Source organism: Coregonus clupeaformis, chromosome 20, assembly GCF_020615455.1.
Source record: "Coregonus clupeaformis isolate EN_2021a chromosome 20, ASM2061545v1, whole genome shotgun sequence".
Lineage (NCBI taxonomy): Eukaryota > Metazoa > Chordata > Actinopteri > Salmoniformes > Salmonidae > Coregonus > Coregonus clupeaformis.
Genome location: NC_059211.1, coordinates 5,309,191 through 5,381,279, shown reverse-complemented (window position 1 = coordinate 5,381,279; position 72,089 = coordinate 5,309,191). Strand labels below are relative to the sequence as shown.

At 44.9% G+C, this 72,089-nt stretch overlaps 1 protein-coding gene across 1 annotated transcript; it reads left to right on the top strand.

The window, feature by feature from the left end:
- The first annotated feature begins 60,249 nt into the window (after window positions 1–60,249).
- LOC121533269 (neuronal pentraxin-1) lies at window positions 60,250–65,296 on the top strand. The gene is made up of 5 exons (XM_041839087.2): window positions 60,250–60,784; window positions 61,285–61,492; window positions 62,680–62,924; window positions 63,220–63,399; window positions 64,049–65,296. The coding sequence occupies exons 1-5, from the start codon at window positions 60,341–60,343 to the stop codon at window positions 64,268–64,270; spliced, it is 1,299 nt and encodes a 432-aa protein (XP_041695021.1). The 5' UTR covers window positions 60,250–60,340; the 3' UTR covers window positions 64,271–65,296.
- The last annotated feature ends 6,793 nt before the right edge of the window (window positions 65,297–72,089 follow it).

Below are 72,089 nucleotides of genomic sequence, written 5' to 3'. Positions count from 1 at the left end.
GGATCTTGTCAATGATCTCAAGGCAGCTGGGACCATAGTCACCAAGAAAACAATTGGTAACACACTACGCCGTGAAGGACTGAAATCCTGCAGCGCCCGCAAGGTCCCCCTGCTCAAGAAAGCACATATACATGCCCGTCTGAAGTTCGCCAATGAACATCTGAATGATTCAGAGGAGAACTGGGTGAAAGTGTTGTGGTCAGATGAGACCAAAATGGAGCTCTTTGGCATCAACTCAACTCGCCGTGTTTGGAGGAGGAGGAATGCTGCCTATGACCCCAAGAACACCATCCCCACCGTCAAACATGGAGGTGGAAACATTATGCTTTGGGGGTGTTTTTCTGCTAAGGGGACAGGACAACTTCACCGCATCAAAGGGACGATGGACGGGGCCATGTACCGTCAAATCTAGGGTGAGAACCTCCTTCCCTCAGCCAGGGCATTGAAAATGGGTTGTGGATGGGTATTCCAGCATGACAATGACCCAAAACACACGGCCAAGGCAACAAAGGAGTGGCTCAAGAAGAAGCACATTAAGGTCCTGGAGTGGCCTAGCCAGTCTCCAGACCTTAATCCCATAGAAAATCTGTGGAGGGAGCTGAAGGTTCAAGTTGCCAAACGTCAGCCTCAAAACCTTAATGACTTGGAGAAGATCTGCAAAGAGGAGTGGGACAAAATCCCTCCTGAGATGTGTGCAAACCTGGTGGCCAACTACAAGAAACGTCTGACCTCTGTGATTGCCAACAAGGGTTTTGCAGAGGGGTCAAATACTTATTTCCCTCATTAAAATGCAAATCAATTTATAACATTTTTGACATGCGTTTTTCAGGATTTTTGTTGTTGTTATAGACTGATCATGTCTTTGTCAGTGGGCAAATGTACAAAATCAGCAGGGGATCAAATACTTTTTTCCCTCACTGTAGATATATATATATATATATATATATATATAGTGGAACGAACAGCTGACTGAAGAGGGGACGGCCGGGCATTCGTGAGGTTGAGTCAGTTTTTGCAGTAACATGGACTCTTGACAACATGATGAAACTTTGTTGCACCTTGTTGAAACAAGCAAGGTGTTGTAGCAAACGAGTCTTCGGTTGCCTACGCAACACCCCCCTCCTTGCTGCAGCAGCACACATAGAAATAGAATGAATAGAAAGGGCTTGGAACCTCTAACTCTGGAAATTTGACTGGTAAACTCGCAATGGCTGCCTGGTATTGTGATGCAATAATTTCCATGGTAACGTAGAATGTTCGTACAAATTGTGTTAACTGATGTGGCTCCTGCAATGGAATGCATTTTTTGTAATATCAGTTGAGTTTAATCAAATCACAGCACATGTTGATGGGTCAATGGTCAAATAGGGGGTGCTTATATTTGTCCTGTTTCACTGCATGTACAAGTGGGCTCCCTGTACGAGTATCAGGTGTGAAATATAAGTTATTTTTGCATTTCCCAACTACCCCGGAGAGTGGGGTCACGGCCAGCGATCAGCCATTATTGACAGCGACCCTGGCGCAATTAGGGTGAAGTGCCTTGCTCAAGGTCAGATCGACAGATTTTTTACCTTGTCAGCTCGGTTACTAGCCCAATGCTCTTACAGCTCTAGGCTACCCGCCGCTCTCTTCCTGCTTTTACTTCCTGCTTTGCTCCTATGGGTACACTCGCAATGGCCGCCAGTACACCCATTATGCCATCATTGACTTAAAATGGGGAAGCCTGTTCTATTAATTATATTTCTATAGCAGCACATGCAGTCAGGAGCGGAGGATGAGAAAATGTGTCTTACAAAAATGAAAAGCAACTTTTTTTTTGCTATTTGAACGGTTATTACGGTGACTGCAGTCATTTGGCAGGCTAATTAGCGTCATCCAAAATTCCATGACCGTCACAGCCCTATTTCAAGCCCTGGCTAACACACAAACCACAGTTTTGCACGCGTGCACACACAAAGTTAGAGCCCACACAGATCCATCCACAATGCCAGTCATTCACACATAGCTAGAATAACAGTAGATGAAGTTAAGCGCAGGACGTGAAGTAGCATTCACTTCTTTCTGTCCCTAGAGTTACATCCTGTCTTCCTGTGTGTCTCTCCACCTGCTCAGTAATCTGTATCCTCTCCATGGCTGGGCTCCAATGGGTCTTGCCAAAAGATGCGTGCACACACACAGGAGCGCTCACACGCGCACGCAGCCGGCGTATTTTAATAATAGTGCCACACTGGCCATTTGTCCCTGAACATCGCTGACACAGAAACATGAGTGGAGCAGCAGCTGAGAGATGAGTCACTGTGAAACTGTGGAGAGAGCGCAGCAGGACACAGCCGCTATTCATTACACAAACACAAACTTACCATCTTCTGCCTACCACACACAATCAGGCGGTGGACGCACACAAACTCACTCATACCTCTGCCACTTGCCAGTGCTGTCATATAAATCTGTAATAACCCAATCCACTGCCACTTTTATAATTTGTTCTGTCAAACTGTTCGGCCTCTCCATCACTTTTATGACATGGAGCGAGCAGTCCCAAACACCTCCCACACATTCACACAGTCAAACACACACAGTCACACCCACACTGCAATGGTGTGTCACACAGCACTCACTCACTCACTCTGCTTACTGAGATTATGTGAGGTCCTACTAACAAAATGGTAACTCTCACATGACACTGTCACCATCACACGCCTGCATGCATGCATGCACGCACGCACGCACGCACGCACAGGACAATACACCGCCACTCACTCAATCAATCATTATTAACAGGCAACAAAAGCAACACACTGACCATTATGTCTAATGTCTTTGCTCAAGGCTCTTGACCCGTCCAACAGTACACAGAAAATCTATGCTGCGTCTCTTCAATGTCTATAGCAGGGCTGTTCAATGTCGGTCCTGGAGGGCTGAAACACTTCCGGTTTTCATCCTCTACTTCTAATCAGGGACTAATTCAGACCTGGGACACCAGGTGAGTGCAATTAACTACCAGGTAGAAACAAAAAACAGAAGTGTTTCGGCCATCCAGGACCGGAATTGAACAGCCCTGATCTATAGGAATGTGAGGATGGAAGGGAATAAAACAGTGCCTTTGAGAGAGTGCCACTGATGGACAACCTGGATTATATCTAAATCTCTGCATTTGACTCATCTTTTTGTTTTTCTATAGCTCACCAATATACACAGTGTACAAAACATTAGAAACATCTGCTCTTTCCAGGACATAGACTGACCAGGTGAAAGCTATGATCCCTTATTGATGTCACTTATTAAATCCATTTCAAGTCAGTGTAGATGAAGGGGAGGATACGGGTTAAAGAAGGATTTTTAAGCTTTGAGACAATTGAGACATGGATTGTGTATGCATGCCATTCAGAGGGTGAATGGGCAAGACAAAATATTTTAGTGCCTTTGAACAGGGTATGGTAGTAGGTGCATCGGTTTGTGTGTCAAGAACTGCAACGCTGCTGGGTTTTTCACTCCAACAGATTCAAGAATGGCCCACCACCCAAAGGACATCCAGCCAACTTGACAACTGTGGGAAGTATTGAAGTCAACATGGGCCAGAATCCCTGTGGAACACTTTTGACACCTTGTAGAGTCCGTGCCCTGACGAATTGAGGCTGTTCTGAGCGCAAAAAGTGGGTGCAACTCAATATTAGGAAAGTGTTCCTATTGTTTTGTACACTCAGTGTACATTCAAAAAGGGGATCAATGTACTGTACTATAACATACAAATAGACACTTGATCTATACTAAACGTTTGAGACCACCACCAGATCATCTGTAGATCTCTAGTTGTCTTTCCTATGATATTTATGAGGTGATCAGCAGTCAGAGAGCTGATCGATACTGCTCTAGAGTGGTTCCTCGCTCTCCCATAGGGATCCCATTGCCTTGACCCGTGCCTCTACTCATAAGCACACTGTTTATAGACCCAATCTATGGATCTGCCACATACCAAGGGAAGTAGACAACCATACATCTTCCTGGGTGCTGAATGGTTCTCCCACTGGCCCAGAGGGGCTAGTAGGAAATCTCTACATGTCAGAGTTTCCCCTAGCTTGAATAGTTTGTGCCTAAAGGGGGAAGCAAATCATTGAGCATTGGGAGAGGAGGGAACGCTATCTTTGCATGTGAAGATGTGAATTCCACATTGTTCTGAAAATATTTAACTCCTCTCTTTATTTGGCCAAACGATCATCCAGACCTATGGAATGTGAGGAGAGCTGTATTTTTTATATAAACGTCCCTTTTTCAGGACCCTGTTTTTCAAAGATAATTTGTAAAAATCCAAATAACTTCTCAGATCTTCATTGTAAAGGGTTTAAACACTGTTTCCCATGCTTGTTCAATGAACCATAAACAATTAATGAACATGCACCTGTGGAACAGTCGTTAAGACACTAACAGCTTACAGACGGTAGGCAATTAAGGTCACAGTTATGAAAACTTAGGACACTAAAGAGGCCTTTCTACTAACTCTGAAAAACACCAAAAGAAAGATGCCCAGGGTCCCTGCTCATCTGCGTGAACGTGCCTTAGGCATGCTGCAAGGAGGCATGAGGACTGCAGATGTGGCCAGGGCAATAAATTACAAAGTCCATACTGTGAGACGCCTAAGACAGCGCTACAGGGAGACAAGATGGACAGCTGATCATCCTCGCAGTGGCAGACCACGTGTAACAACACCTGCACAGGATCGGTACATCCGAACATCACACCTGCGGGACAGGTACAGGATGGCAACAACAACTGCCGAGTTACACCAGGAACGCACAATCCCTCCATCAGTGCTCAGACTGTCCGCAATAGGCTGAGAGAGGCTGGACTGAGGGCTTGTAGGCCTGTTGTAAGGCAGGTCTTCACCAGACATCACCGGCAACAACGTCGCCTATGGGCACACACCTCCACCGTCACTGGACCAGACAGGACTGGCAAAAAGTGCTCTTCACTGACGAGTCGCGGTTTTGTCTCACCAGTGGTGATGGTCGGATTCGCGTTTATCGTCGAAGGAATGAGCGTTACACCGAGGCCTGTACTCTGGAGGGGGATCGATTTGGAGGTGGAGGGTCCGTCATGGTCTGGGGCGGTGTGTCACAGCATCATGGGACTGAGCTTGTTGTCATTGCAGGCAAACTCAACGCTGTGCGTTACAGGGAAGACATCCTCCTCCCTCATGTGGTACCCTTCCTGTAGGCTCATCCTGACATGACCCTCCAGAATGACAATGCCACCAGCCATACTGCTCGTTCTGTGCGTGATTTCCTGCAAGACAGGAATGTCAGTGTTCTGCCATGGCCAGCGAAGAGCCCGGATCTCAATCCCATTGAGCACATCTGGGACCTGTTGGATCGGAGGGTGAGGGCTAGGGCCATTCCCCCCAGAAACGTCAGGAAACTTGCAGGTGCCTTGGTGGAAGAGTGGGGTAACATCTCACAGCAAGAACTGGCAAATCGGGTGCAGTCCATGAGGAGGAGATGCACTGCAGTACTTAATGCAGCTGGTGGCCACACCAGATACTGACTGTTACTTTTGATTTTGACCCCCCCTTTGTTCAGGGACACATTATTCAATTTCTGTTAGTCACATGTCTGTGGAACTTGTTCAGTTTATGTCTTAGTTGTTGAAACTTATGTTCATACAAATATTTACATGTAAGTTTGCTGAAAATAAATGCAGTTGACAGTGAGAGGACGTTTCTTTTTTTGCTGAGTTTACTGTCAGGATCACACTAGCGCAGTCACCCACCACCTCGTCCCTTTCACGCTCTGTTCTCTCTCTCCCGCTGAGATCTCGACACAGCCCGGGTAATAAAAGAGAATCTAAAACCCAATCAGGAGCAGTGTTTGAGAACACTGATAAATAAATGTAGAGGGAGTTCTACTGGACAGCAGGGACTCAGATCTACAGCCAGTGCAGTGCTAGCAGAGAAAGCAGCTCAAAGAAAGAGAGAAAAAGTTACGGGGGAGACAGATAGGGCGTTGGAGAGAGGGTGAGAGAGAGTGGAAGAGACAGACTATGCAGGCATGCAGAGAAGTCATACCATCCCTGCTCTGTCCTGCTCAGCCAGTCTTCTCTAACACAGGGCTGTTAAAAAGGTAATGGCATTCTGACAATGCTGCTGCTTTTAAAAACAGAAGCTTTAATCTCAACCAGTGGAGAGGAGGGGAGAATCTCCACTATGACATGTGGCGCAAAATTAACAATTCTAACCAACTGTTTCCAGAGAAAGAGAGGGGGAAAAGGGGGAAGAGGAATGCATGATATGAAAGAGGGTGACAGTGAGAAAGTGCCATGGAAGAAAGTAGGGAACACATGAAAGAGAGAGGAAGGGTGAGGAAGGGTAGGAAGACGGCAGAGCGGGACAGAAAGAGAAAGGAAAGAGAGAATGGTATCTCAACACAGATGAGACAGTCATGAACCTGAATGTGGTGCGAGTCCTCAGTTGAATCCACATCCACAGTATAACAGAACTGGTAACTCGTGTAAGACAAGAGAAGACCGGAGAAGAGAAAAGCACATTGAGCAAATGTAATCTGTGCGCTGATTGTGATCAGTCCTGTTTTACTCTTCATAGACAAGAGTTATTAACCAACGGCAGTCAGTTGTTATGCAAGCTGTCACATACTGAGGGCAATACGACGTTGATACAACATGTAGGCTACATCATTATCGATCTCATAGGAGTCGTGCAACGCCAGCACAAATCGAGCTAGCTACAGCAGCATCCGCCTACTGTGCACATAGCTGTGGGAGTTTCATTTCCCTCTTCTCTGCCAATAGTGGTGGTTGGTTTGTGTATAGCAGTGAAAATGAAACCCTGGAGGTATAAAATATTAACTGGAGCCCATTAGGAAGCCAAGGGTGTGTTAGCTAGGTGACAATGAGCTCTAGAGGAGAGGAGAGGAGAGAGACTAGTAGAGCAATGCACGCCCTGAACCCATTCAGAGGCAGAGCAGAGGCCCAACACTGGGTCAGTGTGGGCGAGATATTGACGAGGACTTGAGATGTGTTTCAACTTTGACGATTAGATGAGATGCGATGAAAGCGTCAATCCCAGTTCACCACAGATCATCATTGCTGTGCGTCACGTGTGAGTGGGCGTGTGAGCATGTGTACATTTGTCGGTCACGTATGCATCACAGGAGGTTGGTGGCACCTTAATTGGGGAGGACGGCCATTCCATTCGCTCCGTTCCAGCCATTATTATGAGCCGTCCTCCCCTCAGCAGCCTCCACTGGTGTGTGTGTATCTCTGTGCAATGTATAGAATAGAATAGGAACAGCATAGGTAGGACATGTATAGGTATAGAAACTGCCAATGGTTTTGGCCAAGGCTTCCCAGCGTCTGTGATTGTCCATAATGGGACTGTGTATCAGTCAGTCAGTGTGGGCTGGCGGGGTGAAGGATCATGATGAGATTAGCCCGTTGTCCCTCTGCAGCGCTGCCGTGCCAGGAGTCTGGTGTCACTTTCACTCAGACTCTTTATCAATATTGAACCGCTAGCGCTAGGTCAGGCTATGTTGGGCTACGCTGCGCTAGGCTATGCCATGATAGCCAAGGGGACCAAATAGGCCTAAAGTACACAGCCATTACCAAGTATTGTAGTTTAACATATGTTGGGCTAAATTAGCAATGTAAGGCTAAGCCATTAATTCATAGCTATATAGATAGATAGATACACTGGTGGGACATATGTGGGCTAAATCTGTTACAGTGCACTAGCTACAACCCAAGGGAACCAGAGACAAAAATAGGCCATGTGAATAATTTATAGTTGGGCTTATGTGCCATAGATGGGCATGCTATGGACTCCTAGCAAGGATATAGTGTATAGTCTCTAACACAGTAGTCTATCAAACAATTCTCTGGTCCAACTGTAACACTCCCTCAGAGAGAGTGACATACAGACATAGAAAGAGCAAGAGAGCGAGAGTGCACGAGAGAGAGAGAGCGAGAGTGCACGAGAGACAGCGAAAGGAGGAGAAAGACTGGGCTCTGGGCAGCAGCCAGGTCAGTATTTTGTCTTCTCTCAGTGTTCAGTGACAGCGGCCAGGAGAGTCAGTGAGAGAGTGGAGAGAGAGAGAGAGAGAGACATGATGACAGGTTAGGCTGGCACTGCCAACACTGGAGAAAGTCTCTCCGAACATGGGCAGTATAGGCACAGTTGTCAAGAGTTGAACAGGGCTTGGATGTAACTGTACCAACGAGGTGGCCACTCTAGTTTTCACAACACGCCAAGGAAGACGGAGAGTTGATTTCGTGCAACAGGGTTGTATTCAGATTGTGGTTCAGGTCACCTTTGAAAGTCAAAAGTGAAGACTTTGTATTAGTTACAACGGCTACATGTAAATGATACATCTAAAAGCACAAGATACAGTATCTAAAACACAAGGTCATTTTAGGTCCAGTTTCATTTTCATGAACGAGCCACAGGTAAGAGGGTAAGTGAGTTCAGCCCAGTGCTGGTATTATTTGTTACAGCATAGAGAGGTCTATGGTCCAGCAGTAGGCCTATGTCCTGAGGCTGGAAGAGACTGAATGCCTTTTCACTCCTCCGCTCCTTCTCTCCTCTCTCCCACCATCTGGTACCGACCTCTGGCTCAATCAGCCCACACTCAGCTGGTCTGTTTCTCCCTCTCCCGCTCTTTCTTCACGCTCGCCTTCTCCTTCCTGTCCTTCCCACGCTCTCATCTCCTTTCCATTCTATACTTCTCACTTCCCCTCTGTGCCTTTCCATTTCCTTCCCTCTCCTTCCTTCCTTCCCTCTACATCACCCTTTCTTCCCTCTCCCCCCTTCCCCCCTCAATCTCCTTCCCTCTCCTTCCTTACTCTTCTCCTCTCCTCCCCTCCCCTCTCCTTCCTTCCTTCCTTCCTTCCTTCCTCCCTCTAGCTGTACTTCCCCTCCCCCTCTATCCCCCTTACTTCCCCTCCCCCCTCCTCAGCCTCTCTCACATACACACACATTTGTGAACTCCCACTGCACGCACTCACAGTGCCAGTACACTCCATACACACACATACGGTCAATAAACTCACAAACACACCATATCCTGAACACACCTAACACCCGCTCAAAAGGTCAGATACACAGAAAGCATTACTATGCACCCTCACACCCACATATGCATATCTACATATGATCACATACTTTTTTACATACTAAGTTTGCTGTAAGTGTCTGTATTAACATATCAAAACTAAGTTATGCGCACTAAGTTATGGCCTTACACAGCCAAGGCAACTTCACTTCAGAGACAACACACACAGAACTCCACTTCAGAGAGAACAGATCCCACTGCTCAGAGAGCCCATACCGACACTGAGAACAGGGACACACTGGTGGGGGATGGGACGGTGTGTGTGTGTGTGAGAGAGTTGGTATGTGTTGGTGTGTTTAAGTGAATTGGCTTATGTGCACGCATAGCGCCAAGCCATATAGGAGCCTGTCTAGAGTCTAGAGACAGTGATACACAACACAGTACGTACAGGTACAGACTGGTATGGGTGGGTGGTGAGTCACTGAGGTAGAGTAGGAGGAGGGAGAGGAGGGGTAGGAGGTGGGAGAGAGAGGAGGAGGGGGAAGAGGAGGAGGGAGAGGAGGAAGAGAGTGGAGGAGGGAGAGGAGAACTCGGGGCCATGTGAACTCACTCACCCTAGGTTGCCAGTTCTCATACTGCTTCTGCAGGTTGGCCCCGATGGTCTCCAGGGCTTTCTGTGGACTCATGGACAGAGGGTCTGGAGGAGAGGAAACACAGACACTCATTATCATAGAGAGACAACCAGCACAGCAAAACACAGGGTGAAACATTCTGTCCACAAAACAGTAGTGGAATACAGAAAAATGACCACATTACTCATAATACTTTGCATTTACATTGTTCACGAGATGGGAAGGTAAAAGTCATGTAGATCTGAAGTAACAGATCTGTATACAGTGTGTATAAGTGATGTATATTATGCAATCGCCAGCTGCAGTATTCCAAACATGATCTGGGTGAAGTGTCCTCCAGCCCATTTGATATGCCACAATACAGAGATCAGATATATCCCAATATTGCCATCACAATGAAGCAGAGATTCAGTTCAGATAGTTACCCCAATAGAGAACCAGTATGACTATCCCTCGCTATTTGTTTAGTAGGGCTGTTTTGCTTATCAAATTAATAATAATAATAATAATAATAATAATAATAATAATATGCCATTTAGCAGACGCTTTTATCCAAAGCGACTTACAGTTATGTGTGCATACATTTTTACGTATGGGTGGTCCCGGGGATCGAACCCACTACCCTGGCGTTACAAGCGCCATGCTCTACCAATTGAGCTACAGAGGACTCATAATATGGAGAAATGTCCCCAGCGCTTCAGAATGAAATATTGACAAGAAGAAATCAATTGTATAAAGCATAGCGCATATTATAGATTATGAGATATCAAATTCTGCCCACAATGCAGAGAATAACATTATTAAACAGCACTGCATCTGCAAGCTGTTGGCTAGAACGCATGTGCCAATACCAGAGTGGGCAAATTCGCTACATAACGCAAACATTTTGGTAACCAGCAGTTGAAAATGCGATAGAAAACCATTGAACTTTTTTATTCAGTACAGTACAGTACATGGGAATTTAACCGCAAAAGCTATTTTTATGTGCACTACGACATCACGCACAGCATTTTACCGACAAGTCAATTTGATGGAAACCCATCTCTGGTTTGAAAATGTGAATAGTCTAAAATCCACAAAAAATAGTACTTGAATGAAAATCTGTAGCCAATTGGATGGAAACCTAGTTTATGACCATGTAATTTCAAATGGATTAAAATTGCAGTACTTTCGCCACAAGGGGCATTGTGCACATGGCATATGTGCCTTTTTTTTTTAGAGCAAAACTTTTTGTGGACGGTATTACACAGCGCGCTGACCCCCTCCCGCACTCAATGTCGTTGAGATATGTTGAGTTTCCTTGTAGGCCTATTTGGCAGGAAATTGAAGCCAACTGAATAGCCTATTGCCCGTTTCTGTTTATGAGTCTTTCAGGGGCGCAACTTTCACTGGGGACGGGGTCATGTCCCCCCCACATTCTGAAATTGCATTTTTGTCCCCCCACCCAGTTTTATCATTGCAATGTTATACAAAAAAATAATAATAATCGGCAACTGTGTGCTTTAGGACCAATAAGGACGCCGCCGAGCGGTTGGGTAGGCTATTTGGAGTGTTCAGCCGGCTGGATTTAGGACCGCGCAGATTCCACAGAGTGGGCTGACAGGCTGTGTGAAGGCAAAGCTTCTGGAAGGCTGGCTGGACCAGCACAAGAGAGTTGAGCATAGTTCAGTGTGTATGTATTGCACTCTTTAAACGAGTTGTAAACGCAAGCAGAGCAGAAACTGTCTACTCTTTAGTTGACTGATGTAGCTGGCAAGGTAACTGCTGTTTAAAAACGAGTGTTTATTCGCAGTGCTGAGCTAGTATTGTAACTGACATGTAACATTAGGTAATGTTTCATCCTCTCTCGACTGAGGTAAATTAATAAGCTACGCTAGCTAGTAGCCACCACAGCCAGGTCAGTTCTAGCCTCTAGTTATCTGTTAGCTAATAATAATAATAATAATAATAATAATTATTATTATTATAATAATAATTATAATAATTATAATAATAACCACCTCATATCGCAATCTAACAGCTGTTGTTTGTATGGAAATGTTTTGTAGTCTTTGTTTTGTCCCGTTTCAGAAGTAAATGAACTTTGCTAGCTTTCGCCAGTTGATGTACCGTTAGAGAGAGAACTGGCCAAAAGTTGGCTAACTTTAGCTATTATTTTTGCCTCAATCTCACTAGACCTGAATCAAACGATGAACCCCTCGGCCAAACGATTTAAGATTGATATTCCGACGCTTTTTCAGTGCAATGTGAGTTTTATTAGTCAGTATGGCAATGTAACGTTATTGATCTGTCAGTTTCTGTAGCTAATTCCCTACTTCTCACACTGACAGTTATAAACAGCTCTAATGTTACTGACATCACTGTCATGCTGTACAGTAGAGGTTTACGCGGAACTGATTTCTTCTTCCTTGGAAAGATAACTGCCCCGTGCTTCTCAGCCCATGCTTAAGCTATAGCCTACACTATTTAATTGAGACCACACGCGCACCTGATCTCGCAGGTATGGCTACTGAACTGGAAGCAGCAAGAATGATGACAGCGACACTACGTTTTGCGTAGGCCTATAGGATATAGCCTACCTTTTAGGAAGACGATTTGCAGGCAGAGACAAATAAATGGGTAATCAATACTTATTGAAAATGAAAAGGCGCAACGCTCGCTCACCATAGTATGATGACTAAATGTTTTGATTGCACTTCGACTCACGTTGGTTGAGAGCCCTCCATTTCTTTCCATTATCAATATTTATTTACAGGCACTCTAGTAAACTACAGTCTAATCATATTTAAGTTAATTTCTTAACTGCCACATGATTCTCCGCCCATGAAGGCAGCCTACTCGATTTCAAATGAGTCCACACATACTAGGCGCAGTTGAACTCTCACGCCCAGCTAGGAGAAGTAGCTACTGAAGTTGAAGCAGCGAATTCTGAGTGTGAATAATGAGAAAAATACACTGCTCAAAAAAATAAAGGGAACACTAAAATAACACATCCCACAACAAAATCACACAAAAATTAATCAATGGAAATCAAATGTATCAACCTATGGAGGTCTGGATTTGGAGTCACCCTCAAAATTTAAGTGGAAAACCACACTACAGGCTGATCCAACTTTGATGTAATGTCCTTAAAACAAGTCAAAATGAGGCTCAGTAGTGTGTGGCCTCCACGTGCGCCTGTATGACCTCCCTACAACGCCTGGGCATGCTCCTGATGAGGTGGCGGATGGTCTCCTGAGGGATCTCCTCCCAGACCTGGACTAAAGCAACCACCAACTCCTGGACAGTCTGTGGTGCAACGTGGCGTTAGTGGATGGAGCGAGACATGATGTCCCAGATGTGCTCAATTGGATTCAGGTCTGGGGAACGGGCGGGCCAGTCCATAGCATCAATGCCTTCCTCTTGCAGGAACTGCTGACACACTCCAGCCACATGAGGTCTAGCATTGTCTTGCATTAGGAGGAACCCAGGGCCAACCGCACCAGCATATGGTCTCACAAGGGATCTGAGGATCTCATCTCGGTACCTAATGGCAGTCAGGCTACCTCTGGCGAGCACATGGAGGGCTGTGCGGCCCCCCAAAGAAATGCCACCCCACACCATGACTGACCCACCGCCAAACCGGTCATGCTGGAGGATGTTGCAGGCAGCAGAACGTTCTCCACGGGGCGTCTCCAGACTCTGTCACGTCTGTCACATGTGCTCAGTGTGAACCTGCTTTCATCTGTGAAGAGCACAGGGCGCCAGTGGCGAATTTGCCAATCTTGGTGTTCTCTGGCAAATGCCAAACGTCCCTGCACGGTGTTGGGCTGTAAGCACAACCCCCCACCTATGGACGTCGGGCCCTCATACCACCCTCATGGAGTCTGTTTCTGACCGTTTGAGCAGACACATGCACATTTGTGGCCTGCTGGAGGTCATTTTGCAGGGCTCTGGCAGTGCTCCTCCTGCTCCTCCTTGCACAAAGGCGGAGGTAGCAGTCCTGCTGCTGGGTTGTTGCCCTCCTACGGCCTCCTCCACGTCTCCTGATGTACTGGCCTGTCTCCTGGTAACGCCTCCATGCTCTGGACACTACACTGACAGACACAGCAAACCTTCTTGCCACAGCTCGCATTGATGTGCCATCCTGGATGAGCTGCACTACCTGAGCCACTTGTGTGGGTTGTAGACTCCGTCTCATGCTACCACTAGAGTGAAAGCACTGCCAGCATTCAAAAGTGACCAAAACATCAGCCAGGAAGCATAGGAACTGAGAAGTGGACTGTGGTCACCACCTGCAAAACCACTTCTTTATTGGGGGTGTCTTGCTAATTGCCTATAATTTCCACCTGTTGTCTATTCCATTTGCACAACAGCATGTGAAATGTATTGTCAATCAGTGTTGCTTCCTAAGTGGACAGTTTGATTTCACAGAAGTGTGATTGACTTGGAGTTACATTGTGTTGTTTAAGTGTTCCCTTAATTTTTTTGAGCAGTGTATGTGATTTTAATACAATAGATAGGCTATCGCATACAAAGCAGAAAGAGAACTGTTTCCAAATAATCTGTGGGACAACAAAAATATTTGCATCCCTAAGTCGTCTGTCTGACCGCCCGCAGCATGAAAAATGCCAACCGCGCCGCAATGACCTCTGTCGGGACCCGCCGGAATGCAGCCCTCTAGTGCAGTCAGTACACAACACTATGCTCATCATGTCTTAGCAGGATCAGATGGTGACAGGGGTCCAAAAATGGTCAGACAACCAGGGAAGACCAGTCTATGGAGCTCAGGTGAATTTTGCAGTATATTAACAATATCAGTGAATGATACAAAGTTCCATCTTGAATTGATGGGTAGACCTACAGTAGCTAAAGGACCTCATCTTAAAATTAAAGCAACAGTCTGGGAATAATGGTCATCTAAATTATTGAACCATTACACTACCGGTCAAAAGTTTTAGAACACCTACTCATTCAAGGGGTTTTCTTTATTTTTACTATTTTCTACATTGAAATAACACATATGGAATCATGTAGTAACAAAAAAAGTGTTAAAACAAAAGATTATTCAAATTAGCCACCCTTTGCCTTGATGACAGCTTTGCACACTCTTGGCATTCTTCACCTGGAATGCTTTTCCAACAGTCTTGAAGGAGTTCCCACATATGCTGAGCACTTGTTGGCTGCTTTTCCTTCACTCTGCGGTCCGACTCATCCCAAACCATCTCAATTGGGTTGAGGTCAGGTGATTGTGGAGGCCAGGTCATCTGATGCAACACTTCATCACTCCCCTTCTTGGTCAAATAGCCCTTACACAGCCTGGAGGTGTATTGGGTAATTGCCCTGTTGAAAAACAAATGATAGTCCCACTAAGCCCAAACCAGATGGGATGGCGTATCGCTGCTGAATGCTATGATAGTCATGCTGGTTAAGTGTGCTTTGAATTCTAAATAAATCATAGACAGTGTCACCAGCAAAGCACCCCCACACCATAACACCACCTCCTCCATGCTTTACGGTGAGAAATACACATGCAGAGATCATCCGTTCACCCACACCACATCTCACAAAGACACGGTGAGAACCAAAAATCTCCAAGTTGGACTCCAGACCAAAGGACACATTTCCACCAGTCTAATGTCCATTGCTCGTGTTTCCTGGCCCAAGCAAGTCTCTTCTTATTATTGGTGTCCTTTAGTAGTGGTTTCTTTGCAGCAATTCGACCATGAAGGCCTGATTCACGCAGTCTCCTCTGAACAGTTTACATTGAGATGTGTCTGTTACTTGAACTCTGTGAAGCATTTATTTGGGCTGCAATTTCTGAGGCTGGTAACTCTAATGAACTTATCCTCTGCAGCAGAGGTAACTCTGGGTCTTCCATTCCTGTGGTGGTCCTCATGAGAGCCAGTTTCATCAAAGCGCTTGATGGTTTTTGCGACTGCACTTGAAGAAACTTTCAAAGTTCTTGACATTTTCCGGATTGACTGACCTTCACGTCTTAAAGTAATGATGGACTGTCGTTTCTCTTTGCTTATTTGAGCTGTTCTTCCCATAATATGGACTTGGTCTTTTACCAAATAGGGCTATTTTTTGTATACCTACCTTGTCACAACAAAACTGATTGGCTCAAACGCATTAAGGACAGAAATTCCACAAATTAACTTTTAAGAAGGCACACCTGTTAATTGAAATGCATTCCAGGTGACTACCTCATGAAGCTGGTTGAGAGAATGCCAAGAGTGTGCAAAGCTGTCATCAAGGCAAAGGGCGGCTATTTGAAGAATCTCAAATATAAAATATACTTTTTTGGTTAGTATGATTCCATATGTGTTATTTCATAGTTTTGATGGCTTCACTATTATTCTACAATGTAGAAAATAGTAAAAAATAAAATAAAAACCCTTGAATGAGTAGGTGTTCTAAAACTTTTGACCGGTAGTGAATATTATCTAAGAATAGAATCAATGTATAAATCTACGCCAATGTAATCCTTTGTCATGCCTCATTTTAGGAGGATCAGATGGTGACAGGAATCTCAGCAGGCAGCCAGGGAAGACCAGTCTGACTTAGGCGAGTTGAATTTTTGCAGATACAACCTTTTATTCTCTCCATTCAGCAAACACTGGACAAGCCAGATGCTATTTTAAGGCAGTCTGACGAACCTCCAAAGTTGATTTCCAAACTGTATCAAGGGTTGATGGAGGCTTTTTCCGATGACACAAAACATATCAAAGAAAAATGTGAGGAAAACCTGGTAGAAGCTATTGATGATATGAACATGACTGGGCATTCATCATCATCATCTCAGACATAAATTACTGCAGTTTAAGACCATCCATAGAACGTACTATATGCCAGTGAAACTGAATTACATGCACTCAGAAATGTCATTCCTCTGCTGGAGGTGTAAAACACAAAAGGGGACATATTTGCATATGTTACAGCGCATTCTGAAAGTATCCAGACCCCTTGAATTTTTCCACATATTGTTACAGCGTTATTCTAGAACGGATGAAATAGTATTTCCCCCCTCATCAATCTATACACAACACCCCATAATGACAAAGCAAAAACAGGTTTGTAGACATTTTTGGGAATGTATAAAAAAAAAACAGGAAATATCACATTTATATAAGTATTCAGACCCTTTACTCAGTACTTTCTTGAAGCACCTTTGGCAGCGAGTTCAGCCTTGAGTCTTCTTGGGTATTATGCTACAAGCTTGGCACACCTGTATTTGGGGAGTTTCTCCCATTCTTCTCTGCAGATCCTCCCAAGCTCTGTCAGGTTGGAAGGGGAGCATCGCTGCACAGCTATTTTCAGGTCTCTCCAGAGATGTTCGATCTGGTTCAAGTGTGGGCTCTGGCTGGGCCACTCAAGGACATTCAGAAACATGTCCCGAAGCCACTCTTGCGTTGCCTTGGCTGTGTGCTTAGGGTTGTTGTCCTGTTGGAAGGTGAACCTTCGCTGCAGTCTGAGGTCCTGAGCGCTCTGGAGCAGGTTTTCATCAAGGATCTCTCTGTACTTTGCTCCGTTCATCTTTTCCTCGATCCTGACTGGTCTCCCAGTCCCTGCCGCTGAAAAACATCTCCACAGCATGATGCTGCCACCACCATGCTTCACCGTGGGGATGGTGCCAGGTTTCCTCCAGACATGACGCTTGGCATTCAGGCCAAAGAGTTCAATCATGGTTTCATCAGACCAGATAATCTTGTTTCTCATGGTCAGAGTCCTTTAGGTGCCTTTTGGAAAACTCCAAGCGGGCGGTCATGTGCCTCTTACTGAGGATTGGCTTCTGTTTGGTCACTCTACCATAAAGGCCTGATTGGTAGAGTGCTGCAGAGATGGTTGTCCTTCTGAAAGGATCTCCCATCTCCACAGAGGTACTCTGGGGCTCTGTCAGAGTGACCATCGGGTTTCTTGGTCACCTCCCTGACCAAGGCTCTTCTCCCCCGTTTGCTCAGTTTGGCCAGGCGGCCAACTCTAGGAAGAGTCATAGTGGTTCTAAACTTCTTTGATTTAAGAATGATGGAGGCCACTGTGTTCTTGGGGACCTTCAATGCTGCAGAAATGTTTTGGTACCCTTCCCCAGATCTGTGCCACGACACAATCCTGTCTCGGAGCTCTACGGACAATTCCTTTGACCTCATGGCTTAGTTTTTGCTGTGACATGCAGTGTCAACTGTGGGACCTTATATAGACAGGTGTGGGCCTTTCGAAATCATGTCCAATCAATTGAATTTACCACAGGTGGACTCTAATTAAGTTGTAGAAACATCTCAAGGATGATCAATGGAAACAGGATGCACCTGAGCTCAATTTGAAGTCTCATAGCAAAGGGTCTGAAAACATATGTAAATAAGGTATATTTTTTATTTGTAATAAATTAGCAAACATTTCTAAAAACCTGTTTCCACTTTGTCATTATGGGGTATTGTGTGTAGATTGATGAGGAAAACATCTTATTTAATCCCTTTTAGAATAAGGCTATAACATAAAATGTGGAAAAAGTAAAGGGGTCTGAATTCTTTCCGAATGCACTGTATGTTCTTGTGAAGGCTGGCTGAAGTCTAGCAAAGAGTATTTTATTTTATCTCAGCACGCCTGCAGATTCTGTGTAACCAAGCATTTATAGTGTCTAAGAAATGTATTGCCATTAATTGGAAGGTTGGTTTTCCTCCTACAATGTCAAGTTATGTATGACTATATTTTATTTATTACAAGATTAAGGGTATACTGGACAACTTTTATAAGGTCTGGATGCCTTATATGGAATATAGTACGACTAAGAAAGTCTGTATTGAAAACATGCCCACATAAGGGGAGATACCTATTTAGGCAATCCCTGGTTGCCGTCCTGTGGGTGGTCACTCTGGCCTTGGCCTAACACACCTGAAACCAATAATGAATGTTCCACTAAGATCCTAAACCTGAGTGGGGGGTGTTGGGTTTTTTATTTTGTTTCCAAAAAATGTACAGTGTGATTGAACTGGGAAGGAAATTGTGTTGGGAGAGAGTTGAGTTATTGACTAGACTGGAGGGGGTCGGGCATGCAGGCGGCTTGGGCTGGCTGAAATTTGATATAGTGGATGTCTTAATAAAGATAAAAGTCTTTGTATTTTTTCACGAGTTGTTCATTTGTTAGGATATTGGTTAAAGATGCAATAATATTTATTTTTGAATTACCTTTGATATAGTTCAGTCTTATTAATCACTGAAACATTTAATAATGATCTCTTACCTAGCTTGGTGACTGAGGGCATTTTTGCGTAATTTTTTTCTTCTAAATAGAGATGGCACATTGGATTGTGTAAAAATGCACAAAATTAGCTTTAGATGCCCAAATAAATTCTGGGGGAGGACCCCCAGACAGGTTATGTCCCCCCCACTTCGAAAATCAAAGTGGCGCCCTGGAGTCTTTTATTAAAGAATGTGAAACAATGCGTCTCTTTGCTGCTTTTCATTAAATCATACATAGCTGTTCTTTATATGGCCTAAAACAAATGTGTTCATATGGGCAGAATATTAGGCTATAGCATACCGAATCTTCCTCAGTTATGAAACTAGAATACTCCAAGAAAAAATATTACCTGGTAAAAGGCCGACATTTGGACATTTCAATTAAAAATTACTGTCACATGACTATAGAAATGTAAACATTGTGATTTGAGAGACACAAAGTAACAATAGCCTATGATTAAAGGGTTAGACTATACTGAGCTCTCACCATCATCATTATTCACATCATTCCAATTTAATCAAAAAATATGCCTGAGAGATTCACAAGACTATAACATTAGAATGTTGTAAAGTGCAGCCCAACCCTGGCTGGCGAGGACACTCAGGTGAATACTAAGCACACAAACTAAAGATGACAATTTTAGTATTTTATTAACTTAAGATTCTCACCAAGACAGGCAGACAGACAAACAGTACAGTAGGCTATACATTGCACAAGAAGATTTTAGGCAATTTTAAGAGAATGAAAGAAAATGTATACTGCTTATGAACAGTAACTAGGCCCAATCGATTACCTTTGAAACTATCCTCTTTGAACTGCCAGATCTGAATAAATGGGTTGGATGGATGGCTTTGATTGTCCAGCAATCGAATTGTAAGTCGTTCAAATGCTAATACAAATATTCTGCTTAAAAATATCTTGTACCTGCTACCCTCAGCATTCATTATTCTTGGAGGAGGTCAGAACAAGCAACATGGACGTCACCAGAGATTCATAACCAGGGGCTCAGCCCTGAAGACCAGGGGCTGACAGGGTACCCGCAAATCATAGTATTTACAGGTCTGAGAAAACGACCCGTCTTAAATGCAAGAGTGGATGAATACACAAATTGTAGGCCTGCAATATGAGGAGGAAATTATAGTCCACCAACTTTCCACTTATCTAAGGTCCTGGTGACGTCCCTGACAAGCAATGGAAACCGAACTGATCCTCTCTGTGCTTCTAAAAAATATCCTGCTGCATGAAAGCTACAGCTACAGATGGGAACGACACCGCAAATACATCGTTCTGGAAGCGCACCGAATATGATGCTTTCGAATGCCGAGGTCGCATAATGCTCACTGACGGGGTTATCTCCAAGTTATGCTGGATACGCGGTTCTTTCAGTGCCCAGAACATCAACTTTCAGGCAGGTTGGGGAGAAGGTCGGACGCATTCGAAGAAAGCCAATATTTCCCAAAGGTATGTCTTGTTTGAGATAATAATGACTTTATTATTCTTCATTATTTGTGTGCGAGTTGAGTTTGGAATAGCTTATGCAAGTGTGTGTTTTTGTGTTTTCTTACCGATCCAGCACTCCAGTCTGGCGCAGGGTGAGGTCTTGACCACGTCAGGTGGGTCCACACCCACGTTGAGACACAACACCAGGGCTACACTCACTGTCTTCATCTGGGGAGGGGAGGGAGAGAGAAAGACAGACAGAGACATGCAGAGGGAGGGAGAGAGAGAGAGAGAAGGAGAGAGAGAGAGACCGGGAAAGATGGAGAGAGAAAGAAAGAGAAGTCAATAAACATGCTTCTCAATACACACTTCATTGGGATTATATCTCATATAAACACATGCTCTCATATACAGAGAGAAGAGAGACCCTGTTTATCTACATGATTTGGGTGAAGGACGTTCATAGAGAGGCTTGGACTCTTGAGTCCTCATACACACACTACACGGCTCTGAGGCAGGCATCTGACAACAATGTCAGCCTCTTGATTGTCCTTCAAAATAATATCAGATGTGCATCTTTCCCTTTCAAGATGATTCGATACGTATCTGGGGGGGTGGGGGCAATGTAGCCTACGTTTTTGTTCTCCCACTTTGGTTTTGAAATCAGCATCACCCGCTAATTAACTTTTCTCCGGTAGTTTACTTTTATACCGGTAAAACATTTAACAGAGCATAGAGAACAATAACCTAACAAATGACATAGGTTCTCACTCAACTAATAAAGTGTAATATCACACAAGCCATTTTAGCATTTGAATGCTGAAGGTGCCGTGCAGATGTGCAAGATGAGGAACAGGCCGCCTACCTCGCGTTGGTCAGCGTGCGAAGCTGGGCACAGTGCTCAGTTTGACTAGGCTCCTGATATTGCCTGGGATTGTTGGGCATGCAAAATGACTGTCAACACAGTTACATGCTTAGTTCGACACTGAAGGAGAGGAGGCATCAGTTGTCACAAAATATGAGGTATTTTCTGAAGGTAGATATGAGCAAAACATTTAAATGAAAAGGCGTTTCGTAAAATTTGAATCGGTTTTCTGACCGATGTATGCTACATTTGGATCGGTTTGGGGTCCCGCGGACAGATGCACTCATATCAAACATTTGAACCGGGGACCAATGCGTATCGGTGAATTGTTAGATCCCTATCCACCACCATATTTTACAGTAGGGATCAGGTATTTTCTGCATATGCATTGTTTTTTCAAAGGCCAAACCCACCGCTGGTGTGGTGGCCAAAGACCTCTATTTTCGTGTCATATGACCATAGCACCGGTGCCAATCTAAGTGCCAATGCCATTTAGCAAACTCCAGGCGGTGCTATGGTCAGATGACATGAAAATGGAGCTCTTTGGCCATGCACACCAGTGGTGGGTTTGGCCTTCTATTTGTACACACACAAGCTCACGCAGGTGTCTGACACGCCAAAACGTCAGCCCCTTGTTTGTCCTTCAAATATAAAGAAATAATGCTCCTGCTCTTATTTACATTTTTCATTACTTGGTGTCCTGGGGTAAGATCGTTTTTTTGGACAGCCATACACACTATTTTGACCTTGCCCTCTGGCATGGATGGATCCATTGGCAGGTCTGTCTAGTTGGCATAGCCTGACGTGACTTTGCAATTCTGAACCACTGAGTGCTGCTGACCTGATCTGGAGAGTGAAGCGCCATGTTGTCTATCGGCAAGACAGAGGCTGGATCCAACACTATTACACTATGCCAAGCACTACAATATGGAGAACACATCAAAGTGTTCTGCTATGAGAGAGGGTAGAACTTAACACACACAAACTTCTCTTTGAAGTCTGTAGACTGTCACGACTCTGATACATCAGTCACGATTCACTGTACATGTGCTTTCTGTAATAAAAATATATATTTTTAAATATATTTTAAAAAACAGTCACAACTCTTTATATAAACCTTGCCCAGATGTCGCTTAAATAATACAGCAGTAAGAAAGAACCCATTTACTGGTGATTGATTTATCTTCCAAGGACTTTCCAAGAAAGGTCAATTGAAGTGTATTTAATTGAACGTGTGCCTGGATAACGGAAGTTAATTGAACTCTGTAACTGACAAACAGAAAGGCAGAAACTCTTTGCAGACAGAAGTGTATTGAATTAAGTATGGTGGTGAGCAGAGTTCTGTAGCTACTGCTCCTAACAGACAGTTTACTGTAGTGTAGACTAGTCTGATAGAGAACAAGCCCAGGGGGAGAGCAGAGGGAACAGGGTCAGGTAAAAATGTGCACAAGAACACAGATCGATCCACTGGGGCGCACACGGATACACACACACACACACAGAGCTAGAGAGAAGCCAGAACCTCCAGGCCAGAACAGAGAGGGCAGTCTGAAACCCTGCACTGATTTTTACTTGAGGAGCTCATACTCCTGTGTTACTAGCTTTGTGCATCTTTTCCCAAAGCCTGAGTAATAGTCAATGAGCAAGCTCACGTCAGTCAACACGTTTACATGCGCATAGTATTCTGAATAATAGCTCATATCCCGATTAAGTTATTATTTCAGGATAAGCTGTTTACATGCAGCTTTGATATTCCACTCACGAGTATCCCTGTATCCATGAATAAAAATAATATTCCTAATTTGTCCAGGGACGGTAGTATTTTTTGGGGACATTGGATGTGGGATTTTAAAAAAAGTTAAGCCACATTTAGATATTTTTTTCTGCTTATAATAACCGACATTAGGTAGGCTATTTGTTAGTAAACTTTTCTATAATTAGATACATGCAGCTTCTCTTCTGTTATTCCTTGAAGCTCTAGAATACTAAATAAAGCCTTGCTCACCAGAAATGTCATCAATCGATAGAATGAATGCATCAACAATCTAGTTGACATCTGTAAAGTTCTAGTTGACATCTGTAAAAATGTACCTGATTTCAACGTCAGGGAAATACGTAATTTCATCATCCGGAAATTTCTATGACCAAACTTCAACTGCACATACAGTCTCAATGAAGTAAGCATTAGATCACAATAATAATTTTTCACTGAAGATTGCAACATAGAATCGACAAAGATTTTTTTTTTAGGTCGGGGACAGCCCTAACACACACAAAAAGCAGAGACAGGGGAGTAGAGGTCAAGATACAGGAGAAAATAAAAGATGCAGGTAGGTCTCAGATGAATCTCATATAAGTGCAGGAGGAGCTTGAGGAGTGAGCAAAGCTTAGAGGGGGTAAGAACATCATGGCATTTCATTTCCCACAATGTTGTGGTTCCAACTCTAATCAAACCCATAGGAGCGTGGATGTGAATCCGTCTCTGTCCCATAGGATCCCTCAGTAATAGAGGTTTTACTTTCACTACACTAACCTCAGGTAGGCATGACTGCTTTCCTATACATTGACCCCAGTGGGGATAAGTCGGTTGGGATGTGCCCTTTAAAGATACTATAGCTGAAATGATAACACGCCTGGGGGAGTTTTCAGCCCTGCATCAACAGAGAATCTACAAAGGCAGCATCCCATTAGGCTCTGCTCTGGTCAAAAGTAGTGTACTATATAGGGAATAGGGTGCCATTTTGGACACAACCAGTCTACAGACTGCAGGTTTTACAGCTATGCCTCGCAAAAAGGAAATGTGTTAAGGCAAATAGTTTCTTTCCTATTTATTCACACAATAGTTATGGCTGCAATTGGGAAGGAGTGTACTGACTGTTTGACTGAAATAAACTTGAACAGTCATGAGTATTTCTGACTGCAATTATTCTTACAGTGTCTGTGTTGTTTGGTCAAAGTGAAGATAGCTACCCACACAAGCACCCACACTGTTCACAGTCAAGCACCAAAAGCAGGTCCTGGGATTTAAAACTGTCTACCAATACCTATCCACACCCAGTCACGCACACACAAACCCTCACCTGTAGATCAGTTTTAGAGGTGAGGCACGTTCATGCCAGACGTTCTATCCTGACTTGGCGAAGTTCAACACCATACTAATTCACCAGCAACATTACCAAAGCCTGGCACTAAGGTGATTACCATCACAATAAACAATCCTAATGAAATTATTTCCCAACGACATCATATGCGAGCGACTAATAAAATAGAGGCATTTGCATGTAAAAATGAATGGGGAGGTAGAATCTTTCGGATTCATAATAGGCTAATGTGGCATTTAGGTTTGACAGCAGCCAGATGTTGGCTCCCATTGATTGAATCCCATTAAGTTCTCACTTCAGTGGAGAAGTCTATTGTCTTCCTATTGAGATCATACATTCCAACTGGAGGAGACATAAGGGCTGCAACCCTATGGGCCCTGGTCAAAAGTAGTGCACTATACATGAAATAGGGTGTCATTTGGGACAAAACCAAGATGCTTGCCTTGTGCAGAGAAAAATGTTTGGCTTGTGACAGGTTCTTTAATATTGTAGTGGTTTGGTAGGCTGTTATTTTGCAGCGGTTTTTAGCCACCGAAATAATGAAATTACTATTGGATTTGGGTAAACTAATTTAGTACCAAGAGAGCTACAAGCAGCACAGAAACCACAAATCAAGAGAATGGGGACTAGAATGTGTACATGTTGTAGCAAGCTCAGTACAAAACAGTGTGCTGCTTTAATACACTTTTGAAGCTCTTCTGTGTTTAAAAATATATATAGAAGATGAACACTGAACAGGAGAGGAGGAGAAAAGGGAGGGGGAAAAGGAATGAAAAGGAGGCGGCTAAGTCCGGCCCCCCTGGGGAGAGGCTCTGATCCTCCATAACAACGGTCTCCTTCTGAAGAGGGTGCACCCCCCTTTGATTGTTAACAGTAATCTGAAGGAAAGCCTAAACAAAATTACATTTTAATACAGGTCTCCTGGACCTCATGGATTTCCAATAATCCCATAAATCCTGTTCGGAGCAGCGCAGAGGGGGGAGAGGGGGAGGGAGGGAGAGAAATAGAGGGAGTGAGGGATAACAGTGGAGGAGTAGAGTGAAAGCTGAAGCAGACTTTGGTTCAATCTGTTTTTGTGGACTTGTTCACAATGCTCACTATCATACAGGTGAATGGCACCGGTACTTAATTATTTGTCTATCCGTGACCGATGGAAAACACAGAGAAACTTTAAGACAGACGACAAGGGTTTGTGATAATGTACGTGTATCAGGAGTGTGACCGTGCCCTAATGCGTGTCCTGTTGGCTATAAAGTGTGAGTGGCCCAAACTGAGGCTGCGATCTCCACGGCCGTCCAGCCTACTAGTCTGCTTGGCCTTGCCCTGGCACGGGGGAGATCGATGCCCCCTCTGTTTAAATAGCCTTAATTTATAGCAAGCCTAACAAATGGAATAGTCACTGGCCATTGATCCGTATGGGCCGAGGTGCTGGATCGGAGGGAGGGAAGGAACGGCTCAAAGTTCCCTGGAGTCCCATGCATTGTTATTAATGAGAGAGGGGGAGTCACCAAACTCAATTACCAGTTTAAAGACAACACACTTTGTGCGCGCGCGCACACACTCCGGTCTCCAACACACACACCAATTGTGTTCTTCGATGGCAACAGTGGCTGTTGATTTCGATAAAACTCCTACAGAGATAACGTAGTAGTTAAAATGTGAGCAATAGAACTACGGAAACAGGGTAGAAATGACATCCAACTGCTCATCCCTGCATTAATGTGTCCTTCTGATACAGATCTGAACTTTAGCCCAAAGACATTCCATATTCATGTCAAAGACTATCTACAGTATCTGAATCAGACTGCTATTCAACCTGGATTTACCTGCCTCATTTCGCTCCTGCTACAATGGTGTGGTTGTTGATTTAGTATTGATTGAATGGATTGTAAGATGGGATACTTCTATTTTCCTTTCTCTCTATCTGGTGCCGTGTGTGTGACCGTGCGTGCAGCCTCCACATTCCTCTGATGAGGAACTGAGACAGGACAGGGGTGCGGTCTCACGTGCTGAATCAACAGCTGTGTGTGCACATGGGTCAGGGATCATCTGATACACAGACAGCCCTCACCATCACGTCATTGGTGGAACATCTCTTATGAACGGTGTCATGGAGAAAGAGCTTTGGAATGGAAATGAAGGCAGTGTTTTGAAGTCAAGCTTACCCGCTTAACCACAGCACACTGATTTCATAAACACAGCTGACGATTGATATCCTTTCCTAAACATACCATGGAGGTCAGGCCATGCAGCTGAGCAGGGTTGGCGCTTTCTGGGCTGAGTGGTAAAGAGGGGGCTGGGCATGGCAAAACATCTCATAACTTGCTTCCTGAACAAGTTTGAAATGGGCAACCCTTCTAGGAGGTTTTCAATCATCTGAGGAATGTTTGTATCAAATGTTATGCTTTTATCCACAGCAGACCCTGGAATATCAGGATAGAAAGCAAAACAGAACAGATCAGGGTCTACGTCTGACCTCTTGTACTAGTCTCTCTAGACAGACGGGTTGCCTCCCACAATGTAGGCCTATCAATGTTCCGGCTTACACGTCTGTACACATACAGCGTCAGTTTGGCATAGAGGAAAGGGCGGAGTTGGGACATCCTGCTTTCCTACATCACTGCCTTATCCACTTGTTGCCATAACATAAACATCCCCCAGACACAAAATAGTAGTTAGCAAGATGGAGATCACAGAGGTTATTTTTAATGAGTGCATTTCGCAAGTGGCTAGTTTGCATTAACCACCTTCACTTAAACCACCGCAAAGGTTTTGCCTGCAAACTTTAGTTTTGAATTACAACGTTCTGGCATGTCCGCCATTAATCCCAGACCTAATGCTGTTGCGCCTAGCTCTGGGTTTCCGAGAGTACCTTTATACAAGCCATACTGATGTTTAACTCCAGGGGCCACATCTAGAGCAGGGTTTCCTAAACTCGGTTCTAAGGGCCCCCCTGGGTGTTTGCCCTAGCACTACACAGCTGATTCAAATAATCAAAGCTTGATGAGGAGTTGGTTATTTAAATCAGCTGTGTAGTGCCAAGGCAAAAAGCAAAACGTGCACCCAGAGGGGGCCCCAGGACCGAGTTTGGGAAACCCTGGTCTAGAGCACAGCTTCACATCAGGGCCAAACCCTGGACATGGCATAGCTCCTCAAAAGGTTCTGGTATTGTGTGGTTATGTATTGGACACAGATATGAACAAGAGTCTCTCTCTCTGGTATAGTAGATGCAGGCCTGGCTGTTCTGTACAGGGCGCTATCTAGCCTCTCTCTCCAGCGAGCCACTGCTCATCCACTAACAGCTCACTCTATAGTCCCAGTTCAGGCAGGTCTACTAACAGTGTACTTTGGGGTTAGGGTTGGTTTGTCTCGCACTACTCCATGTCACTGCGTTTGAATGTCATTCAGTGTTACAATGTATCCTTTTAGAGGACTCTAGCCCCACCCCTCTCCCTGACATCTATAGAACAGAGCCAAACCCTCGACTATTTTGGGTACCATAAATAACATTTCTATCCCATTAGGTCCAATGCCACTAACACACAGCCATATAGCACACAGCTGCAGCCATAGACAAGCCCAACTGGGAGAGGCAGAGTTTGTGGGATTCGGAGCAGCAACACGGCTGACCAGGACAGATTTTCTGCAATCCTGGAATCATTCACACACTTGCACTATACTAGCAGGTGTACACACACAAGCTGCTTTGCTTCATGAGCGCATCACATACATCGACATGGTCACAACTCAATAGCAGACATCTCCACAGGGACCCCACCTTGACCAATGGGCCTTGTAATTAGGCAGCCTGCCACCTCTCATCCTGAGAAAGCCCAACAGTGTCTGTAGTGTAGTAGCTAGCTGGCCATGATCCTGCTGATTTCCCACGATGCAGCACATCATTTATGGAACCCTCGATAGCCCCATCACAAGACAATCCTCTCAACAGCTTTAACTCTTTAGATACACAGCCAATGGGGACTCTAGTACCACCCCTATCATTATCACCCATCACTATCAACCAATCTACAGTGCCCTCCTGAATTATTGGCACCCTAGGTAAATATGAACAAAAAAGGCTTTGAAAAAATGTCATTGTTATTAATAAGCTTGATCTTACACTTACAATATCATATAAATCTAACCTTTAATTAAGTTAAAATTGTTCAAAGAAAAATCATCAATAAATAATTATTTTATTCCAAAACATGCATGTCACAGTTATTGGCACCCTTAGAAATTCTTATGAACAAAATCTAATTGATGTATATTCCGATTTTACTTTTTAAAATTAATGTGAGTCTTTGGGAACTCTTGTGGTCATTCATGACTTCCTGTTTTAAGGTGACACACAGCACGCATTTTCCCTCTAAATGACAAAAAATGATTTTCTCTGTCACACACTCAGTGACAACACACGTGCCTGGCTGCAAAAGTGTATCGTGAGTGACGTCAGCAGCAGGTGCTCAGCTCGTGCACAGGCAGCAGCAGGCCAGCAGCAATTCCAGCAAATTGCAAATCATTGTTGGCTGACTGCAGCAGCAGTAGTATGTGTTCGACGAGACAAACCCAATGAATATAGTTGGTCACGAATGTTTGATCTTTGAACAGAACTTACAACATCAATCAACGTCTCAATCAAAATTGTACAGCCAGAAGTACAGAAAATAATGGCAAGCAAAGCATATAAATCAATCAAAACTGTACAACCCCGCAACGCAGTCTACATTACCACAGTTGGTTAAGAAAGTGGATAACTGCACAAGCGCAGAAGCTACTATGGCAATGGCCATAGAGGAGCATTGTTCGCTGCTAGCATACAACCATTTAGGTATGGCTTGCAAAGCTGCCTTTTCAGATTCTGTGGCAGCAACAAAAGGGTAACATCAGATGTGGGGGATGAGAAGTTCAGTCTCCTTTTGGATGAGTCCACTGATGTCAGTGTCTCGAAATACCTGGGTGTGGTGAGTCGGTATTTCAGTGCTAATTTTTTTTACTTGTGTCCACATTTCTCAGGCTGGTTGAATTGGAGGGGGGCGATGCCAGATCAATAGCAAAGGTGGTAGTTGAGTTTCTTCAGAAGTGTAACCTTTAAAAAAAATATTATTCAGGGTATTGGCACTGATAATGCATCTGTGATGACTGGGGTGCACAATGGGGTGCACAAGATTTTAAAGGAAGAATGTGCATTTACCCAATTTGGTACTCATCCGCTGTGTGTGCCATTCTTTACAATTGGCTGTCAGTGCAGCATCCAAAGAAACCATCCCTAGGAGTGTTGAGTACTTAATCAGGGAAACCTACAACTGGTTTTCGATTTCCCCAAAACGGCACGAGGCGTACAAAGCAGTGTATGCCACCATTAATTGTGGCCAGAAACCCCTGCAGATCACCAAAGTGTGTGCCACACGCTGGCTATCGATTGAGCCTGCGGTAACTCGTATATTGAGCCAGTGGGAAGAACTGAAACGCCACTTTGAGTTTACCAAGGCCAGTGAGCATTGCTACATGGCGGATCTGCTCCACGCCATGTACATGGACAAGCCCAACTATGTCTACCTGACATTCTTGAAATCAATCCTGTCCGACGTACAAGTTGCAGTGAAGTCATTTGAGGGAGAGCAAACAGATCCTGTCAAGCTTTTGGACAATCTGTTACACCTCTTAACATCAATTTGCAGCAGAGTAGTCAACCCTATGGCAAGAATTGATGTCCTGAAGGATGCCATTGATGGACATCTCAGTCCATCACCATACCTTGGGTACCTTTTCGAGAGTGCGGTGTACCAACTCAGTCTTGCGCCAGAGGATGAAAAGGTCATTCGGAGACAGTGCATCAACTACATTGTTGCTTTAAGCAAGGAGCTGCAAGCAAGGCTCCCAGACAACCTAGAAGCCTGTGCCTCCACGCACAGTGAGAAGGAAGGCTCAAGTGGCAAAACATTTTTCCAAGGATCACAGTTGGAGCATTGCAGAAGTTGGTTAGATCTTGGGGTCACCAAGTCTCCAAAACTCCATATTAGATGCCACCTCCATGCCAACAAGTTATTTGGCAGGGTTGCCAGAAGAAAGCTTTTGCTGTCACCAAACCACAAATGTAAGCGCCTGGAGTTTGCTAAATGTCATTGGAACTTTGATTGGAACCAGGTTCTATGGTCTGATGAGACCAAAATAGAGCTTTTGACAACAAAGGTGGGTTTGGCGTAAATAACCTAATCCCCACTGTGAAGTATAGTGGTGGATCTGTGATGTTGTGGGGCTGTTTTACTTCCAAAGGCCCTGGGAACCTTGTTAGGATACATGGCATCATGGACTCCAAGTACCAGGAGGTTTTAGGCCAAAACCTGTCTGCCTCTGCCAGGAGACTAAAACTGGGTCGTCGTTAGATCTTCCAGCAGGACAACGATCCAAAGCATACCTTCAAATCCACACTTAAATGGTTCACTGATCATAGAATCAAGCTTTTGCAATGGCCATCCCAGTCCCCTGACCTAAACCCCATTGAAAACCTGTGGGGTGAGCTGAAGAGAGAGTCCACAAGCGAGGACCAAAGACTGAAGCATCTGGAGAGTTTCTGTATGGAGGAATGGTCTCAAATCCCTTCCTATGTGTTCTCCCACCTCATCAAACATTATAGGAGGCGACTCAGAGCTGTTATCTTGGCAGAGGGTGCACAAAGTACTAAACGCAGGGGTGCCAATAATTGTGACATCCATGTTTTTGAATAAAATAATTATTTATTGGTGATGATTTTTACTCAAAGGTTAGATTCATATGATATTTTGAGTGTAAGATCAAGCAGAAAAACAATGACATTTTTTCCCAGCCTTTTTTGTTCATATTTACCTAGGGTGCCAATAATTCAGGAGGGCACTGTAGATCCCCCTCTAGTAATTCGCGTTAAGACAGTAGGCCAGGGATCATTAACTACATTCAGCAGCAGGGCGATTTTTTCTTGAGCGGATGGTCAGGGGGCCGGAACATAATTACAAATAATTTGTAGACTGCAAATTGACCATAAGAACCCAAAAGATATTTAAATAAAACAATTTCAAACCTTGCTTACATTTGTATACGATCACATATAGCTCTATACTTTGGTACAGATTTCCAAAATTAATCACTTGGAGCTGATTTGCTGGTGTTTTTACAGTCTTATGTCCAACAATAAAAAAATACTCATGTTTTATAAAATCACCCATGGGCCAAATTCGGCACGCGGCCCGCCAGTTGAGGAACCCTGCAGTAGGCCCTACTCAATCAAAACCGGTACAGTAATTAAATTAATTTATGCAAAACAATGTATTATTTGTAGAACATAAACTAGCCTAAATGATTTAGGCACATTTTCTAGCCGTGTTAGAGAAAGAATGTCCCTTTGTCTTACCCCAGCAATCTCTCCTGTTTTGGAATGAATATATGAATTAATGTTTTATGGTTCCAATTTAATTCAGTGCCTGAAGCCAGACTTAAGCACAGTGTAGCAGCCTAATTCTGTCATATTAGCAGTAGTGTGTTAACATTTCATTTAGCTGAATGTCTAGCCAATAGGGATACTAAGTCAGCCGGCATAACGTATGGCAATGTGACACTTGGCATTATTGCAGCAATAGCTCTCCATAACAGAATCTATGAAACAATGAGGTAGCAAGTGCTGCAGGGATCTAACAGCACCTTTCATATAAGCCCTGGCAGGTGTAACAGAAACACAGAAATCCCACTGTCACCATTTACAAGAGAGAAGCATTGAAATCCCACTCTCACCATTTACTAGAGAAAAGCATTGAAATTCCACTGCCAAAGCCTGAAGCTGAGTTAAAATGAATTTCTACAAATGGGGAAAAATATAGACGAAGGCTAACCTTAACAAGGTTTAATGTGGAAGTCTCGCTGTAGAACGAATTATGTCTTTCCTAAAGCAGTAGACCGTGATGATAGTAATGTTATATCAAGATGTTCCTGCCATACAGATTGCAAAATAGCTGGGAAGAGATTTTTGATGTACCGATTCCATGGCACAGGGTGTATGAGTTGATATATAAAAACGACGCAAGATTCAAGACTTCGTGGTTTTCAGCAAAAATTATTGTACAAAATTCTTGCCACCAACAAAATGTTGAATATTTAGGCAATACAATCATCGCAGCTCTGTACATTTTGTTGTGAGCATACAGAATCAATAGACCATTTGTTCTGGTATTGCCCTCAGGTAGCATGTTTCTGGACTCAGGTTCAGGAATTGCTGAAAAAGCATAACTTTAATCTAAAATTGACCCTAGAAATAGCATTGTTGGGAGATCTGGAGAGACCTGGTCAGTCAATTACTAATATACTCTTAGTAAAAGTATTTATCTTCAACTCGCAATCTGCGGATTATATTCGATTAGATAGATTCAAATTGTCCTCTGGCGCAAGACTGAGTTGGTACACCTCCCGAGTGGCGCAGTGGTCTAAGGCACTGCATCGCAGTGCTAGCTGTGCCACTAGAGATCCTGGTTCGAATCCAGGCTCTGCTGTAGCCGGCCGCAACCGGGAGACCAATGGGGCGGCGCACAATTGGCCCAGCGTCGTCCAGGGTAGGGGAGGGAATGGCCGGCAGGGAGGTAGCTCAGTTGGTAGAGCATGGCGTTTGCAACACCAGGGTTGTGGGTTCGATTCCCACGGGGGGGCAGTATGAAAATAAAAAAGAATAATGTATGCACTAACTGTAAGTCGCTCTGGATAAGAGTGTCTGCTAAATGACGTAAATGTAAAAATGTAAATGTACACCGTGCTCTCTAAAGATATATGGCGCCTAGAAATCTGAAGAGGGTGGCCAGCAGAGATAGGAGGGAAAGGCTGAGGGAAACTGAAGGTTGGGATATGGAACTGGAGATGAAGTTGCTGGGCGGGGGATAGAATGACGGTCAAATATAAAAGTCCAAAAAAAAGTAACTAATAAATAAAAAGTCAGCTTGAATGACACTAAGGGGCAACGCTGTTACATCCAGTGACTGTATGCCTGAGGCTGAGGCCACACAAGTGCTTGTACGTGTGTACACATGCATACACACACACACACACTCGCATTCAAAACGCACACATGTGCACACACCCGGACACATGTAAATAGTGCCACACATGCACTGAAATGTATACAGTTGGCCTTGCTATTTAGATTTTTGTTGTCTTTTATTTTTGCATGATTGTTTTCTGTTGTTGTTGTCCTTTGTTTTTCTCTTTGGTTAATTTAGTTGGTTGTTGGTGCATTGGGGGACGTGGCGGTTGGGAGCTTGGGCTGGTGGCAGATAGGTCGCTGGTTTGGGTCCCCAGTTTCACTTGGTGGGAGATCTGTCGACGTGCCCTAGGGCGGGGCGCTTGACCCTGGTTGCTCCTGTGGGTCGCTCTGGACAGGAGATGGTGTGATGACTGAATGTAATGTAAATGTTGAGCGGCTTCACTGCAGGTAGATTTAATGTTTTGATATTAAAAAAAGTATTAAATAAATACAAAAATAAAAAATAAAGCAAACTGGATAAAAAATAAAAACAATCCTGCGTTTCCTTTCTGGAAGGCAAACGATATGCTAGTTCAACAGCAACTTTGCTTTGATGGAAGTATACAAGTCAAATTCAATTATCAAGTAGACCTACTTCAGTCAAATGTGATAATGAAGTTAAATAAATTAAATGAGAACTTAAAATAATCTGGAAAAGCAGCTGTTTAAAAGAAGAGATCTTAAGATCGGCACAGCTGTAGAAAAAAAAATATATATATGCCATTTAGCAGACGCTTTTATCCAAAGCGACTTACAGTCATGTGTGCATACATTTTTACGTATGGGTGGTCCCGGGGATCGAACCCACTACCCTGGCTTTACAAGCGCCATCCTCTACCAATTGAGAACCTAACCATAGCTTCTGGATATTGAACACAACACAGAGGTCTCCAATTAAAAAGTCTCTCTGGTTTCAGTTCATCATTCATGAGCTACTTTCAAAGACTCAACAACATTAACCTTATAATGAGAACCAAGAGCAACTGCATAATATGAGCAACACAGTTAGGGCCTTTATCCGTTCACCAGTAAAAAGCCCTAGTTCAGTAAACCAGCGTAAAGACTTAGGACATGGTGCAGCGGGACCATAAGGACTAAGGATGTCTCTTACCCTGTCCTTCATCCTCCAGCTCTGGGCTAGGGCCTTGGAGCCCTCGATCTTCTCCGAGTGGCGTTTCTTCATGAAGGCCAGCGGCAGGTTCCAGTCGCTCATGTCCGCCTCCTCCTCCTCAGCCAGGCACACGGCCGGCGAGTGCAGCAGTTCTGAGTCCATTTTCATCAGGGCCCTGAGGGAGAGATGGAGAGAAGGTCAGGTTGAGGTCAATGTTAAAAAAGGTTTCTTCATTCAATAATAGGATATAGCTGTACAGTATGTTTTTGTGTAACATTGAGGAATACGATAAATATTTAACATGTGTCCATCAGATGCAATCTATTTTTGACCCAAACTATTCAACCATTTTAAGTTCTGCTTCCTAATGACTAGGAAAGTTTGGGCAGCGTTGGGTTAGCCATAGACCAGCTCACACTGCCGGTCAGATGAGGAGCAGCTCTGGGTTAAAAACTACCACCACCTTGCTTTGTGACAACATCGGAAGTCTGTATTGCTTGGACACCGTGAGTTGTGAATTGTTCTGGTGGCGACGTTAGATAACCCTACCACAATTTATCTGGCCACACTAAAAAGGTGTTTCCTGTCAACAAATGCATTTATATAATCTCTAGGAACTCTACTTACCAGACGTAAAGTTAAACGTGTCCCTCGCTATCAAATAAACGTCGGAATCCAACTTTTGTCCGAACCATACCATATCCCTGCTGTGTAGACAGTGGTAGATTTTGTGGTAGGAAGTCTCGCCTGAAGTGTGTGGTCTAATGGCTGCCCGCTGTCTAACTCAACAGGAATATGGTGCTGTTCAGACAAAAGTTGGATTCCGACGTTTATTTGATAGCGAGGGACACATTTAACTTTACGTCTGGTAAGTAAAGTTCCTAGAGATTATACAAATGCCTTTGTTGACAGGAAACACTTTTTTTAGTGTGGCCAGATAAATTGTGGTAGGGTTATCTAACGTCGCCACCAGAACAATTCACAACTCATGTTGTCCAAGCAATACAGACTTCCGATGTTAGATCATCTCGAAACTGTTAAGTACAGTTTTGAGATTATACATATGCCTTTGTTAACAGGAAAAAAAAATTGGGTGAAGCTGGCTATATTGTGGTAGGGTTATTTTCTGTTGCCAGCCACCAGAACTATGCACAACTCAGGGAGTGCAACTAATACACAGACTCCCAATGTTGTGTCCCAAAGCTAACCACCACCCATAAATGGCATGGACAATAACAGTAGCAACCTCACATCCCTAACCCCATTCACAACAGGTGTGTGTCCCTGGTGAGTGATGGGATAGGAACTCAACAGCTTTAGTTCCAAAACAAAGTACCACTATGCAAGACTCGTTTGTCTTCATGTGCTGTAGTCAGCATATTCTCGTTCTAATACATACATAAGTAGTAGCTACCAGTATTTGCATTTGACACGGTTAACATTAGCTGTGTAAAAAGGTCAAAGTCTGACGATGACGTCTCACCAGTGATTCCCTTTAAATTAACTTAGCAGTCAAATGGTAGATAATATGCGGAATGGACTAGCTAACTTACATGGAAATTATATTTTCTAAGGAGATAGCAAATATTGCAGAATGATACTTAATAGAATTGGAAATCGGCATAACGTTATCAACCTGCAGTGATTGAACAATGTTCGCGCGTGGCTGTTCTAGAGTTCGGAGTCGAGTTTGACAGGTTAGCTTGTGGCTAACTAGCTAGCAGACCCTAGCCCATTTGCTGACAACTAGCTAGTATTGTTATCACAGATTTGTACTTCATGTTTGTAAAACTGTGTATGCTTCATGTTACTTGTGGAATTTAAAGTTACAGTAGTTAGATACATGTTTTAGAAAAGACTGACTGGCAAGTGAAGCAGATGTGCAGAAATTGCACTTTTCACAGGGTGGCGTGCAGCGTACAGACCTTGGCGCGGTAGAATCCTCTTCGATACGGGCTTGGAAACCTCTCCGTCTCCTGACTATTATAGACGCGGTCGCACAGACAATTCTTGAAAGAAAATTGTACGGTAGCGTCCACAATTTGTAAACAATGTCGAACCCGACAGGTCCAAGTTCGACCGGTAGGTGTTTGCAGGGAAATCTGCGGTTTCTCTCCCCACGGCTGCTCTTTGCTATGGGAAGGGGCTCGAGACGAGGCCCATCTTCACACGGACACTCTGCCACAACCACGCCACGCGCTGTCAGGCTCGAGCTGTCAATGACGCTTCTCGTATGGACTGCTGACACAACCGTGTGTTGTCGTGGCAAATTTTGTAAGCTAGTTGCCGTGAAATTATCAAACAATTCCAACAATTTCTCCAGAGACACTTCTTCTGCACTTCAGCAAGGGCGCCGCCATCTTGGGAAAGACCCACAATGCACTGTAGCATCCAGGGCTGGACTGAAGATGCCATTAATAACGTCATCATGGTCAGTGCATGTCCTTTTCCCTTTCATCAAATAAAAGTAAAATAGTCAAGTCCTAAATATTCCATACAGTTCAGTTGTGATGTCTCAATGAGATCCAAAAATATACATGTATTATTGCATCTCCTGTACATTTTGAGAGATTGATGTTGTTGAAAATCAAACTTTTTATTAAACTTGTCCCACTATAATAATATTTCTGACTATATAGGCCTACCATGATGGTGCAAGTAGTGCCTTATCCCAAGGTCACTGCGCAATTATAGACTACATCATGTTTTAAAGTAAAATATTTCAAGATACTGTATTAGAATCTAAACAAACATAAAATAACTTAAAGGGGCAATAACAAAGCACTCTCCCGCCCCTAATTCGGTAAAAAGCTGAGAGATGGAGCTGGAGAAATGTAATCACTCTCAAATTCATAGAGGACTAACCAAGACTAGGACTGACCATCCATGATATCAAAATTATAGTTTTAACCATATTTTGAGGCGAAATAGTGTTTGTTTACATTTACTTTGTTTACAAACATTGGAGTAAAACAAGCTTATATTTTGGATTCTAATGTGGTAAGACAGTTGAACTAAGCTAATGAGGCATAAGTATATTCTTCAAGAATCAATGGGTCCATATAATTAATTCCAAAAATGGATGTAGCAACTGCAGATTGCCCCTTTAAACATTTAAAATGTACTTCTTTAAAGTATAACATTCAAAGGTTGCCCTTTCTTACCTAATTAGATTTTCTTTAGAAAAGAAGCACATGAAATTCTTTAACCAGAGAAAAGTAATGGGGGAGGGGAGGCAGGGTGGTGCTCAAAGATATTTCCAGCATATTTTTTGTTGTCTGTTGTTACATTCCTTCTGACCAGATTTTTATCTCAAGGTTACCCGGCCACAGGAATGTTTGCTGAATTGCACCTTGCAGATCTCACTGCTTGATTCTACTGAACAAGTGAATTCACACAGGAAGCAGCTGCCTCTCTATTTTTCCTAGTATCCTCTGCTGTCTGCCTTTTGTGCTCATTCTTCACTCAGTGGGGGTTTAAGGTTTTAGAAGAAACGCTGAAGAAGAAAAAACACATCCATCTGTCCCTGTGACAAAAATGAAACCCACTTTCTGTTTACTCTCTACTAAGAGATTGAAAAAGGTTCATCCACCATGTAGAGGTGGTGATTATGACAATAAATTACTCCAAAGAGAAGCCATGTGGATATATACATTAAATTCTGTATCTCCACACGGTTTAAACAAATAATTAGATTTCACCTCCTTCCTATAAGCCAAATGTAGACTGTTATAGGTTACAAGAACACTGTCCATATCAGATTTTGCATATCGTTTATGAGTTGGCCCCACATATTTATGAACGGCTGTGCCTGATGTCTTTTGTGGTAGGCTATCTCATGAATTGATATGTTGTATTCAGGTGAGTGGACACCTGGGGCAGTTGATTCGTGAGTTGCCTGCTCCCATACCCTATAATTCTGTATTACTTTGTGACTAATTTGTATACAGGTAGACCAGAAAAGCCACATCCCTGATTGGCAGATGAGTGGGAACCCTAATTAGAAACACTTGATACTCATCTGTTGTTCTTTACAAATGCTGTTTTGAATTTAAATAAAATTGTACCTACACACTGAAGAAGGCTGTTAAGCCGAAACGTCTGTGTACGCTATCCCTGATCCAGTGAAAATCATTTTAAAAATCGAATAATGAAGTAAGCTTTATGCAACATCTTTTTGAGTGTGAACCTATAACAATTTTTTGTTTGTCTGAATTCGCTGGTTTTACGCACCAGCCAAGCTTCTGGGATGGTTCTCTTTTGATTAGTTACTCTCTACTAAGACAAATGGTATGGTTGTGAAGCAGTTGGAGAGTGACATTATTTGGAAAATGGCGCAGGAGGGGATGGCTGCCATTTTACGGCCTCCTAACCAATTGTGCTATTTTGTGTGTTTTTTCGCATTGTTTGTAACTTATTTTGCACATAATGTTGATGCTACCGTCTCTTATTACCGAAAAGAGCTTCTGGATATCAGAACAGCGATTACTCATCTCAAACTGGATGAAGATTTTTTTTTTATGAGTCTGACGCGAAGGATATAATGTTGTTCCCGGACAAGGCCCAAATCCCCGTCATTCGCATGAAGAAAAGAAGGAGATACCGGGGGCGAAGATCAGGGTGCCTTGTGAGAATTCGTCGGCGAGTGGGTAACCCGCCTCAACCATCCGTTCTCTTGGCCAACGTGCAATCACTGGAGAATAAACTGGATGAGCTCCGTTAGAGACTATCCTACCAACGGGACATCACCACAAACCGACGCTGGCACTAAGACCGCACTCAACGAGCTGTATAAGGCCATAAGCAAACAAGAAAATGCTCATCAAGAAGCAGCACTCCTAGTGGCCGGGGACTTTAATGCAGGCAAACTTACATCCGTTTTACCTCATTTCTACCAGCATGTCACGTGCAACCAGAGTAAAAAAAACTCTAGACCACCTTTACCCCACACACAGAGACGCGTACAAAGCTCTCCCTCGCCCTCCATTTGGCAAATCTGACCATAATTCTATCCTCCTGATTCCTGCTTACAAGCAAAAACTAAAGCAGGAAATACCAGTGACTTGCTCAATATGGAAGTGGTCAGATGACGCGGATGCTATGCTACAGCACTGTTTTGCTAGCACAGACTGGAATATGTTCCGGGATTCATCCAATGGCATTGAGGAGTATACCACCTCAGTCACCGGCTTCATCAATAAGTGCATCGACGACGTCATATCGACGACGTGACCATACGTACATATCCCAACCAGAAGTCATGGATTACAGGCAACATCCGCACCGAGCTAAAGGCTAGAGCTGTCGCTTTCAAGGAGCGGGACACTAATCCGGACGCTTATAAGAAATCCCGCTATGCCCTCAGACGAACCATTAAACAGGCAAAGTGTCAATACAGAACTAAGATTGAATCCTACTACACCGGCTCTGACATTCGTCGGATGTGGCAGGGCTTGCAAACTATTACGGACTACAAAGGGAAACCCAGCCGTGAGCTTCCCAGTGACGCGAGCCTACCAGACGGGCTAAATGCCTTTTATGCTCGCTTCGAGGCAAGCAACACTGAAGCATGCATGAGAGCACCAGCTGTTCCGGACGACTGTGTGATCACGCTCTCCGTAGCCGATGTGAGCAAGACCTTTAAACAGGTCAACATTCACAAGGCCGCGAGGCCGCGAGGCCAGATGGATTACCAGGACGTGTACTCAGAGCATGCGCGGACCAACTGGGAAGTGTCTTCACTGACATTTTCAACCTCTCCATGACCATCTGTAATACCTACCTGTTTCAAGCAGACAACCATAGCCCTATTTGTAAGTCGCTCTAGATAAGAGCGTCTGCTAAATGACGTAAATGTAAATGTAAATAGTCCCTGTGCCCAAGAAAGCGAAGGTAACCTGCCTAAATGACTACCGCCCCGTAGCACTCACGTCGGTAGCCATGAAGTGCTTTGAAAGGCTGGTCATGGCTCACATCCATACCATCATCCCGGAAACTCTAGACCCACTCCAATTTGCATACCGCCCCAACAGATCCGCAGATGAAGCAATCTCAATTGCACTCCATACTGACCTTTCCCACCTGGACAAAAGGAACACCTATGTGAGAATGCTGTTCATTGACTACAGCTCAGCGTTCAACACCATAGTGCCCACAAAGTTCATCACTAAGCTAAGGACCCTGTGACTAAACACCTCCCTCTACAACTGGATCCTGGACTTCATGACGGGCCGCCCCCAGGTGGTAAGGGTTGGCAACAACACATCTGCCACGCTGATCCTCAACACGGGGGCCCCTCAGGGGTGCGTGCTTAGTCCCCTCCTGTACTCCCTGTTCACCCACGACTGCGTGGTCAAGCACGACTTTAACACCATCATTAAGTTTGCTGACGACACAACGGTGGTAGACCTGATCACCGACAACGATGAGACAGCCTATAGGGAGGAGGTCAGAGACCTGGCAGTGTGGTTTCAGGACAACAACCTCTCCATCAACATGAGCAAGACAAAGGAGTTGATCGTTGACTACAGGAAAAGGAGGGCCGAACACGCCCCCATTCACATCGATGGGGCTGTAGTGGAGCAGGTAAAGAGTTTCAAGTTCCTTGGTGTCCACATCACCAACAAACTGTCATGGTCCAAACACACCAATAAAGTTGTGAAGAGGGCACGACAATACATTTCCACCTCAGGATACTGAATAGATTTGGCATGGGTACGCAGATCCTCAAAAAGTTCTACAGCTGCACCATCGAGCGCATCCTGACTGGTTGCATTACCGCCTGGTATGGCAACTGCTCGGCATCTGACCGTAAGGCACTACAGAGAGTAGTGTGTACGGCCCAGTACATCACTGGGGCCAAGCTTCCTGCCATCCAGGACCTATATACTCGGCGGTGTCAGAGGAAGGCCCAAAAAATTGTCAAAGACTCCAGTCACCCAAGTCATAGACTGTTCTCTCTGCTACCGCACGGCAAGTGGTACCGGAGCGCTAAGTCTAGGTCCAAAAGGCTCCTTGACAGCTTCTACCCCCAAGCCATAAGACTGCTGAACAATTAATCAAATGACCACCCGGACTATTTGCATTGACACCCCCCACCCCCCTTTTTTTTACACTGCTGCTACTCACTGTTTATTATCTACCCCAATCTACATGTATAAATGACCTCGACTAACCTGTACCCCCACACATTGACTCGGTACCGGTACCCCCTGTATATAGCCTCATTATTATTATTTTATAGTGTTACTTTTTTATTTTTTATTTTTTTTACTTTAGTTTACTTAGTAAATATTTTCTTAAATCTATTTTCTTAAAACTGCATTGTTGGTTAAGGGCTTGTAAGTAAGCATTTCACGGTAAGGTTGAATTCGGCGCATGTGACAAATAAAATGTGATTCGATTATTTCATATTTAAGGTCATTTAATTGTCATCAAAAGACACAGAAAGGTTCTTTACTACTGTGTCGTATTGCAACAGAAAATGAAAATCATTTTTTCTTCCTGTTTCCATCAGTTTTCTTGGTTGGTTCAGACAGTACATAGGGGATGCAATGGCGATGATCTTAGGTAGATTATAAGTAGAGGCTCTTCCAATGTCTCAGTCACTTCCCTGTTTAATCAGACAAAAATATCACTCTCTCATCTTCTTGGTAGTGAGCACACCACACCACAATACAGCTCAGATCGTATATGCACCACCACAAGGCCGTCAACTCAGCTCATCAGAAAACATGAAAACCGTATGGCAGATTGGACAGTAGGATATTCTCCCTCTCAATGCATTGGCCAGTGCAGTAATCGTTATGCTGGCCATTTGGGTTAGCCAGCAGCAACACTATGATCTAGCAATCTAGAGCTTTGTAAGAAACTCATAACTGTATCAGGCTGAATCTATCCCTCCTGTCTCAGTGTCCAGTGTGAATGGGAAACCAATCCAATCTCCTAAAGTGTCATGGAGGTTGAGACCCTGGGTTAGTGGGGAGGGGAGGGGGAGATTGGTCACACACACACACACACACACACACACACACACACACACACACACACACACAGGCAGACAAACACATCTTTCTCCTTCCAGATTGGGAGCATGGTGACAAGGTGATCAACAGGGCTCAATCCGGAAACTGGAGCTGTTCCCAGAGCCAAAACAGACAAGGGGGAAGAAAAGCCAACATCTCACCTCCCTGAGGACTGATTACAACAAGGCTAGCAAGACGACAGAGCTAAAGAACCATGCAAGAAGAGAGAGAGCAGAGAATGGCAGAGAGTGATAGAAAGATGGATCGGAGAAGTTTGCAATTGGATATGGAGAGGTTTGTTTTACCAGGAAGCTTGTATATAATAATCATGTGATCCTCTTACTGGATGATAATAGTGTGTCCTCTCAGACGGGAAACTGGAGACGGAAGAGCCGTAATGGGGCATTAACTCGCCCCAACCAGTTCTTCTCAGTCACATAAAGGTACATACGGGCGACATTATGGGGATCAGAGCTCACATCATGGTTTCCTGACTCAGCATGACTTCTTATGCATCTGCGACCTTTGGTTTCTTAAATCATGTTTGACGACAATCGATGCTTGTTAGAAATCGAAGCCATTCGCAATACAGCTAAACCCATCATTACAAGTCATGCAACATCTAATTTCACCTAATTTGAAGAAGTTAAGGAATTAAAGAAAGGTTGTACATTAAAAGTTGTTTGGGAGGACGAAACAACACCAGCTTCTGGGTCCAGTTTTAATTATGCATGTTGGTGCCATTCGTCTGCCAAGCTCACAGACCATCAATAAAAACAGAGATGCCGTGATTAATGCTTTGCATTCTTCAGCATTATTATCATCATCAGTATTTTCTCCAAGTGCGACCATTTTCCCTGACAGTCTCGTGCCAGCTTAGGTGCTCATAACTCACATTCAAGGTTGATATCGCCTTAAATCAAATGCATCAAGTTTCCATCTTAAAACTTCAAACGATAATGGCCGCTGTGTTTATATGGGGTCTTCATCAGTGAGGTTGTCCTCAAAAGAGACAACAAAGCATCACTTTCTGAAGCGAATGACACTGAGATCTCTCCCTCTCTATTTCTCTCTCCCCTTTCTCTCCCTCTTTATCTCTCTCTCTCTCTCCATTGAGGTGGGAGGTTAAATACGGTTAGAGAGATGTAGACCTCAAAAGGTAACATTAATATTCTCACAACGTTTGAAGTGACAAAGACCATCAGAGTTGCTGCTGTGAGACCCTGATATAAATGACAGCACAGAAACAATTACTTTTTTATAACCAAAGAAATACCTTTACCAATAATTCGCTTTGAGAGATACACTGATAGCCCTAACATGAATGTAATTCCACCATAATCTGTAATGGCTTCAACAGAAACGTTAATCAATAACCGCTTAGACAGGTGTCCATTAATTCATGACCAACAACGCAGCTATCACAGATCACACTCCCAGACACAGTCTCCATTTACGCCTGATCAATGTGTTAATATGAGATGATTTACCAATCAATGGGAGTGTATGACCAGGAGAACGCTCCATCCTGTATATGTGTGTGTGTGAAGTCCTCACAATGATAGTAAAACAATAAATATTACACTTAGGGTTAGGGTTAGAATTAGGGTTAGTGTTAGGCGTTTGGGGTTAAGATTGGGGTTAAGGATAGGTTAAGGTTAGGGAAAATAGGATTTTGAATGGGAATCAATTGTTTGGTCCCCACAAGGATAGTAAAACAAACTTGTGTGTGTGTGTGTGTGTCAGATGAATGGGTGTGAAACCTTACAATTATCATCACTGGGTTACTCAAGCCTTTCGATGGAAAGGATTAGATGATGAATGGTGAATGGAGGATTTGAAAGAGCTGGTGGGAGTGAGAGAAAGAGGAGGAGAGGAGTGGGAGAAAGGAGGGCAGGCTGACCTTGAGTTGAAGAGCACTTCAATGGTTGTGAAGTCATTTGTCATTTGACAAAAGGAGGAGAAGTGTAAGGGTTGGTGTGAGGTGTGACCCAGGTGCGGTGCAGGATAGACAGTAGGTAATAGGCAGAGATGGTGAAACAAGGACCTTTACTGGTGGTCCCAAAACCAGGATACAATATAACGGACTTGTCACGATAAAATACGGATCAGGATGCCCTAGGACCGGGGCCGATGTAAAGCGGCGCTTAAGCGCATCAAATGCGTTCCCCGCTTCCGGGGTCCAGGCGAAGGAGCGCACACTTGTCTGAGTGAGGGCTGTCGGGGGAGCGGCTAGGTAGCTACAATTGCGAATAAATCGCCTATAAAAATGAGCGAACCCTAATAACCGCTGTAGTTGCGTGAGAGATGAGGGCTGGTGCTAATCCAGTACCGCACTGACCTTGGCTGGGTCCATCCGTAGGTCCCCCTGGGTGACGATGTACCCCAGGAAGGAGACTGTCTCTGCGTGGAACACGCACTTCTCCGCCTTGACGTAGAGCTGGTGACGGAGAAGGCATTGGAGGACCTGCAGAACATGATGCTGGTGTTCACTCATGTCCTTAGAGAATATTAGGATGTCATCCAAATACACGAAGACGCTGTAGTCGAGGAGGTTCCGGAGCACGTCATTGACCAACGCCTGGAGCACCGCAAGCGCATTGGCTAGACCGAACAGCATGACTTGGTATTCGTAATGTCCACTGGGTGTGTTAAAAGCAGTCTTCCACTCATCCCCCTCCTGAATCCTCACCAGGTTGTAGGCATTGCATAAGTCCAGCTTGGTGAAGACCCGGGCTCCCTGCAACGACTCGAATGCAGGGGGAGTAGGTAGCGGTTCTTAACCGTGATGTTGTTGAGCGCCCGGTAATCAATGCACGGCCGCTGCCCACTGTCCTTTTTCCCCACGAAGACGAAGCCCGTGCCCGCGGGTGAGGTAGAGGGACGGATGTGACCCTCAACGAGTGCTTAGTCGATATACTCCCCTGCAGCCCTCTGGATGTCCGACATACCTCTGCGGAGGTGGTAGGCGGGGTCCCTGTGTTGCCAATGCGCTCCGATACTGTGCTGCCTCCGCTGGGTCCATATTGGCTCAGTTTTCTGTAAGGGTTGGTGTGAGGTGTGACCCAGGTGCGGTGCAGGATAGACAGTAGGCAGTAGGCAGAGATGGTGAAACAAGGACCTTTACTGGTGGTCCCAAAACCAGGATACAATATAACGGACTTGTCACGATAAAATAAAAGAGGAGCAAATTGGTCTCCAAAAACAGGCTGACAGCAAACATAAGAAATACTAACTACTACTGAAAACAACTAATGAAACAGGGAGAACACTTTTCAAGTACCTGTACATTGGTCTCCGATCAGACACTGAGTAGTACTGCTGGACATAGAGAAACTAACAGAGAAAACTGAGCAAGGGAACACAGGGAAGTGAGGGCATAAATACACCGGTGACCAGGTAAACACAGGTGACACCAATAGGATACTGATTAGTCCAGACTGTGAGTGAGGAGGATGACACCTAGTGGGTCGCTCCGGAACTGCGACCCCCTCCTGTAACAGAGAAGGTCCTAGAGGGGATTTTGGTACCTCAGGTTGTAATGGTGTGATGTCACCATTGCTGAGCCAAAGGGCTATTTTTAGGTAGGTGCGCACACACACACCCGCACACACACAAACGCACACATTTGGAGCCAGTGGACGGGCAGGCAGCCTATCTCAGCTTTCATCCACACTGGATGGGAGAACAGCCAGCCCCGTGTTCACACTCATTCACAGAATGTCCCCGACGATCCCCACCCTGCGAACATGAGGACCCATTTACCACAGAGAAACAGCTGCTTCTCCTCTCCTCTCTCACACGCACACACTCTTTCTCCCACTCTCACACGCACACACTCTTTCTCCCTCTCTCACACACACACATACACATCACACACGCACATCACACACACACACACACACACACACACACACACACACACACATATCGCCCACACACACACTGAAGAGGTTTGTCCTTAGGTGTTAATCAGTACAGGCCCCTTCAACCAGAAAAGGTTCAATGTTTTGAGCACAAGGTCATGGTAAGACATAATTGCCCCCTGTATAATAGACGTATAATAGAGTTATGTCACCATTTTGAGGGTTATGATTGAGTTAAACATGATCTTGTAATAAAAACATTGAAAATGCATTTGATATGGCTGGGTGGGTGGGTTATACCCAGCAACATTGAGAGACGAATTTGAATCAGCATCTCTGAAATTGAGCTGACAGTCATTTACCTGCGTGGGGTGTACTCATGGATGCCAAGGGAAGCCAGGCTTCCCCAAAAATGGACCAAGAAAAAAAGTGCTTCATAATTTCCCTTCAATTCGCAAGAGGCTGAATGTATCTCACCAGAAAAAGCATCAGAGCGAGCGAAACAGCGACCCTCTGTCACTGTATGTGAAGCCCATGTATCTGATGCTGTCTGGTCAAAAATAATATGATATTGTTGCCGCCCGTAGCATTGAATACAAGGGAAGCCAGCGAGCATTTGGCCTCCCTTGATAAAAATAAATAAAAATAATCGCCAATCAGCATTGAGCTAAACTGAGTGAGCTCAACTGTGAATGGTCCTAGCGTACCCCAATCACATCACACCAAAAGCCAAACGTCATTTACAGATATTTTTTTAATTGTTCCATCTAGTTGTCTAGCTAGCTAGCTAAAATTGGCCCTTTTTAAATTAGCCATGGATGGAGTTAGGGATTTGGACTTGTGGTTTTACTTAATTCTCTGTACTGGCCAATGATTATAACGGTGATTCTGATCCAACCATAAATCCATACATTGTGCCCCTGGCCTGAAAGGAAGGAAGTTCAACATGTAGCTAGATGTAGTAGGCTAATGTTAACTAACTGGCCTGGCTTTTTAGCCAGGTAGTCTCGGACAACAAAAACTAAAAGCGTGTACTGTATGACAGAGTCATAGACCGTTTAGGCAACATGAAAGAGGAGGATGGCATTGGCGTTTCTCTACAAGTAGGGTGAGTCAACATGTTTTTTCTACTTGCATGCACACATGCAAACTGGACTTCACCAGACAGAGCTTACTCCCCGGTTTTGTGATGAAACAAAGGTGTGGTTGAATTTATTCTGCCACTGTGTCTTCTTATTGTCTCGGCCTTAGGCCTATATATCAAGGTCGCAAGACATATGAACTAACAGGTTATAGAGCAAACCATGCAATTAGGTTGTAATATGGCATTTGTTTCTGCCTTGGCTTCACCAGTGATTTTACCCACTCACCACTACTGCTGAATGGTACTGGAATAGTGGAGGCAGCACCTGTTTTCTTTGTGACTTGCAGTAATTCTCAGTGGTTCTAAATCAATAGTTGTTTAGTAGTCCGAAAATGTCGGAAACATTACCTTGCTTGACCATGCTGTAGGTCATGTAACTGTTTGTTACATGCAATATGTTTTGTGGACTTCACCGGACAGATGTTGCTGTCCGGTTTTGTGATGAAACAAAGGTGTGGTTGAATTTATTCTGCCACTGTGTCTTCTTATTGTCTCGGCCTTAGGCCTACATATCACGGTGTCAAGGCATATGAACTAACAGGTTATAGAGCAAACAACACAATTAGGTTGTAATCTGGCATTATTTTCTTGGCTTGTCTTCTCCAGTGATTTTACCCACGCACCGCTAATAATCAAACTATTTGCATTCCAGCGGAAGTCATTAATTGTCAATGGAGCAGTACGCAAAGCTACGTCGGGGGTGCCGCACTACTCTGCGGTGCGTTCTGTGTACCGCATGCGTTCAATATTTTCAACTCGTGCATTGCTTTACCGTGCGGTGGAACAAACAGAAGTACAGTCATAGACTCCAACTAGCTAGCTTTTAGCTAGTTGAAAAGTGAAGCATGTGATTCAAGTATGGAGAATGCGGGCTAGACATCTGGCAAAACAAATTGCATATGCATCTGGTGGACATCACATCAGGCATTATAGACCAAGCTCCTTGTAAAGAGAGGGGAGAATGTCAAGTGACATTTCACATCACATCAAAGCTACATGATAGAGGAGGTATTTCAAACAGATACAAAAGAGGGTTTTTTATATTCAAAATAGCTCTCTGACAGCATGTCTTTCAAGGTCTTTAATGTAGCTAGGCATGTGTTGCGACAACACAGTAATACACACCAAAGTAGCATCATGTTGCAATGTGTTAAGTGAGTCTGGATCAACCAAATTACACTTCAGAGGAGGTGTGAAGCATAAGACCTGACAAACGTTTAAGTGTCACAGGTTTTCTCAAACATGATGTCACTATCATATATGCAGTATGCCCATATATCAGGGCTGTTCAATTCCCTGGAGGGCCGAAACACTTCTGTTTTTTGTTCCTACCTGGTAGTTAATTGCACTCACATGGTGTCCCAGGTCTGAATTAGTCCCTGATTAGAAGGAGAGGATGAAAACCAGAAGTGTTTCGGCCCTCCAGGACCAACATTGAACAGCCCTGCCATATATGAACTGAATGAAATCAATTGAGCCTTTGATAAAGCAATTGAAGGCTGCCTAGAAGGCTGCTTCCCATTAGTATACCGCATCATGCGAGGTCCTCATAACATTGAGATACCCCACAGTATAGTTAGAATTATTTTATTTCCGTCAAGAGCACACCAATGACAAGTGGACACTGAAGACTTACTTAAGACACCATCAAATGATGTACTATCATAATCTAAGATGGCTGTTCCGCAAGAAGGAAACTAATCGTATGTAAAACACACAGGACAGGAGTAAGATGTAGAACCTGCCCACTGAGCCCAAAGCTGAAGGAGAGCAAACCTGAGTGATGCCTTGGTGGAGAAGGTAGAGCCACATTCTTTAACGCTGCTTGGGTGATTTTTCATCTTTCGTTATATAGACACAGTGTAGAGTGTCGAGTGAGTCCTCGCAAACCACCTTGGAGTGAGTCCTCACAAACCACATTGGAGTGTGCAGAGTCCCCACAAACCACCTTGGAGTTGAGGTGGGCCACGTCCCCGCAAACCACCTTGGAGTGGGTCAACTCCCCATATATCACACAAGAAAGTTCTGGTGACCTCGACAACTGCTGTGGGCTCCCACAGTCGTCTGGTGAAGGGCATGATGGGAGCTGGTCGGCTGCTTGGGAGACAGCAGGCTGCTTTTAATTGGGTTTGTCCTTAATAATGAGATTCAAATCCAAACAGAGGAAAGTGAGCTGCCGCCAACCGCAAACATTACCACAACGTTGACGCCAGCTGTGTGGAGCAACGTGGAACGTTCACAAAACATTTTGCTCCAGCTGCTGAAGCAGAATGTGAACCGTTTAAAGCCAATTCTTTGTCCTCTGTTAAGGTATTAAAGTTATTTTAAACTTCATAATCCCCCCATGAATGGTTGTGTTAAGAGGGCAGAAAGCAAAGAGTTATCTTTTACAAGAGGAAGCTGGGATGGTGTAGTCGTGTAATGAGAGAAGAGGATCTGAAGTGCTGTCTCCATTACACCGTTTACTTCCTACCCCTTCATGGTTTACGGGGTCTCCACAACATTATGGGGTTCCAACAGAAGTGGAGGGCCCGCACTCTCCTCATACTGTCAATGAGGAGTATACTGGTAGTGTTTCCTCAGCTTGCCTTTTAAGAGTTGTTGAAACAGTGACACGTTGTAAAAGCGTCCAACTAAAACTTCCAAATTGGCTTGGCAGTTGGCACATAATACTATTTCTCTCTTTGCACTGTGTGCTTTCTCGCTGTAAAGTGTTCTGCTGTAGCGTGGTGCTAAAGGGTTATGATGCTGTGCACTGTAGGGTTCCATATCCTTAGAAACACATGCAGTGACATTTTGATGATGAGCTAAGGTGAGCGCCCTTGGTACACTGACACTCAAACGTGAAACGCAACGAGTTTGTACAGTGCCAAATAACCTGGGAGAATCTCCATCGACAGAGCTCATGCATAGTGTGGCGATGTGAGTGGAATACATTTACATTTACATTTTAGTCATTTAGCAGACACTCTTATCCAGAGCGACTTACAGTTAGTGAGTGCATACAGAATACCATGCATTTCTAAGAATATAAATGACCTTCAGACTTAAAAAAAAAAAAAGAGGGTTTGTCATCCAAATGCCCACTGAGCTCCTCCCCATAGACAGAAAACACTCCTTGGAGAAAAAAATTTAAGAACAGTAATTGGGGAAGGCAGACTGTCAAGAGACATTGCGGTGTCAAACATCTTCTCTCTCCATTGTAGCTGTTGATCTTGTTAGAGTGAACAGAGCCTACAACAGAGCCCCAAACACAACCAAAGATGAGCTTCATCCTTCCTGTGTGTGTTCCTTCCTCTCACTACACTTTTACCTGCAGAGAGAGACAGGATGCGTCCCAAATGGTACCCTATACCCTATATAGTGTACTACTTTTGTCCAGGGTCCATAGTAGTGCACTATATAGGGAATGGGGTGCCATTTGAGACGCAACCTGACTAACACACCACCAATTACACCAGCTTACACATCTGTTGGGGCTGTCCACTCATTAGAACCACCAACTGTAAACACTGTGGCATGCTTTCAAACATGAATTTGTTATGGTTACTATGTTCGAGGAACTGGCGCGTAACAGTCATTAAAATCTCACCTCAAATTAAGGGAAAGTCTGCCTCCCCATCTGAACATGTTTTCGACCACACACTTGTTGTAGGTGAAGAGCTATATCAGGAAGTGTGGGAGGGTGTTTCTTTGTTTTGGACGAGGCCCAAGGTGCCCAGTAGTGCAGGTTGTTTGATAAACAGTGCTGTCTTAGCGAAAGCGCTAATATGCAGACTGAGGAGAATTATTAGCTATAAAGTTAGCTTAGCGTCTGCAGAACACAGAGTACCTGGTATTTGTTTTTGTCACTTTGGGTTTTAATCTGTGGGGAATAAGTCACAGAATGGCAATGCTTTGTGTGCAGTGGCGAGTCTTGTGCGGGGCTTAAAGCAATAGTTTAGTCTGAGTATATTTTGCTATGGCATATATTATCCTAACATTAGCTTAAAGGGTTAGTTCAAACATACTTGATGATTAGTTATGTTAGCATCAATTACCTGTAGAAATGTATTGTCTATTTATACCATGGCATTGTTGAATAGTTGTTTCTGATTGGCTTGAAGGGCATTCTAGAGCGTGCATTATTTAAGTAATAAGGCCCGAGGAGGTGTGGTATATGGCCAATATACCACAGCTAAGGGCTGTTCTTAAGCACGACGCAACAAGGAGTGACTGGACACAGCCCTTAGCCATGGTATATTGGCCATTTATACAACGGGTGGGTCTAATGCTGAATGCTGATTGGTTAAAAACGTATTCCAGCCAGTGTCTATTCCACAAGTTACCACAGGCTAAATCTATGACATTCAAATGCCTATTTACTCTGTTCCATCTGACTGCGCAATCTATTGTCTCATCAGCCCAGCCAGGCAATTTATAAACTTGATCTCCACTATAAAAAGCAACTAGACATCATCTCTGGAACTGCCGTTCTGCGGCCAACAAGGCAGAGTTAATCTCAGCCTATGCTACCCTCCAGTCCCTCGACTTCTTGGCGCTGACGGAAACATGGATTACCACTGAAAACACTGCTACTGCTACTGCTCTCTCCTCGTCTGACCATGTGTTCTCGCATACCCCGAGAGCATCTGGTCAGCGCTGTGGTGGCACAGGAATCCTCATCTCTCCCAAGTGGACATTCTCTCTTTTCCCCTGACCCATCTGTCTATCTCCTCATTTGAATTCCATGCTGTCACAGTCACTAGCCCTTTCAAGCTTAACATCCTTGTCATTTATCGCCCTCCAGGTTCCCTTGGAGAGTTCATCAATGAGCTTGACGCCTTGATACGTTCCTTTCCTGAGGATGGCTCACCCCTCACAGTTCTGGGTGACTTCAACCTCCCTACGTCTACCTTTGACTAATTTCTCTCTGCCTCCTTCTTTCCACTCCTCTCCTCTTTGACCTCACCCTCTCACCGTCCCCCCCACTCACAAGGCAGGCAATACGCTTGACCTCATCTTTACTAGATGCTGTTCTTCTACTAATCTCACTGCAACTCCCCTCCATGTCTCCGACCACTACTTTTTATCCTTTTCTCTCTCGCTCTCCTCCAACACTACTCACTCTGCCCCTTCTCAGATGGTAATGCACCGTCGCAACCTTCGCTCTCTCTCTCCCGCTACTCTCTCCTCTTCCATCCTATCATCTCTTCCCTATGCTCAATCCTTCTCCCTCCAATCTCCTGATTCTGCCTCCTCAACCCTCCTCTCCTCCCTTTCTGCATCCTTTGACTCTCTATGTCCCCTATCCTCCCGGCCGGCTCGGTCCTCCCCTCCTGCTCCGTGGCTTGACGACTCATTGCGAGCTCACAGAACAGGGCTCCGGGCAGCCGAGCGGAAATGGAGGAAAACTGGACTCCCTGCGGACCTGGCATCTTTTCACTCCCTCCTCTCTACATTTTCTTCATATGTTTCTGCTGCTAAAGCCACTTTCTACCACTCTAAATTCCAAGCATCTGCCTCTAACCCTAGGAAGCTCTTTGCCACCTTCTCCTCCCTGCTGAATCCTCCTCCCCCTCCCCCCTCCCCCCTCCTCCCTCTCTGTGGATGACTTCGTCAACCATTTTGAAAAGAAGGTTGACGACATCCGATCCTCGTTTGTCAAATGACACTGCTGGTCCTGCTCACACTGCCCTACCCTATGCTTTGACTTCTTTCTACCCTCTCTCTCCAGATGAAATCTTGCGACTTGTGACGGCCGGCCGCCCAACAACCTACCCGCTTGACCCTATCCTCTCCTCTCTTCTCCAGACCATCTCCGGTGACCTTCTCCCTTACCTCACCTCGCTCATCAACTCATCCTTGACCGCTGGCTATGTCCCTTCCGTCTTCAAGAGAAGGAGTTGTACCCCTTCTCAAAAAAACAACACTCGATCCCTCTGATGTCAACAACTACAGACAAGTATCCCTTCTTTCTTTTCTCTCCAAAACTCTTGAGCGTGCCGTCTTTAGCCAACTCTCTTGCTATCTCTCTCAGAATGACCTTCTTGATCCAAACCAGTCAGGTTTCAAGACTGGTCATTCAACTGAGACTGCTCTTCTCTGTGTCACGGAGGCTCTCCGCACTGCTAAAGCTAACTCTCTCTCCTCTGCTCTTGTCCTTCTAGACCTGTCTGCTGCCTTTGATACTGTGAACCATCAGATCCTCCTCTCCACCCTCTCCGAGTTGGGCATCTCCGGCGCGGCTCACTCTTGGATTGCGTCCTACCTGACCGGTCGCTCCTACCAAGTGGCGTGGCGAGAATCTGTCTCCGCACCACATGCTCTCACCACTGGTGTCCCCCAGGACTCAGTTCTAGGCATTCTCCTATTCTCGCTATACACCAAGTCACTTGGCTCTGTCATATCCTCACATGGCCTCTCCTATCATTGCTACGCAGATGACACACAACTAATCTTCTCCTTTCCCCCTTCTGATAACCAGGTGGCGAATCGCATCTCTGCATGTCTGGCAGACATATCAGTGTGGATGACGGATCACCACCTCAAGCTGAACCTCGGCAAGACGGAGCTGCTCTTCCTCCCGGGGAAGGACTGCCCGTTCCATGATCTCGCCATCACGGTTGACAACTCCATTGTGTCCTCCTCCCAGAGTGCGAAGAGCCTTGGCGTGACCCTGGACAACACCCTGTCGTTCTCCGCTAACATCAAGGCGGTGACCCGATCCTGTAGGTTCATGCTCTACAACATTCGGAGAGTACGACCCTGCCTTACACAGGAAGCGGCACAGGTCCTAATCCAGGCACTTGTCATCTCCCGTCTGGATTACTGCAACTCGCTGTTGGCTGGGCTCCCTGCCTGTGCCATTAAACCCCTACAACTCATCCAGAATGCCGCAGCCCGTCTGGTGTTCAACCTTCCCAAGTTCTCTCACGTCACCCCGCTCCTCCGCACACTCCACTGGCTTCCAGTTGAAGCTCGCATCTGCTACAAGACCATGGTGCTTGCCTACGGAGCTGTGAGGGGAACGGCACCTCCGTACCTTCAGGCTTTGATCAGTCCCTACACCCAAACGAGGGCATTGCGTTGGTTTTGTCTTGTTCATTACACACACCTGGTTCATATCCCCTCATCAGTACCTGTATAAGTGTTCCCTCTGCCCCCTTGTCTTTGTGTTTGATTGTTTTTTGTGAGGATAGTGAAGCTTGGTGCAGCTCCTTGTATTTTGTATCGCCATGTTATTTTCCCCGTGTGCCTTGTTGGTTCCAGTGTGCCTGTTTTGCGCACTGGACTGTTTTGACACATTACTGCGTAACTCTGTTTTCCGGAATAAATCCTGTTATTTACCCTCCTGCGCCTGACTCCTTCAACTCACCCATCACACCTTCTGCACCTGCTTCCTGACTCCCTACGTATACGTGACACATTATTTGAATATGTTGATAACCCGTTGTATAAAAGTGATAATGCCCTTGAAGCTGGTGTTTGGAGGATATATTGGCACGGTTTACCGGCCCTCGACTTCATCTCGGGCCTAACAACACCCGTGCCAATATATCCTCCAAACACCGGCATCTCGGGCATTATCATTTAGATATCACAAACCCCAGAGGTGCCTTATTGCTATTATAAACTGGTTACCAACGTAATGTTTTGTTTGTCATACACGTGGTATATGGTCTGATATACCACGGCTGTCAGCCAATCAGCATTCAGGGCTTGAACCACCCAGTTTATAATTCCCTATAACACACGGTACATTTGCACGGTAGAATTCAATGGCGATAGTTCATTCTTCCATGTTCAGTAGATGTTGAACAGATTTCTACTGGCAAATAAACACATTTCTACAGGCAAATGTGTTCGATTATAGCCATGGTATGAAATAATCAACTCGGGGCTCTATGCATTCTCTGGAAAATAAAGCAACACCATTCCGCTGGTGTGTCGTGGAACACACCTTCCACATCGCTCATTATTTTCCATAGAACGCATAGCCCCTCATTGATTATCCCTTACATATTGCACATTTCTACAAGTTATTGATGCGAACATAACTAATCGTAAAGTATGGGTGAACTATCTCTTCAAGGTCATGTTAAGAGAACTGAGCACTGTACTAGACTGAGAGCTGTGTGCCATTGACAATGGGGCTGCAGAGCTGTTATTAGTGGCTGTATCATTCCCCATGTCTAACCTACACACATGGATACCCTTGGGAAATAATGGGTCAGACACAGACCTCTAGACAGAGCCATTTACCATGTATGGCTCACCCCGTCCTGTCTGTCTGTCATATTCTGTCTCTGAGTGTTTGTGAGTGTGTGTGTGTGTGTGTGTGTGTTTGCGATCCCTATTCTCTAACTCCATCTCCCCAGCCATACTCCCCATGGGAAACCACCCACGGTGAGCTCCACAGACAGACAGACAGACAGACAGACAGACAGACAGACAGACAGACAGACAGACAGACAGACAGACAGACAGACAGACAGACAGACAGACAGACAGACAGACAGACAGACAGACAGACAGACAGACAGACAGACAGACTCCTATGGCATGAAGGAAAGCAGATAACGAGACTGGAGGAACAGGGGAGCATCCAGTGGGGACCGGAGTGCCTACACTCTCTGTCTGCAGCGGATTTTCAGAGTTACTAAGCAGGAAAACGTATAGGGCTAAACTTGCAGTAGCATATAAACTTAACACACAGTAAAAAAGAAAACAAGCAGTACTGGACAGTAAACAAAGACACTGCATAAACATTGCTAAAACTGGTGTTATCTCTGAACCATCCATATAGCTGTGACCCAACCTTTTCTTGGGGTGCGTCTGAAATGGCACCCGATTCCCTTTGGTGCACACAATATATGGAATACATAAGAATTTCCGACACAGGATGTATCCCAAATGGCACACTATTCTCTATATAGTGCACTACTTTTGACCAGAGCCTTATGGGTCCAATCAAAAGTAGTACACTATTTAGGGAATAGAGTGCCATTTGGGAAGCATCCACAGCCTTGGTTTGTTTGTGCTTGTTCGCCGCCCCCTCCTCCTCCCGGCCATTGCAAATGCTGGTCGTATAAAGGAGTAGTGGTGCAGAGGCACAGTGTTAAATAGTCCTTATCTATCTATGCCATTAGGGTTCTGTTATAAAGGCTTTGCATTATTCAGTAGGCACTGGGAGACTGATTATTACTGATCACAGTCCATTCTCGCAATTTTGCATCCCAAATGGCATCCTATTCACTTTAGAGTGCACTTATTTTTTTTAAAGGCCCTGGACTCTGGTCAAAAGATTTTGCACTACAAAGGCAATAGGGTGCCGTTTGGGATGCAGACCCAGAGGGTGAGTCCAGCTATGCTATATTATCTAGGCTGGAGCTAGCGTATACAGCCTCTGAACGGAGTTGGTGCTATTAACAATGCTGGATGGCCATTGTGGACCCGTTTTTCCCCTAGGTTTTTGCTTAGGCGAGATGCACAGGGGCCAAAAGGACCTTTGAGAGCTGTGAACAGGAACATTTTCGATTGAATTTAAAACTAACTTGGAGGGATGCAGCTGAGCTAGGTAGAGGCAGACCGCCCCACTAATAGACTCACAAAGTTGGTGCAGTGGACCATCACAAGATCATTACAACTGTCCACATTTCACTGATCCTAAGCTCTGGCATGTAAACTGCTGTCATTTTAGTCGAAAGTGCTCCAAACGTTGCAATAAGACTACAAATCTTACTAATTAAAAATAACCAAATCTGCCCAGAGTCCTCAGTCACAACTCTGGTTGTTTATGCAATTTCTCCTGTCTAAAAAAAATGAGGAAAAACTGGCGGAGATATCAAATAGAGGAGAGGAAGCCTTTGGCCGAGCATATGGCGCTGCTCTTTTTTATACAGCAGATATGAAGGATAAATATGAATATATATCTGAGGCAAGCTGCTGGACCTACTCTGGTCTCCCAGTAGGATTGTATTATGTCCCAGCAGGGTTAGAGTTCAGCTTAATCGTTTACAGTACTGTGGATCTAATGCATAGAACACTGGCTAATTTGCTCCCTGATGGTAAACAGCTATTTTATTGCCTGTTGGGGCTGGGCGACAGATAATGAACATTAACATGATGACCTATGCATATACTGAGAGTGCCCTAATGACAAAGGCTGAAAATGTATGTTTTCCAACAGCACCCTTTTCTCTGTATAGTGCACTACTTTTGACCAAAGTCCTGCCTTACTACCTGCCACTACCCAGTCAAAGGTAGTGCACTATGGAATAGGGTGCAATTTGATACGTACAAAGCGCCTTGTTTATGTACATGTGCTGAGATAAGGGGGATTTGCAACATGAGCTCTTGCAGGCACACAATTAGACTTTGCCATTAACCATTTGTTATCTTGACTTTTTCCCGCCATTGGCTTGGCACCTTGCTGATTACAACGCGAGCGATCGATAATTAAACCAATTAAACTCGACAGATGGGTCCATTTACGCGTTTTTTGTTGTTGTTGCCTGAGACCGCTTCCGTGTCACAAAGTCTTATACAACTATATTTTCAGTTGATAAAACATTGTAAGCTTCTTTATTAAGTCTAGGATTTGAGTGCCCATGTATTTCACAAGAGAACCGAGTCTGTAGGCTAACACCTTGTGCTGCTGTACAGGGTGCTGATTTGGTGCAGTGCTGATTATTTTATAGGCCTACTGGTTGAGAGAAAATAGCTATGCTGCGGTGTAGTAGCCTCCCACTGGGCACAGACGTCAGTACAACGTCTAGTTTTGATTTACATTTGGTTGAGTTGTCAACTAACGTGAATTCAACGAGAAATCAACAAAAAATGGCACCATGTCATTGGATTTAGGTTAAAAGTTGAGTGGAAAAAAAGACATTCCTTTAGGTTGATGAGGTTTTTCAAATCCAATCAGTTTTCCACGTTGATTCAACATCATCACTTTGCTTCTTTTTGTTGTTGTTGTTGAAACAGGGTTGATTCAACCAGTTTTTGCCAAGTGGGCTAGGCCTAGTAGATTTACCAAAGCCACTATAGGCCTATATTAAAATCAGTTTCCAGATCATTTCCAGCAGCTCATCAATATCTCCAAAAGGGGAAATGAAATATTTCCAACGACATCATTCTAACGGACCTTTGGCGCGTTTTCCCTCATTGCATCTAATAAATATTTATGTGATAGCCTCGGTGCTTGTTACGCAACAACCTGTTAAATTAATTATTTGAATCCATTTCATATCCTTTTAGCACCCCTCGGATGGATGGTGAGGGTTTGAAGAACGGTAGTTCACCGTTCCTTTTCGTTTGACTCAGCATGCGTGAGGAGGACATGGTTGCTCTGTGAGGAAATGTAGCCTTCATGGACTCGATCACTGACTAATTATCTATTTGCTTAGACTATGATACGTTCATGATTCATGCATTTACTTTGCCTAACGTGTTTCTTGGGTTGCCGAATTGGGTGATAAGATATAGTCTATTCTTGCATGGATGTGCAAAAATTAGAACCTTAATGCCAACTGGTCTGATTAAGGTATAGTGCAGACAATTAATAATCATTTCATTTGAATAAAGTGAATAAAGTAACTGCTTGCAATGAATATGCCAGAGACACATTTGAACCGGAATCCTCAGTAGCTTACATCATAAATGAAAAAAAAAATCCACAAGCTGAATTTAAAGTTTTATAAGGCATCCAGGAGGAGTTCAGACTAAGGAGTCCAGACTATGGGCAAAATACTAATAGCCTAATGCAATACTTTTAATTTGAATGTATGTCATGTATAATGGATTGTGTGATGAACACACAGGCAGGTAGATTCATTGTGAGGGACACATCTCGGAAATAAAACATGACACTGCACCGAGATTGCATCAGATAAACCCATATCTGTGGGGAAATATGGGGATGAATGAGACACACGCCAACTGGTGGAAGGTGAGAGAGAGAGCGAGAGAGAGAGAGAGAGAGAGAGAGAGAGAGAGAGAGAGAGAGAGAGAGAGAGAGAGAGAGAGAGAGAGATAATACTCAGTGGGATAGTCAGAGAGAGGGACGCTGCCAGGATCCTCACTCTAGGAGCATGGGGAGTGGCTTCCTTTAAGGTGGACCTTCAGAGATGTCAGAATGAACTCCATGTGTAACACATAGGCTATACTAGGCCTAATGGAATACACGAGTTAGCTCAAATTCAATCACTTCAATGTACTGTACTGATATATGACTTCGAAACGACAGTAGTTTAATCTTATTTTTATTTTTTTATGAATGCCAGTTAAACTTCAGAATGTAAAGCAGACTGCCATCTACAATATATTTACTCCTGGTAAAACCAGCTCATCTTCTCCTATTCTCACTTATGTATTTGTAAATGTGAATTGCAGACCATATTATGGTCTGCAATTCACATTTACAAATACAACTATTTAGTTTCATAGGCTGCTATTATTATGGTCACCATAATAATAGCAGCCTATGAAACTAAATCCTAAAACAGTATAGGCTTAGTAGCAGTACTTTAGCTTACTCTGTCGTGCATTTATGTCAAATAGCCTACAAAAACAATCAGACTGACAAGAGAATAGCCACAGTGGTGTAAAACATACAGTATAGCTTTCTAATCGCCCCGGTCCACCTTAAATAAGAGGCTGGACGTGATTAAGCAGCCCAACCTGCTTCCTCCCCACTGTGATGCAGAGAACCTGCCTCAGCGCTGCCCTCATCCCGGCTGTAGCTAGCCTATAAAAACTAGGACGAGCAGAGCTGAAACCTCACAGCTACAGACAGTGGACAGCTCCTTGGTGCTGAAACTAACCGCCTGCAAACACACTCAGCGGCTGCAACACCACACACATGCCAGGAAACATGCCTGGAATCATGGAGGGACACTCTTGGCAACTTTTCCTACTTTCTTTCTTAGTTTTGGAGGGGTCGACGCAAGATTTCGGACAGACCCAGTTTATTTGCACGTCTGTGCCCAAGGATATGGACTTGTGCGCGGCTACGATGCAGAACACCGGTCCGGCGGAGGACTTGAAGACGACGGTGATGCAGTTGAGGGAGACCGTGTTACAGCAAAAAGAGACCATTATGAACCAAAAGGAGACAATCAGGGAACTAACGTCCAAGTTGAGCCGGTGTGAGAGCCAGAGTCTGCCCGAGGCCGGAGCGGGAGGCCGGAGAATAGTACCGGGCGCCAAGAACACTATGGGGGATGTTTCAAGGGGTCCTCAGGACACTCTCGCTCAACTAGGACAGACTTTACAGACCCTCAAACAGAGGTTGGAGAATCTTGAGGTAGGCATTGGGGTTTGTTTGACCTCCCTATTTTGAACTAGCAATATGGAATGCAGGTTGAGCTTTCAATCAACTTTTAATCATTTTTACGCGTTTCCAATCGGCTCGGTTGGTTGTATAGCCTATAGTGCTCAATGTGCTAGTTATAAGTGCTCTCTATAGTTGTGAATTGCTTGCTATAGGGTTATGTTAGTCCAGTCACTAATGCTATAGACCTATTTAAAGCTATTTTTCCGCATCCAATCGGAAAGTAATTACTCTAGAGCACTAAATGAAGCCGCACCACACTCTTGATAAGGACAGACAGACGCCTCATCTTTGGACCAATTTAGGCACTTGATGCAAATTGCCGAGGCAGTAAGTCCTCCACAAACGAGCTAAGCACCAGAGCTTTACCCACGACGAGCCCCGCCTCGCACATGTAGGATTGTTTATTTAAACCCAAAGTTATTTTAATCGTCCCATCTTGTCTGTTCCTCTGTCCTTGTTCCGTTATACAGCAATACAGCCGAAACAACGGTACGGCCCAGGCGAATAGTCTGAAAGACCTGCTTCAGAACAAGATTGATGATATGGAGAAGCAGGTGCTGTCCCGGGTCAACACCCTGGAGGAGACCAAACCGGGTCAGAAGAACGATACGGACCAGCGGAATCGAGTGGAGTCCACGCTGACTTCCATGCATCACCGGATAACGGACCTAGAGAAAGGTGAGTGAGCTATGGGGCAAAGAGATCATGCCCAAATATACACAGTCAATATAATTGTTCTGTTCATGTGAATGCTTATAAACGACTAAACTGATTACATTATTTTGATAATAATTTGCGCATTTAGTTTTAATAGTAGAAAAAATAAGGGCACCAGAATCATCCAAATGTGGTGGAATTGGCTCGTTCAATGGTTTATATTTCTAAAATAATGCAAATTTCTAAAAACAACCCTGCATTTCACTTGGTAAAATTGCCTGGCCCACATGAGGAATCACTCCAAACCCGCATACCACAGTAGCTTGTCAATACAGACAGTGCCGCAGCGCAGCTATCACCACTGTGGTGTGCGGGTTTGTGTAAGGGGAGATGGGAGATGGGAGATGAGAGGGGGAGGTAGCTGCATTGCTTTGCATATCTCATATTAACACAGTGATGCCACACTGGGATAATAATTCACGTGTCAGGGAGCGACAGCCAATGACGCTTTATTTCCAGTGACTGTGAACGAGAGTCGTTGGTTTTGTAGGGGACATAGCGGCGCAGGAACTTTACAACAGGTTTTTAACGATGTGCGCAGTGCTGGATATAGAGCGCACAGTGTTGGAGACAAACAGGCGCATTTTGGAACATCGATCAATGTTTAGTTCAACTCCTTACTGGGGAGAATGAGGGGGTTGGAGGTGAGGACGGGATGAGAGAGAGAGAGAGAGAGAGAGAGAGAGAGAGAGAGAGAGAGAGAGAGAGAGAGAGAGAGAGAGAGAGAGAGAGAGAGAGAGAGAGAGAGAGAGAGAGAGAGAGAGAGAGAGAGCGAGAGAGAGAGAGAGAGAGAGAGAGAGAGAGAGAGAGAGAGAGAGAGAGAGAGTGAGTGAGTGAGAGACAAAGCTATTCCTTGTTTGCCCTGCTCACGTGGTCACATCATACCGCAGAGAATAGGCTAGGAGAGAGATGCACAGTCTGTTCCAAGCCAATGATATAGAACAGAGCATCGTCAAACTAAAGAGAAAGGAGAAAACCTTTAGTTGGGGATCGAAAATCTCAACTGGTGGAGCAAACCATGCATACGATTAAACCAATCAATCAATCACATGATATGACATAACTGACTATACCATAGGCCTATGAGTGCAATGTAGATTATATAAATCACTGAAAGGTAAACAAGTAGGCATATGTTTCGTCCGCAGGTGGGAAAGACAACAGACCACTGGACAAGTTCCAGCTGACATTCCCGTTGAGAACCAACTACATGTACGCCAAAGCCAAAAGAACCCTGCCGGAGATGTACGCCTTCACGGTGTGTCTGTGGATTAAATCGAATGCGTCGCCTGGGGTGGGCACACCTTTCTCCTACGCTGTCCCGGGGCAGGCCAACGAGCTGGTGCTGATTGAGTGGGGAAATAACCCGATGGAGATACTCATCAATGATAAGGTAATGATCGCTGATGGCAATGGCATATTCTACACCGCATGTGGCTATAGGCAAAATGGACAGATCGCCCTGCGTAAATGTGGTGTGCCAGACTAGCAAATTAAGCTACGCCGCTACTACACAGCATTATGCAATGTATGGGAAAGTTATGGAGACGTTACAAGCAACTTAATTATAAAAAATATTGTATTTACAGACAGTGCTATGTCTGAAAACATAAAAAACCATAGCAATCATTAGTTCTAGGGCAGGCCTATTTGAACATACAGTAATGGGTGCGCTGTCCATGCTGCAGGTGGCCAAGTTGCCGTTCATCATCAACGACGGGAAGTGGCATCACATCTGCATCACTTGGACCACGCGCGACGGGATGTGGGAGGCGTTTCAGAACGGAGTGCTGCGGGGCAGCGGAGAGAATCTGGCGCCATACCATCCCATCAAGCCGCAGGGGGTCCTCGTATTGGGACAAGAGCAGGTAAGAGGGTTCACTAAATGAGGATGAACTAACTTTAGATTAAATTGGTATGCAAATCGTGATATATTCTTGAGATAAATGGCTTGGGGAAAATAATTATATCCATTAGTAATGAAAATATTAGAGCACGTTTTCTCTCCAATGATCAAAGGGAGGAATATTAATGTGATGGGAAAGTTGAGAGACCTTGGACGAAATTGTCAATTAAGACGTAGCCATCTAATTAAGGCCCTCGAGCTAGATATCGTGGAATACCCCAACTCAATTGTGACAATGCACAATCTACTTCAGATAGAAAAGTGGGAAATCATTAGCAATTACAGAGTTATAGGCATTACAGAGTAATAGGCATGTCGTGAAAAGCAAATAATGGCGCATGGCCAGCCGTGTGTAAATGGTTAAATTTGGGCTTTGGTTGTGGTGGAACTGTCACTGAGAGTGGTTGCTTTTTATTATAGTTTTATGATAATTAGAAATCAGTGCATTTCCATGGTATAGGCCAACTGTGTTCCAACCCCAATTGTATTCCTTCCTAATACAGTACAGGATGATTAGCCTATTACACACATTTGTAATAGAAAGACCAGGCCGCGCGCGTACCGACATTTCGCGCCACTAACCTTGAACTTGTCATCTTGTTGCTCCACAGGACACGCTGGGGGGAGGTTTTGATGCCACACAAGCATATGTAGGTGAGCTAGCAAATCTCAACATGTGGGATAGGAAGCTTTCCATCGGGGAGATTTATAACCTGGCAACCTGCAACAGCAAAGCGCAAACTGGCAACGTATTCTCTTGGTCAGAGTCCAACATTGAAATATTCGGTGGAGCTACCAAGTGGACATTCGAGCCGTGCCGTTCGCTCAACTGAACTGCATTTCGGCATGAAACCAAGGCCAATCCTTGTCTGTATTTGTTTTGAGCTTCTGTCGTTCTTGTCTTCATTATGACGTTCGTTACAGACGATTTGGTATTTATTTAATGATAAGCTTAAACCTGGGATTTCTATTAGATATTTATGTGCGAAACAACTTTTTTTGATCTTGAGAAAAATCTCATTCGTCTTGGAAACCTCAGTTGGACAGTGTTGGTATCTGTTTGTTTGTTTTTCTTTTGGAGTTTTGTTGCAAGCGCACTTTAGCTTTTTTGATTCGCTTATTTTGTCTTGGACCTGCAGCTGGGCAATCCACGCCTTATGTTGGACAATTCACAGCACAGTGTGGAATTTATGGAGCCATCCTCTAAAGTGGAACTCACGCTGTCCGTCCAAGTCTTGTCAGTATTTGACGCCATTAAATGATACAGCTCCCTCCAAATCCCTCAACCTCACCCACCCCTCCGGATCTTGCACTGTGAATGAATAGAGCCATGTAGAGAGAGGACGCCGTGGGTTCGTTGAAGGACACTGCAAAGTCGGACTGTAAAAATCATTTGTAATTCTCGTTCGCTTCAAAGTGTTTCCTGTAGACCCTGTAAACGAATGTCATTAATTGCCAACATGCTACAAAGCCTGGGTGCCTTGGGCTGGTGCAAATATTGAGCACATACGTTTTATGTTGCAAATTATATGTATTGTTTGTTTTATATTTATTTTGGGGGAGGGTGGGAGTGTTTCTTGTTATTATTCTGATAAATGTAATTTAATTGAGGTTTGTTAACGGATATGATGACGTGTTTGGGCAGGTGTTTGTATCTGTATTCGGAATGTTACAGTGTCTGTATAGTGACAGCATGACTGAGTGACAGAATGCTGCCACATCCTCTTCGACATCAATCTGCTTGACTATCCTTTCTGGGGACTGGGTGGTTTTCTACTGGATTGTTATATGCTCCAAGCATGGCAACACAGAAAGATGTGAAAAATATCTACTTTTTGTAATAAAATTGTGATACATAAGAGTTAAAAGTGTATTCCTGGGCTGGCATTAATGGTATGCAGCAAAAGGTGTGGATGAGAGAGAGAGTGAGAGAGAGAGAGGGATAGAGAAAGTGAGAGAGAGAGGGAGAAACAGGGAGAGAGAGAGAGAGACTGATAATTATTACTTGTTAAATCTGATTTGATCTTGTCACATGGTGTAGGAGAAAGAAATTAGTGCTGGATAAGTGAAAAAACGCCTGAACTCAGACTGAAGGACAGAGAGGTGCTGGAAAGAACTGAAACAGTGTGTGTGGTATCTCTTTTTAGCTGACTGCAGAAGATAACACTCCCAAATGCTTTGTTGTGTGTGCGTGTGATTCAGGCGTGCACAATCTGCCCTAATAATGAAAGCGAGGGTGTCGAAAGAAGAAAACGCCTAGTCATATCACCCCCCCTTTTCAAGAGTCAGTTCAATCAGTTGCAATGCAATCTGAACCAAACCCACAGAACGCACTAGCTATACTGTTCCCTATACTGCTCTATTTTGTTCAGTGCCATCCTCTCCCACCACAGAACACTGCAGTCCAGGATGCTGAATGCTGATGGTCTTGTACTTTGACAGTTACTGCATTGAGCTGAGTCAGTTATTATTCGTTATCACCCACGTATCAGATGGTGTAACAAACATCTCAGAGAAGCACCCACATTTAACTCTGCCTCTTGCAGCAAGGCTTTTGGAGAAATTGTGGTGGCCAAACGAGCCAGCCTGCACCATCATGCTTGGCTTGCTGTTACCATAGAAATCTATGGCCGTTACTCATAAATCACGTGGGTAGTTAGTCATCCAGAGGGAGAAGTGGGAGGGAAGGTCTCTTGAAAGACCAGTTAGAATAATTATCTTCCCTGAGGGCCAACATTGATCAGATAGTGAGCAATGAGCACCTATAGGCCTTAGATAGTAGGTAGCCAGAGGGAGAGATATGAGATGTAGTCCCTGACAGAAAGAGAAAGAGGTCCCTTGAGGTTACAGATCCTCATTAGCTCGGACAGAACATTCATACACAGCCCCACTGACCCAGAGACTCATTCTCCCAAGGTGCACTGCCTCTTACCCAAGGTCAGGAGCCCAGAAACAAAGTAATGAGGTGGGAGCTCTCCCTTAGAGAACAGGTGTCCTTGCTCTTCTCACTATCATCATTTCACCCTCATACAGAACACACACCAAACTGGACTGGTTATACCTGAGGCCTGTTTCTGAAGGGTCGAGAGAGTACATTGGACTCGGTCTGGCTCTGGTGCCACGGTGCCAGAACCGGTTGGTAACCTAAAACACATTGGAATGGCGTTAGGTTAGTGGAGGAGTGACAGAGAGAGTTCTGGGCATATTCGGCCCATGGAAAGAACACCGACCACTCCCCCGGCCGTTCCTGGCAGTAGGACCGCAGGAACCTACCCACATCCTGATTTACCCGTTCCACCTTCCCATTAGACTCGGGGTGGAAAGCAGAGGTCAGGCTGACCGAGACCCCCAGACATTCCATGAACGCATTCCAGACCTTGGATGTGAACTGGGGACCGCGGTCAGACACTACAGTGAGGGAAAAAAGTATTTGATCCCCTGCTGATTTTGTACGTTTGCCCACTGACAAAGACATGATCAGTCTATAATTTTAATTGTAGGTTTATTTGAACAGTGAGAGACAGAATAACAACAAAAAAATCCAGAAAAACGCATGTCAAAAATGTTATAAATTGATTTGCATTTTAATGAGGGAAATAAGTATTTGACCCCTCTGCAAAACATAACTTAGTACTTGGTGGCAAAACCCTTGTTGGCAATCACAGAGGTCAGACGTTTCTTGTAGTTGGCCACCAGGTTTGCACACATCTCAGGAGGGATTTTGTCCCACTCCTCTTTGCAGATCTTCTCCAAGTCATTAAGGTTTCGAGGCTGACGTTTGGCAACTCGAACCTTCAGCTCCCTCCACAGATTTTCTATGGGATTAAGGTCTGGAGACTGGCTAGGCCACTCCAGGACCTTAATGTGCTTCTTCTTGAGCCACTCCTTTGTTGCCTTGGCCGTGTGTTTTGGGTCATTGTCATGCTGGAATACCCATCCACGACCCATTTTCAATGCCCTGGCTGAGGGAAGGAGGTTCTCACCCAAGATTTGATGGTACGTGGCCCCGTCCATCGTCCCTTTGATGCGGTGAAGTTGTCCTGTCCCCTTAGCAGAAAAACACCCCCAAAGCATAATGTTTCCACGGTTTGACGGTGGGGATGGTGTTCTTGGGGTCATAGGCAGCATTCCTCCTCCTCCAAACACGGCGAGTTGAGTTGATGCCAAAGAGCTCGATTTTGGTCTCATCTGACCACAACACTTTCACCCAGTTCTCCTCTGAATCATTCAGATGTTGATTGGCAAACTTCAGATGGGCCTGTGTATGTGCTTTCTTGAGCAGGGGGACCTTGCGGGTGCTGCAGGATTTCAGTCCTTCACGGCGTAGTGTGTTACCAATTGTTTTCTTGGTGACTATGGTCCCAGCTGCCTTGAGATCATTGACAAGATCCTCCCGTGTAGTTCTGGGCTGATTCCTCACCGTTCTTATGATCATTGCAACTCCACGAGGTGAGATCTTGTATGGAGCCCCAGGCCGAGGGAGATTGACAGTTATTTTGTGTTTCTTCCATTTGCGAATAATCGCACCAACTGTTGTCACCTTCTCACCAAGCTGCTTGGCGATGGTCTTGTAGCCCATTCCAGCCTTGTGTAGGTCTACAATCTTGTCCCTGACATCCTTGGAGAGCTCTTTGGTCTTGGCCATGGTGGAGAGTTTGGAATCTGATAGATTGATTGCTTCTGTGGACAGGTGTCTTTTATACAGGTAACAAACTGAGATTAGGAGCACTCCCTTTAAGAGTGTGTTCCTAATCTCAGCTCGTTACCTGTATAAAAGACACCTGGGAGCCAGAAATCTTTCTGATTGAGAGGGGGTCAAATACTTATTTCCCTAATTAAAATGCAAATTAATTTATAACTGAGCTTCTTGAAGTAGAAGGCACAGGGGCGGAGCTTGGGTGGCGTGCCTGAGCATTGAGATAGGACAGCCTATCCCTACCTCGGACGCATCCTCCTCCACTACGAACAGTAGTGATGGATCGGGGTGGGCCAGTACCGGGGCTGAGGTGAACAGAACCCTCAGGTTACTGAAGGCCCTTTCAGCCTCAGCAGACCAGCGGAGCCGGGACTGCCCACCCTTCAACAGAGATGTGATGGGAGCTGCGACCTTGCCATGCCCCGGATAAACCTCCGATAGTTGTTGGCAAAGCCAATAAAGCGCTGCATCTCCTTTACCGTGGTTGGAGTCGGCCAATTACGCACGGCTGAAATGCGATCTCCCTCCATCTCCACACCTGAGGTGGTAATGCGGTCTCCGAGGAAGGAGACGGACTGTTGGAAAAACAGACACTTTTCTGCCTTGGCATAAAGGTCATTTTCCAACAGTCGGGCCAGCACTTTGCGAACCAGGGACATATGCTCGGCGCGCGTAGCGGAATACACCAGAATGTCATTGATGTAGACCACTACACCGTGACCAAGCATGTCCCGAAACACCTCGTTCACAAAGGACTTGAAGACGGATGGAGCATTCATCAAACCGTAAGGCATCACCAGGTATTCATAATGCCCCGTGGTTGTGCTGAATCCTGTCTTCCACTCGTCCCCCTCTCGGACACACACCAGGTTGTACGCACTCCGGAGATCTAATCTGGTGAAGAAGCGCACCCCATGCATTGACTCGATCACCGAAGGAATGAGGGGTAGAGGATAACTAAATCATATCGTCTCCTTGTTCAGTGATCGATAATCAATGCAAGGGCGCAGACCACCATCTTTCTTCTTCACAAAAAAGAAACTTGAGGAGGCGGGCGAAGTTGAGGGACGTATAAACCCCTGGTGCAGGAACTCAGTGACGTATGTCTCCATAGCCTCCGTTTCAGCCTGTGACAGGGGATACACATGACTCCTGGGAGGCACAGCGGCTACCCCCACCTGATGAGGTGGTAACATGGTCGCACGGTGGAGGTACTGTCTGGACTTTCAACCGTGGTTACACCAATGGAAACACAGAGACACCTACCCTGACACTCTCGCGACCACCCCGTGAGAACCCTCTGCGGTTGTGGAGTGCTAACCAAGGAATACCCAAGACAACAGGGAAGGCAGGAGACTCAATAATAAGAAAAGTCTCGTGAGTAACCATGGTGACTGGTGCTGTAACTTCCCTAACAAACCCGGACCCTAATGGTCGACTGTCAAGTGCTCTGATGGGGAGTGGAATGGATAGGGGAACCAATGAAATGCCTAGACTGTGTGAAAATGACCTGTCCATAAAGTTCCCAGCTGCGCCTGAATCGACCAGCGCCTTACACTGGGGAACTACAATGTAATCAGGAAAGTGGATGGGTAGGGTACAGTACGCAGCAGAGGGCTCTGAACGAGTGTGGGTGTTCGATACCTGGGGTGACGCAAGAGTGCCCTGCCTGCCGCCTCCAGACCCAAAAGAACGCTGACGACATTGTGCGGTGAAATGTTCTCTCGTGCCACCAGAGTGACACTGGCGCTGTCGTCCTCCGCTCTTCTCGGATTGCCGCTCCACCCAGCTCCATCAGCTCGTGATCCGAGTCGGGCAGGGTTGGAACGGGCATACCCCCTCCAGGACATCCTCTGGCCGCCAGCAGGTTGTCCAAGCGGATGGCCATGTCCACCAGTTGAGTGAAGGACAACATGGTGTCGCGGCAGGCTAGCTCCGTTCGGACGTCCTCCCGCAGATGGCACCGGAAGTGGTCGATGAGGGCCCGCTCGCTCCACCCGGACCCAGCTGCTAGAGTCCGGAACTCCAGGGCGAAGTCCTGCGCGGTCCTCGTCCCCTGCTCCTCCGTCATTCCAGACCGCGTTGGCCCACTCCAGGGCTTTCCCCGAGAGGCAGGAGACGAGGGCGGACACCTTCTCCCGCTCCGATGGGGCCGGACTGATGCTGGAATAGTAAAGCTCCAGTTGGATGAGGAATCCCTGGCAGAGAGCAGCTCTCCCGTCGAAATCCTGTGGTCGGGATATATGGATCCGTCTGGGTGCTGGGGTGTTGGTGGCTGGATCCGGTCGCCCAGCTGGTCTCGACAGATCGGGGTCCTCTCCTCTCCAGGCGTTGAACGACCTGGAGAACCCGATCCATCGCTTCTCCCAAGCTGGCTAGCATCGTTGAATGCTCCTGGACCTGTGCCACGACTTCAGGCATGCGCTTTTCTCCCGCTGACTCCATAGTGAGTGGGTGACTCTGTGATGGGTGATTTGAAGGAGTCAGGCGCAGGAGGGTAAATCACAGAATACAGAGTTTATTCCGGAATACAGAGTTACGCAGAATAGCGTCAAACAGGCGCACTGGAACAAAACAGGCACAAGGGGAAAATATACCCCGGCAATACAAAACACACAGAGCTCAACCGAGCTACACTCTCCTCACATTAAACAATCACCCACAAGGACAAGGGGGCAGAGGGAACACTTATACAAGTGCTAATGAGGGGATATGAACCAGGTGTGTGTAATAGACAAGACAAAACAAATGGAATGATGAGATGTGATGCAGCAGTGGCTAGAAGGCCGGTGACGACGAACGCCGAAGCCTGCCCGAACAAGGAGAGGAGGCAGCTTCGGAGGAAGTCGTGACAGACGATACTGTCTGCATGCACTTGAGCCCTCAAACTCAACTCTGGACTTCGAAGCCAGTTCCACTGTGTTTTTTCATTTTCCTCCTCTAAATCAGGGACTGAATTAGACCTGGGACACCAGGTGTGTGCAATTAATTATCAGGTAGAACAGAAAACCAGCAGGCTCCGGACCTCGTAGGGTAAGAGTTGAATACCCCTGCACTAAAGTATCTAGAGTCCTACCTAGCATATCTTTGCTCCATGGTACACCTTGGAAGGAACCACTTACTAGGGAGAATGGGGGAGGGGGTACTCTTTGCCTGGTCCAGTAAGTGTGCCCCCTCCGCAAAATACCACTGACAGATCGTTTTATCAATAATTATGATAAAACGTGGGCTTAAAAAGGAAGTTTAGCAATCAATTTAACATCCGAAAAATTTAAAACAGGACAAATCTGAGGGGGCACGTGGCCTTGTGCCCCCTATGGGCATGACGCCTCTGCAGGGAGTTCCCACCTGCTTTGATATGAGAGTTCCCAGCCCTCTTGAACACCCATGTAAATACTCTCCTATGTTTCACTCCACATATTGATTCAGTCCAGGACTAGGACACGCTACACACTCAATTCACTAGTCAACAAATCACCAAGCCTGTGATTAGCTTAAGCAGGTGTCCTACTACTGAAATAGATTAAAGAAGTGGAAGTGGCTGGGTGGCCTGAGGATGTTAACAAGGGAAGGGCACCACCATACTGTCCACACAACAGCAGGATCAAAGGAGAGGAGAGGAGGGAGGGTGCTCTGCTGCCACAGTATCAGCTTATAGCCTGCCTCTCAGTTGACGTCACCACAAAGCACCCGTCAATGGCCGACAGGCCATCATAATCACTGGGGCTGCTGCTTACTACGCTTCTCACTAATTCCCTGCTAGAGTAATGCTGCTAAGCTGTAGGGGGTGTAGCGCATTGCTAGAGTACGACTGTGCATTTATGAAGTGGTCATCTGAATACTCTTTGTGCCAAGAGACGTGGCGCAGCGGTCTAAGGCACTGCATCTCAGTGCTAGAGGCGTCACTACAAACCCTGGTTCAATTCCAGGCTGTATCACAACCTGGCTGTGATTGG

Bases quoted from the DNA above. Each gene is read 5' to 3' on its own strand.
- LOC121533269 (XM_041839087.2), top strand. From the start codon at position 60,341: ATGCCAGGAAACATGCCTGGAATCATGGAGGGACACTCTTGGCAACTT. The intron at 60,785-61,284 runs GTAGGCATTGGG...TCCGTTATACAG, and splicing joins AGAGGTTGGAGAATCTTGAG to CAATACAGCCGAAACAACGG. The intron at 62,925-63,219 runs GTAATGATCGCT...TCCATGCTGCAG, and splicing joins AGATACTCATCAATGATAAG to GTGGCCAAGTTGCCGTTCAT.